A 72089-nucleotide genomic window follows, 5' to 3' on the forward strand; every position below is an offset into this window, starting at 1 on the left:
AAGCTGATTCTAGAGTGTCCTCATCCCTCATATTTGAAGACAGTCATCTATTTGGTTGCCCAAGTGTGGTTGAAGGACATAGAACTTGAAACAGGGAGGATAAGGTTCTTGTTTATTCACAGTGAACATCTGGACATCTTATGTAACATGAGTACCTGGATAGCAAGAAAGGCAGGAGCGTTGAAACAGCACTGCCCATCCACCTAGAACAGGGCTTTCAACCTTTTCACCCATTATACCACTTTTAGGATATGGCAGTATCTGAGTACCACCAGTCGCCTAGCAAGGTGTCAAAAACTTGATGACCAAAAAAACAGGGGGGGAAAATGATGTACAGGTAGTCCTCAACTTACAACAGTTCGCTTAGTGACTGTTTGAAGTTACAATGGCACTGAAAAAATGCTCCCCAAGCCACAACCGAGCAAGACACCTGCGTGCCCACCTGGCGGCGCTCTTCTTCCTGTCCGAGGTTTTCATTGTTGTGAGCGTTTCTGTTGAGGATTGGCAGCGGGGGTGGGGTGGGGGGGTTGGTTTTTATTCCCCCCATCTGCTGGCTGGTTGCAGCAGGTTTTGATCACTTCACATGACCCTGGGACACTGTGACCGTCATAAATATGAATCAGTTGCCAAGCATCTGAATGTAAATCACAAGACCCTGGGGATGCTGCAACATTCCAGCTGATCGGCACTTTTTCTGGGCTCAGCAGAAGCACCGGGATCAGCGCCAAGCTCCAGCTGGAGCCTGGTGCTGATCCTGGTGCTTTCGCTGAGCCCTGACAGCTCTGCAGAAGTGCTGATCCTGGCGCTTCCGCTGAGCCCTGACAGCCCTGCAGCTCCAGCCATCTCTCACTCAGGCTTGTGTGGTGCTGCCACCAGTTCAGCTCATTCCCCTCCCCCTCTACCACTTTTCTAGGATGGTCGTGTACCACCTGGCAAGTGCCAATGTACCACAGGTGGTACCCATACCACTGGTTGAAAAGCCCTGACCTAGAACACCCAGACAGCTCACTTGGCCAGTCTTTGGTATAATAATAATAATAATAATAATAATAATAATAATAATAATAATAATAATAACAACAACAACAACAACAACAACAACAACAACAACAACAACAACAATAATAATAATAATAATAATAATAATAATAATAATGCTTCATTACTCCATTGAAATCTTGCTATTACTCAAAAATTTTCTTCCCCAACAAAAGTGGCATTTTTCCCTCTCTATTTCCTCTCTATTTCTATTTCCTTTTCCTTTTTCAAATTTCTCGATACTTCTTGGTGCACTTTATTGTTGAAGTTGAGTGAAGAGCTTAACAGTGGATGATATTATTCTATTGTCCAGTTTCCATCACTATCATCCAACATTTTTATTGATTATGTGCCATCAAGTCGTTATCAACTCTTAGCAACAACATTGATAGATTTTTCCATGACAATCTGTTCCTAACCTTGTCTTTCAGTCTTCCAATGGTGCACTCCGAAGCCACATTGCTGGAGCATAATTCCTAATTTGAAAAAGTCCCATTGAAACACTTTCTTCGTCTTTTTGTCATGGATTTAATTGCATGGAAAGCCAAGAAAGGCACTGGAGAGAGGCTTTTGTGGTACAAAGAAGTTACCAAGGCACAATGAAAGGCAGGACATCAACTCATTTAATTCATAGCTAAAGTGCAAGAATGCAATGTCATCCATGATTATTTCTCTGAATTTCTCATGTGCTTTGAAATAAATTACAGGAACAGATTCTCTTTCCCAAATTGGTTGGTTGAAAAAATATTTGGTTAATAACAGGTTGGTAGGGGAATATTCTCTGGAGAACTTTACAGTTACTACTTCTAAAAGTGAGTCTTAAATACTAATTGCTATTTAAATATATTTAGCATGTAAAGTGGGCATGAGGATGGGCTCCAGCATGATTCTGAAAACTTGGAAGACTAAACTTCTGGTCCTGGTGACCGACCCAGATTGGATCCGGCAACATTATTCTGGGATACATATATTTGTCTTCATTCATTTGTATGTACTAAACACCTCATTTGGTCTCTGTTTTGGAAATTCAGAAGTGATCATTCCATAGATTTGCTATAACCAACAACTGCTAATCTATAATTCTGATACTCTAAGTATGCCTTTATATTCCTTTAATGTGACTCCCTCACATACAGGTAAAATTCACAAAAATATACACACTCCATCTCTGCCATTCCATTGTATTAAAAAAAGTTAAGACCGGAAGAAATAAACTGGTTATTTCCTTCCTATGGACAATGGTCATAATGACTTTATTCATAAGGCATGCAATTTAAACACTTTTTAAACATAACATCCTTGCTCCCATTGTGATTGTATCCTTTTGTTAAAAAGACAAAACCAGTTGGCTTCTTAACATAAAAGAATGGTACAGAACAACTATAGAATTAAAAGCAAGCTGCTCAGAAGACTCAAGCAGTATCAGACGTTTGGCAATCGAAAAAGATAAAGGAAAAAATGGAAGTGCAAAACGGCCTCCAGGTCTCCATGACAACCTTCAGAATCTCTATAGTCAAGCATGTTATTCCAGGGGTCCCCAACCCCTGAGCTGTGGCCTATTTGGAATTGGGCCATGTGAGTGGCTGGCCAGAATGCGGAAGTGCGCAGCTCAATTTCCATGCCCAGTGCTTCCCCCAGCTGGGCCACCAAGCCACTAAGGTTGGGGACTGCTGTGTTATTCCACTCTGACCACGTGTTAAAAAACCCCAAACCCTACATCTTTTTACACAGAAAATCAGTGCACTGGAGGGAAACACTTCTTGCTAATATGCTATTGCTACACAGGGTGGAAAATTTGAGTACCCTTGCAATCTTTCCATTTTTAAAAATAAAATAAGGACAGAGCTGTACCTCATATCAGGTGAGTAATTTGAAACCTACTATTTGAAATCTGAAACAAGTCAGGGTATCGAATCTCTTTTCTTAACTCTCTGTGCCTCTGCTGTGCCATCTCTTTCCTGCCACATTCTTTCATAAGCATGTTTGAAGTAATAATTTCTCTTGGGAGGCAAGCTGCGTAAGCCAGGCTCAGACCTTGACTACATTTGACCTCCTGTCCCCATGCAGAACAAGAGAAAGGAAGTAGTAAGCACTCTTTAATTGCATTAGTTACAAACATGCTCCACGAATGCCAGACCAATTAGTGATGTTTCTTTCTCCTTCAAAGAGCCAAAAAACATAGCCTGTCATTTAGAAAATGTCAGCAGGCTCAAGCGTGTTGGCCTGGATGAAACAGCATGCCTGCCATCACCTAGAGCCTATCAGGATGGGAGCAGGCAGGTGAACGGATGGAAACATTTTGTGTTCCAGCAGAATAAATATGCTACACTTTATGCTTAAGGATGTAAGAGAAATCTGCAATAAATTTAAGCACACTTTTCAGTTCCACCTCCTGTGGATTCATCTCATAGATGTGAATGACTAGGGATGCTGCTGGATCATCCTCTATTAGTTTGGGAAAATTATTGATTTTTCATTTAAAAAAACCCTTAAGGTTGCTTGGAATATATTCCAGAAAGGTTTCTGCAGGTTTCTGTTGTACATAATAAATAAATATTTTTAAAAAGCTAGCATAATGCTAATTCACTCATTTTACATATGCGAAGTCCAGATTCATTTAGCATCATACCCACCCATCATATGGGCAATGTTACATTATACAATTAAAAATTGTATGGAGGAGGTGACAGGGAGATGCAGAGAGGAAATTATATTGAGTAGATTTTTTCCTCCCCAGGAAAGATCTCAAGATCATAAACTGGTTAGTAGAAGGGTAAAATAAAATGGTGGGGATGTATGTAAAGCATCCAAGAAGCAGTTGGTTGTGTCCTAGCTGATCTTGTCTGGTCTAAGAAGCCCAAAGTTAGTGCTTGGATAGGTCACTAAAAAGGGGCTATAGGCAAGGCTGTAATAAAAAAAATAAATTCATTCTAGAAAAGAGGATGACAAACCACTTGGGCACTTTTGCCAAGAAAAGTATTTGGCAACATCTACAGTATGTAATGACTAGATAAGCTTGAAGTTAAGACACATTTTTCAAAACACTGAATATTTTTGCTCAAAGTTTCAGTGAAGCATATTCCTAAGTTTGCAAATATGGATTGTCAGGAACCTCTTTTGGCAAGAGTCTGAAAGAAAATGGTACAACAATTAATTTTAGCTACATTAAAAGACCAGTGATATGACAAAACTCACAGACAATAGCAACATAGATCCCCCGCAAGTCCTGCTGTGCTATCTCATTGTGATGGCAGGTGGGGGAGATGAACAAATGCTGGAAGTATATGCCAAGAGATGCCAAGATCTCAGCAGGATCACCCAAGGGATGAAGGTTATGCCTGCTGACCTGCTAAAGCAAGGTGGCATTAATATAGGGGAACAGCAATAAGGGAAGATGCTAAAGTCAGATCATTTTAAGTCACAATGACAATTTCAAACTATGTGGGAGAAGACAATAGTAAACTACTCTTGTATTTTACAAAGAAAGCCATATGGATACAGAAATCTATGTGGTTGCTTACTTGATGATACTCAATCAATCAGTCAACAGCAGAGATGAATAATGATCCAAACTTCTGCACCAATTGAGTAAGAAAGACCATTCCATGTTTATAGACAACAAAGCTGCATTGTTAACCCCTATCTTTCATGACTGCAGAGCCACGGTGGAGCAGTGGTTAGAATGCACTATTGCAAGCTAATTCTGCTGACTATCGGCTGCCAGCAGTTCGATTTTCACCAGCTCAAGACTGACTGAGCCTTCCATCCTTCTGAGTCAGTAAAATGAAGACCCACATTGTTGGTGTAATATGCTGATTCTCTAAACCGCTTAGAGAGGGCTGTAAAGCACTGTAAAGTGGTATATAAGTCTAAGTGCTATTGCTATCCACCTATGTAGGTTGTTTTTAATTGGTATTCACTCACAAGTTTTTCTTAACTACATCCAGTAAGAGTGATTTTTTTTCTATTTGAAGTTGATATTTAGATTTACACAAGGCATTTTTTCCATTACCTCATGGCTTCTTCTCTTGCCCTATGTGCTTAAATATTCAGAAGAACATGCATAGATGAAAATATATCTAACAAAACAGCTCAAGGACAAAAGAATGCTAATATTGTTACTGAGTGCTAGGAAAGGTTAAGCTATCTTTCTATTTGCATTTTGCATTTTTATTTAAGGAAAGGTTTGGTGGGGTGGGGGGAATGGAAATCCTGCTGAAACACACTGATGGTGTTCTTTGTATATGCAAAGTCCCCAGTTCAATACAGAGTGTTTGCTCTCTTTTCCTTCACAAGAACTACAGGTAATTCTTGACTTACAACTATTTGTTTAGTGACCATTTGAAGTTATAATATTGAAAAAAGTGAGTTATGATTAGTTTTCTTACGAATGTTGCAGAATTGCCAAGGCCACAGAATTAAAATTCAGACTCTTGGCAACTGGCGTGTATTTATGATGGTTGCAGTGTCCTGGGGTCATGTGATCACCTTCTGATCAGGAAAGCCAGTGGGGAAGCCAGATTCACTTAACAACAGTGTTACTAACAATTGCAATGATTCACTTAACAACTATGACAAAAAAGGTAGTAAAATGGGCAAAACTACTTAACAACTGTCTTGCTTAGCAATGGAAATTTTTGCTCAATAATGATAATAAATCGAGGGCTATCTGTATGTTGAAAAAAAAAGCCACTGTGGGAGTTGCTGTTATTCCAAAGTATTGGTTTGGATCTGGCTTGTATCAGCTAAACATTAGTACCCATGCGATTGATTTTTTTTTTGCATAAGCTTTTTTTTTTAAAAAAAAAACCCCAACAACTTGTCACTGCTTTACATATAATATTATAGTGGAAACGGAAATAAGGGACAAGTTTTTCCATGTAGCCCTGCTTTTTATAACAACTTGCCTCTTGCAATATTCTGGAGAACTCTGTAAACTCTGTATTTTAGTGCCTGCATGGTTGGTCTTAATAAATGTATTACCATAAAACAACTGGATGAAAATATTGCAGGACCGGGTGGTCCAAATGTCCATAGCCACTCAGTCTCTAGGACATAACAGATGAAATGTTTAACAGGATACAGTATGAACATACATCACTGAACAAATTTTGCTCCAGTTAAATCCTTTAATTTTTTTATTTAGACCATATGCTGTGGATATTTGGACCATGTCATCATGCAGGATTTCTTTACTCTTGAATGGGGATGCATTTCCCCATTTGGAACTGATAGGCAATTTGGACTGTTTTTTCCTGGACTTACAGCACCTGCTTGAAAAGGTGATAGGTGTAAACTAGGGAGGAGATTCATCTTGTGCACCAAAATCACATTCTTATTCCTGGACTTTGGCCATTCTGTCACTCATGGGTTGGTCATCTTACATGCAGACTATTGCCAAGTGTTCTACATGGGTTGCACTTGAAGACACTCAGAAGCTGTAGCTGGTTCAGAATGCAGCAGCATAGGGAGTCATGGGAATGCTATGGTTTCATGAACCAGACCGCTTATTAGCTTCTGGGTACAATTCAAGGGGCTGATTATCATATACATAAAGTTCTTTGTGGCATAAGGCTTGGCTGAAGGAGTTTCTGTCCTTCATGTAGAATAGTATGATCCAGGTTCCACTAATGAAAGTGTCATCAGATGGGACCGCGGAAGTAGTTCTTTCTCTGTTGCAGGACTTATGGCCACTACTTTGTCAAACAGTACTTCAAAGCATTTTTTTCCCTCCAGGCTCTGGGCTACAACAGACCTCTTATGTATTCTCTTGCATGTCAGGAAGTCAGCATTATTTCTTCTTTATATTTGTACTATTTTTAGCGTTGCCTGTTGCTCGGAATCACTATGGAGTCAGGCAACCTTTAGATTGATTAAAAAATATAAAATACATCATACATTTTTAGAACAAGTGCTCACAACAGCAGAATGCCTTATCCAAAAATCTATGAGGTAATAACAATTAAGTATAATTGTTAAGAAACTGCCACACCCATCACAGATCAGCCTAACTGTACGCTCCTGTAGCTTCAGGACAAGACTAGTCTATCTGTTGTGCTCAGTATTTCACTGAGGAGGAAAAAGCTCAGAGCAAGCTGTCTCTTCATCAGCCTTTCCTTTATAATGGTAAAGTAATGAACCTTCAACTTTGTTTATGAAGCCAGATTTTGGATTTCTAGCACCCTCTACTGGCTACTGAATTTAGGGAGAGAAAGAAAGGTTTTAAAATAGCAGATTAAAAAAGGCCAGCAGATCTGCCACCTTTCTGGCTATTCTCACATCAAACAGCATCCCGACATATATTGTACGGCCTGTGAAAATAACGTATGTATATTGGCATTGTACTTCAAGAAAGCCAAGCGTGAGAACAGGAAATAAAAGGTTCACCTCTGAATTATCCTATGGAAGTCATCTTGCCCATCCTGCAAAAACCAGGTGAACAAAAACAAAACCCGAAAAAGGGGGCACACAAAGCTCTCCATTTTGAACTATTAAACACCTACATCTTTGTTCCAACCTTGGGACAACTGCTTTGGAAGTTTATTGTGTGTGAACTTTCCAAAACAGTATTCAAGAGTCCCAAGTTGGAAAGATGAGGCTGCTTGAATGAATTGAAGAGATACTTGGTTATGTTTTCCAGAGATTCTGAAGTGCTCCTACCCAGGCTTTGCCAGGCCTAATAAGTATAATAAACAGTAAAATAAGCTTTACAAGCTGTTAACACCTGGGTGTGTTAGTTTAAAAACAAGAGAAAATATGTCGCTTTGCAGTGTCACATTCAAGAGTGACATGGATCTTTCCTAGCTGCAAATCTTCCTACAGGGCTTCAGGCAGAAATAGTTTGTCAATTAGTAAAAACTGTACAAACACTTTAAGGCATCAAGCATTCAAATAATTTTTGTCAACTATCTTTGCACTGGTTTATTATTTTATTTTTAGAATGCAGTAGTTCATTGTTAAATATTAGCAAACAGTACAAAAATATTTATGCCATTTCTCCAATGAAGTATTTATTGCTTTATGCACTCTTGTGGAAAGTATGATCAGCATATAGTAAAATAAAAATAAAATGAAACTCGGGTGTTTCAAAGCAGTGGAAATATCTCTCCTGTAGTTATGACCAAAAACAAAGTGCTTGCACCTTGAAAGGCCATAGAAGAAAATGCAGCTATACTCTTGAGATAAGATTCTTATCGCACATTCAAGGAAAGAGTGATGATGGAAGTAACTTCTTTTGGTGACAGATCTTTCTACATATTTGTTTCCTGGTCTCCTCCAGTGATTCTCAGCTAACTGCCATTGAAGTATCACCATTAAGCACAAAAGCCATGTTGTGTAAACATGCCTTGGAACTCTTAACTTCTCAAGGGAGAGATGTTTGGTTTCCATGTTCTTTTCCCTGGTTCTCTATTGTTGACCTCAATAGCAGTCACAAAAGATCACAATATAATTTTACTACAACTAAACAATGAGGCTTTCAGAGGGAGCAGTTAGCAGAAATACGTTAGAGAAAATTAGCTATATTCTTTAACAGCTTTCTTACCTCACACCCTTAACAGAACACTTTTTATTTGTTACAGACATGTTACTTATTAAGTTTTAGTGTTGATAAAAAAAAGCTTTTAATATTGTAATAAAATATCAAGGTGACACTTTAGCAAGAAAATTGCAACAAATAAAAGCAACAGCTATTTTTATGCTGTCTCTCTTTTGACCTCCCTGAATAGGACAATACTACAGATTATTTTTCTTTGGACTGAAATATGTATTGCAGATATTAGATGTAACAGTGGCAAAAATTTAGTTCCAATTACATGGAGAATGCATCTATTTTAACATTCTAGGAGATGCACAGTATTTTATTTGATGCGATAAAGGACTTTGCGTTGCATGCGATGCTGAATCTCACCACGACGCATCATAAGCTGCAGCACCCTGTAGATGGCGTGCTCAGGATATTTCTGAGGGAAGGAAAATGGAAAAAGACATTTTGTGAAAACTAACACACCTAAAAGTAACAATGAAACTTAAGGACAATGATGGACAAATTATGGCGCTAATCTGGAGAATTAACATTGAATTTCTGTATTAAATAAGACAGCTTCATTTTCACCTACACTTTGTATTAAGCATAATAATTTGTCTGTTAGGGAATATTCCAGGTACTTCTCAATTTATGGCCTTAATTGATCCTGGAATTGTGGTTGTAAATTGTCCTGATCATTAAACAGGTCATCACGGGACGACCCAATTTTAATTTTTTGTGGCAGTCATTACGCAATTGTCTGCAGTGGGTGTTTTTTGCTGGAAAGTGGAAGCCAATGCTGGTTTCCAGCAAAAACATAAATCATAGACACATGACTGTGAGATGCTGCAACTAGTCATAAATGTGGACTTGTCTGCCAAGGACCCACTTGACTGCAGTGGGGAGAAGGGGTCCAGAAGTTTAAATCTTGGTTATAAATACCTTTTGGGGGATAAGTCGTAACTTCAAATTGCCTCTAAGCAACCAGTTAGAAGTCAAGGACTACCTGTACTATTCCCAACATGAAAGTACATTTTCTATGCAAAGGGACACCTATTACTCCCTCTATAGTAGGGGTCCCCAACCCCCGGTCCATGGACTGGTACTGGTCCACAGCAAGCCAGAAACCAGGCCATGAAAACAAGTGAAGCGGAATGCAGGCAGCACACAAAACCACGCTCCCTCTGGTCCACAGAAAGACCTCTCTCCACAGAACCAGTCCCAGGTGACCAAAAGGTTGGGGGCCGCTGCTCTATGGTATGCAATCAACTACTGAGAGGAAATGAAAATTCTCTGCACTCCACCTATATCCCTGATCCCTTTGCATCCTCCAAATTCGAAGGACAGGAGAAGCTGTTCTAGAACAGTGATGAATAAATATTATGATGGACTGAAGCACACTTCCTTCCTTCCTAAAATTAATTAGGTCTGCACATCTTGCAACTTGGCCAGACAACCAATAGCATACATTCTAGGGGTTCCGTATATTCTTGATATTGTTCATAAACCTTTTCATTCGTGTAACTTTCACTGGACTATAGCTGAGAGAGCACTTCTAACTGCCTCTCTCAGGTAACTTACTTGTTTCACAAAATCCTGGATAATGCTGTGTTCAGATACTTGGGAGCCAATGGCAAAGCGACGCTTGAGTTGTTTCTCAATACGAGACAGCATCTCTTGGTCTTCCTGAGTAGTGAAACCTTCTACTCCTACAGAGAGGGCATTATTACAATTAACATGAGACAGACATTTCTTTATAGAAATAAATTGTTCAAATCTTTGATATCAAAATTTGCAACAGCACACTTTGTATCAGCATGAGTTGCTCTGTTTCATTTCACCAGTTTAAACAAAACCTGAATTTAATACAACTGAAGTGGAAGGTTCATATTTATTTTTTTGTCTCCTAAGAGTTCCTTTATTAAATTCAAACAAATAAACACAAAAGAAACAGTTAATCTTGCTGAACTAAACTTGTTTGCACACAAATATATAATTAAAGGAAGTATTTCACTAATAATTGAGCTTTCAAATGGATTCCACCTTGACCACTCATACAATAATTGTTTAGCATGTTAGTGTCTCTAAGCCATTTCATCTACATTACTGCAGACTTTTTCCTTACAGCAATGCTTAAGGTAAAGAAAATATTGCACTATCACAGACGGGTATGACAGCAAAGAAATTAAATATATTTATTTATATATCATTTACACACTGCCTCAATTGTATACAGGCTCTCAGCAGTCAACAAAAATCACAGCAGAAGGAAGATTTGAGGCAAATACTTCATGTATGATTCTTATACTCCTATACTCCAAAGTTGAATTAATAATCTTAATTTTTCAAAGGCCAGCCAGCCTGAAAGCTGAAGAAAAAAAAATCAGCAATCTACCATTACCTTTGAGAGCCAGATTATCAACACATGTATATCCGGCAATCTTTGGTCAATGAACACAAGCAACATGTATTTCCTTGGGGAAACCCACCTGAGAGGTTGCCTGACAAAGCAGCATCGAGGGTCGACACCTGGAAGAGCCGCAGGGCTTCTTCAATGTCTGCCTCAGTAGCAAAAGGCTGGAGCTTCATCTTACTGAGGGATTCTGCTATTCGCACAATGGCCTCCAGCTGCCTGCATGGGATGAATGAAAAAGCTCCTTTAAAATAATACAAAAGAAGTGAAAGAAATAACCATGACTAAGAGAAGTAGAAGTCTTTAAAATTCTAAAAGAAAAAAGGTGAAGCATTAAATCAATAAAAATATTAACTGGAAATTAAATTTGAATAAGGATCATTTCAGCATGCCTATTCAAAATAATTCTGTTTTTCTATTCTCTTTTCATTTTAGGAAATGATCCCAATTTCCTGAATCAAGCCAAACACATCCTGTTTACTTTGCATTTTATGTCCACTTCTAACAAGACAGTGCGATGAAGGTCTCAAAAGTGCTGAAACAAGACTTTTTTTAAAAAAAAATAATAATAATATATTGATCCTAATGGAAGTTCAAATTCTCACTGTTTTCAAATTTCCAGTGGTAACATGTGTATCTAGACAATGCAGGCTGCATCTGATGAAGAGACCTCAAGATCATAAAAGCTTATGCCTTTTAATAACATTTGTTAATCTGAAAGGTTGCACCCAGACTTTCTGATTTATGGGTATCAAGGAGCATGTCTGAAATGGCAAAAATGTTTTGAACCTGGAACAAACTGTCCCATTCTGATGGTTCCAGATTTCAGATGAAACAGAATAGAAATAAGTGGACCAAGGCTATTTAACCCCGTCTTCCCTCAGCAGATTTTAATATGACCTATCCCCACTGGTCCATTCACCCCAATATTCCCACTGAAAAATTCTAATGTACTGTAGTATAGCCATCATGCCTCTCCCCCACATCTTCTTAGTATCTTTTCCTTATCCTCTCAGCTGCCAACATTCTTAGTTTTCTCTGCTCTCTATATACCAAAACCGCTCATGTACAGATCAAAACAGTCCTAGTTTTTATCTGGACAGACCAATCTATCCCTAGACATGCAGGTTTCAGTTCAGTCATAGGCCAAACCAGCTTTTGTGCATGGGACAGTTTGTGCACAGAAGACTTTGTATATCCTTATGTATACTTACTGGCTGGACAACTGTCCTGAGAAATAACATGAACCTTCTTGTCTAATGACATTCTTTAGAGAATCAGAAACTGTACAGAAGAACCTTTCTGTACAGTTTCTCTACTAAATAACCATTATCTAGTTCCTCACCTGAAACCCAGATGTTTATTTCCCCTTACCTTACTGTAATGGGAATGTTGGAGCGATGGTCGCTTTCTCTTTCATGTTCGCGGGCACCACTGCGCATAAGAATATAGCGGTTCTTCAATTTCTCTGCAGCTTCTGCAGAGAGGCGAGGACCACATTTTCTATGGGAACAAATACAAACCTTAATATTTCAGCATACACACACAGACATATATACATATGTACACATATACCACATAAATACAAAATCATTTTGTCTCACCCATTTTTTAATTCTTATGGCATAATCACAAACCAAATTTTACACATTAGTAAGTCATAATGTAGTTCAGTATGTTGTGTGAACACATCCACTGTGGCTTATTAAACTAACTATTATTAGAACACCTTAATATATGAACTTAGTCTCCAGGCTGTTCAATTTATGAAATGAAAATGGATGTTCTAAAGCAAGGCTTTTCAAACTTTTCACCAATTGTACCACTTTTACGATATGTCAGTGTTCGAGTACCACCTAGCAAGGTGTCAAAAACTTGATGACCAAACAAACAAAAAACCCAACCCTCTTCAAAGTTGCAATTTCACTGAAATGACCTATGACCATTTTTCACACTTATGACCATTGCAGCATGCCCAAGGTCATGTGATTTATGTTTGGATGCTTGGCAACTGATTCATATTTAGGATGGTCACAGTGTGCCAGGGTCATGTGATCCCCTTTTGCAACCTTTTGACAAGCAAAGTCAATGGCAGGGCTGCTGGTGGCCAAGTGCTAAGGTGGGAATTCCTTCCCTCCCTCCTTCCCTGCCTCCCTCTTTCTCATTCACATCTCCTTCTGAAGGAAGAATTTGACACACACCCCACCCCCCACCCCATATTTTCCCTCTTCCATACAGTATATTCATCAAACAAAGAAAAGCCTCCAGAGACAGAAAAGGGAACTGGGGGAACTAGCTTAAAAAGACACATTCCTCTTTAAGAATTAGTTACTGGCAAGAAAGGAAAGTTACTGCAGCTGGCACTTAAGGAAGAAAAATAAAATGTAGTAAGTACTGGCTGCCGGCTCCATTCGTAAGTAAAGGAATGCTACAGGCAAAATCCATTCAGGAGAAAAATACTTCAAAATCCGTTGCAGCAAAACTTACAGCTAACAATAGCAGAGCAATAGAATCTAACATGAGCCATCAGCCAAATAGAAATTGCCAAACACTCCTTAAGAACACAAAGCCCACATTGCACAAATCTCAGAACTTCAAAGTCATAAAGGCACATAAGAATCCTTCTAATCTCCTCCTCTGTGCCTCACCTCCAGCCGATGCTGCCTTTCTTCATTGCTGTCTTTCTTCATTCCTCGTGGAGAGCAACCCTCCCCCCACTCTGTTTCTTGCCTGTTTGTTGCTGTCAGCACGGATGGCTGCCACAGAAGTTGTAGATCGGCTAATGGCCGGCCTGCTTGATCTCCTCTCCCCCCACCCTCCTTCTTCTTTCCCTTCAGTGCAGATACAGCTGACTCCACCTTCTCCCAAGGCTGCATCTTTTTTCTCTCTCTCCCTCTCCTGCCCAAACTGCATCCTTTTATAGCCTCTCCTGTCTCCGCCCCCTCCTCCTCCTTTCTCTTCCAGGTGAGCTGGAAGTGAGCCTGGGGCCTTTGCCTCACCCCAGCCACTCTCAGTCCACCCCAGAGGACTCTCCCACAGTAAGTACCTCGAGGACCACCTGCTGCCGGCGTCAACTCCCCTCCGCCCTGTGCGTGCCCACAGAGAGGGCCTCCTCAGGGTGCCTCCGGTCAGGGAATGTCGACTGGTGGCCCCCAGGGGGAGGGCTTTCTCTGTGGGCGCTCCGGCGTTATGGAACCAACTGCTGGTTGAGCTCCGGATGGCATCGGACCTTCGCTCCTTCCGGCGCGGGCTGAAGACCCACTTATTTGAACTAGCTGGTCTGGCCTGATGGGGAATGTTAGGTTTTTTTTAATGGGGCTTTTATTGTTATTGTAATTTTTAATTGGGCATTTGTTTAATTCCTTTTTAATTTTTGTATTGTTATTTATATATGCCCTGTTAACCGCCCTGAGTCCTTCGGGAGAAGGGCGGTATAAAAATTTAATAAATAATAATAATAATAATAAGTGCTGTGCTGCGCTGGCTTGTTCCCTCCCCCACACCACTTGGCTGGGCAGGGCCGCGTATCACCTGCCACATGCTAATGTACCTCAGGGGGTACGCATACCACCAGTTGAAAAGCCCTGTTCTAAAGTGATTTCTTAATGATATGCCTTTTCTTCTCTAGCATCTTTGGGATGCTTATAGCATCATGAAACTTATTAAGCATGGTTGAGTGGCCGTCTTCCCTACGCTCCTTAATGTGGACCGTTACTTTAGGGACACTTGAGGGAAGGCATTTTTGGAGCTGAAATATCACCCTGGCCCTCGAGTCAGAATGAAGGAAATTCTGCTTTTGCTTTAGCACTGAGCTGAAGACCTTTTGAATCTCTAGAACCAAAGCAAAACATCTATTTTTTCTTTTATTAATCTGAAGCATGCTTGAAAGGTTTCCACCACACTTTCCATGTAATTACTGCTACAATTGTCTTACTCACGCTCTGCAGTAGGCAATCAGCTTCTTCAGTTTATGCAGCTCAATCTCACCCTCAACTGCCTGTGTTTGGGTTAAGGCACTTACATGTAGTGACATCACATGCTTGGCCAGGGTCTAGGGAACAACAAATAAATTAAGTAGAAGGGGGAAAAACCCCCACTGAAACTACCTTCTGCACTTACTATTAATGCAATAAAGCAACAGCTTTGTTATTTCTGCATGCTAACTTTTTTTAAAAAAGCACTGACTGCTCGTTAGTTATAATAAGGTTATTATACCTTATTCACCTTTCATATAATCTTTGGAGAGCAATTTAGGGTATGTTTATGCAACACAGTCACAAGCTAGGCAATCAAACTTTGAACTCATTCATATGTAGTTAGTCATATCATGTGAACACAGAAGATCTGATTAAATGGCTTACGGTTATGCTAATGTTGAGTAGGTGTAATATGAAAGCAGAGTCTATAAATCTTGTAGAATTTATAAATGGTTTTACAACACTTTCCAGGCAGAGATAACATTTGAATACAATAGGACCTAAATTTGCAGAATACTTACTGCCTTCCAAATGCTAGCTTTGTTTTATAAGGAAGACTAAAATATTGGCTAAATTCTCTAGAATGGTTACAGAGAATATAGAATTACACTCCTTATCTAACCCTTCTTTTAGAGATATACTGTTACATAAAAGAAATGGAATATAGGCTTTCACAAAATCAAGTCTTTGTGCCATTGTTTCTAGTTTTAAAAAACTGAATTTCCCATACAATTTCCCCCACTTTGTACTGGGCTATTCAAACAACCCACCATGTCTCTTTCCTCATTGTGCTCATCTTTGACAATGAAGATCATGTCAAATCGGGACAAAATGGTGGGCATGAAGTCTATATTTTCCTCTCCTTTAGTTTCATCCCAGCGTCCAAACACAGAGTTTGCAGCTGCTAACACAGAGCAGCGTGAATTTAGGGTAGTGGTGATGCCAGCCTGCATGATTGCACAGAGAAAGGAAAAACCTGTATTAACCAGCACATAGTATAGTCAAAAGTATGGGACTTATGCAAGTTCTTACTGTATTGGGCCTACCATTTAGAAAAACGGAAAGTTAGAGTAAGATGCAAATCAGCCTAGAACATTTCCCCATCATGTCCTATAAAATAATGTGTAATAATCTATAACCAATGACTTTCCAAGGCCCACAGTAAGGCACTCTTAACTCTCTATAGAAAAGCTGAACCAATTTAATTATTGTCAGGGTTAGGGACCAAATGGGAACCTTAAGCCTTTGTAAAACTTTAAAAAATACCCACTTCCTGCCTTAAACTTTACAATACTAGAAAGAATCAACTTTTTCTTCTCTGCCCAGTTGTGATTGCATAATGTTACCATTATGCTTACTGTGGTCCTGGACAGGTTGCAAAAAAAACCCCAAAGCCCTTGGCTCCAAAAAATGCTGTGCAGTCCTGAGAAGGAAGAATGAACTCAATTGCATTAGATATTTTAAGGCCAGCCTGAACAGCCCCCAGTCTCTTAGCTAAAAAAGCTTTCAGACTTACTGATATGACCCACCGGCTTCTCTCCTAAACCCTTACCTTTTCTGGTAAAAACTTTAAATCTGCAGTTCCTTCAAGCATTTCTCACTTGCAAGGTTTTAGTTACTTTCAAGATCAAATGAGAATCTAATTGCTATGCAATGGAGAGGATTTCCAAAAGCTTGTATGGATGCATAAAAGGCTTCAGGCAAGTAAGTCAGCAGAATGGTTCCTTTCATGCTTTGGAGTCACCTACTTGCTACTGTGCATCCTTTCCTCCCCTTCCCCTGAGATTTATCCAGAGTCAACTTCATCCTTGGTGAGAAATAAATAGTCCCTGGTTTAAATCCATATTCATTTGTAAATGAACAGAAAAATGGACTGAAAAAAATAACTGAGGATTTCTCAGAAGCAGCTATGGTAAATTCACCTTGGCAATGGAGATGGTCTGCTGCTCCATAGCTTCATGGATGGCCACCCTATCATCTTCACGCATCTTTTTCAAAGAACGGGGGAAACAACAGGCCAAGTTTCCATATATGGAAGAAAATAATATCACTTTGTCAAAATATTTTAAATAATGTTCAAAGTAATTATGCGCTGCTTTATGAAAGTTGGGATTCACAGTAAAACTGGTAGCTTAAATGAATACATTTTTGAAAATTGCTCTGCTTAAGTTGGTTTGTTTGGTTCTTTTTGAATTACAGAAGTTTTACTATTCTCAATTTCTTTAAAATGAAAGCATAAATTTATATAAAGCTCTCTTCTTAATGTGATTTGAACTTACTATGCATATTCCTTGACTTATAACCATAATTCTGACCTCAAATACAGTAAGTCATAGTGATTGTTAAGCAGCTCACCATGTGACTACATCTGATTTTATGATTTTTCAGCAGTTGTTAAATCAAACACCATGGTCATTAACAAATCCATTATATAGGTGCACAATTTTGTTGGAAACAAAAGTAAATGCCAGAAACTGGCACAAAATGTGAGCAGAGAATGTTGCAAATGGCTGTAAATGTGAGCCAGTTGCCAAGCACCCAAATTCTAATCACCCAACCATGGGAGTGCATGATTGTTGGAATTTCAAAATTGGGTTATAAGTAGCACTGGGGAGATCCATTGTAACTTTTTTTTAAAAATCCCATTTATATCCCGCCCTTCTCCGAAGACTCAGAGCGGCTTACAATCTAAGAAGCACAAATCAATGTGCTTAGCAATAGCCTTCATTCTATGTATATGCCTTTAAACTGTTGCTAAATGACTGGTTGTTAAGCAAGAACCACCTGTATTTCAATCTTAAAGCCCATTCAAAACACACACCACACATTTCTTGACAGTATTACAACAGATTTTTTTGCTAACCATTCCATCTGTACCTTGTCAAACTCGTCAATACATACTACTCCTCCATCAGCCAAGACCATGGCTCCACCTTCTACAAAGAAGCTCCGTGTAGCTGGGTCTCTGATCACTGAGGCAGTTAGACCAGCTGCACTGCTGCCTTTCCCTGAAGTATAGACCTGGAAGGGAGGAAAAAGAGACTCAAATATTCTAGGTCAGAACTTCTGCTTGATAGTGAAAGAAGAAAAAAGCTGCTACTTCTGAAACGGTTCCCCATTTATATTGCTCCATTAATTTGGAATTGCCTTTCTATGACTTAAATTTGTACTCTAAAACCTAGTTCAGACCTTGACTTTCTTCTAAGTCACAAATTGTAGATTATTATATGTTCAAGCTGCCTTTTTATGTATAACTCAAGGTGATGAACATAACTAATACACTGTGTCCTACTTTCCCCACAAAAACCCTATGAGGAGGGCTGGGCTGAGAGTGATAGACCCCAGTCAATTTTCATACCTAACAGAGGGCTGGAATATAAATCTCCTGGTTTCTTGCCCAGTACCTTAACCGTTACACCAAACTGGCTCTCTCTATATAACATCCCACTCTGTCTTCACTGTTTACTATTTAGGACAATACAATTACAAAGGCCTTGAGCACCCATATTAGCCAAGTTGAAATTCCTGACTTAAAAATAAAATTTATTAAAAACTCTTCATCTCCTGGTACCTGACATACATTATTATTAGCCTTTTGATCACTCAGCTATAAGTAGTAACGTCTGTTTTATCTTTTCAACCTTCACATCATACCAATTATCCATGTACAGGTCAACAAGTAAGATTTCTCAAACAAGACAACCTCTAATATCAGTATTTTTCAGTTTATGCAATAAAATCAGAAGACAAGATGAATGAGCTTATAAACTAGTGGAATGACAATGTATAATTTTAATAATTAAAATGGTATGCCTATAGTTCAGGTACATAACTGCCCTACAAGTTACTTACTCCTATGGGTGAACATCTTTCTACAAACTTTAAGAGCTGAGATTTGGCAGTTCCAGGGTCTCCCATCATGAGCAAATTAATATCCCCTCTACGCGTTAACCCATCTGGAAGTCTGTAAATTGAGAGAAATTGATAAGAGACTAGAGACAATATGAACTGTTTGTTAGAAAGCCACTCCCTATTATCACTGAAATAAATAGGAAACAGCTGGGGTAATTGCTTGGAGCTTCGCAAACAGGCATTCTGCACTCATTAACATTTCATTAATCCCCAATATCAAATAAGTCTCATCACAAATTGAATCGGCTGAGACTTTTCTAACAGAACTTCTCTTATCTGATTCCAACCAGGCATGCTTTCTTCCAGAACTCTACAAGGTGTAACTGCAGAGGTGGGAAGACTTTGAACCTTTAGCTGTTGCTATGTTTACTCATGGCAAGAGAAGTAGGAGGTTCACTTCAGGAACATCTAGATCTGTTAGAGATTAAACTTGATTTGGGTGACAATATCATATAATGGAGTAAAAGCACCTTTAAGGAGTTAAACGGCCTAAGGGTGTGGCTGTAATTATTCCACATAAAAGAGAGTTAGATGTTACACGTAGTTGCTCTTGTATATGTGTTTGATGTTAGTGTTTGGATACCTCTTGTTCTCTTGTTTGCTAACTTGATATTTATTCTCTCAAGAATCAACTGCTTGCTACAGTGTATATTGTTTTTGATATTGGTAAGCAGCTTTTGTATTTTGATACTATGTTTTTTATGGACTGACTTTTATGTGCATGATACTGGATTGATACTTGGACTATTTCTTACTGTGTTTCTTTTTGTTGTCTGAGTAAAAATAAGTTATAAAACTCGTGTTAGTGCATTACTGTTTGCCTAAAAGTCCCAGTACAACTTCCACTGTGTATTAATAATACTCTGTTAAACAAACCATTTTTTTCAACAACATATTCTAACAATGGTTATGGGCCCAGATCCAGTGTGGTGCTGAGGACAGGCACAGTATTGTATTTATATTTCCTAACTGAGTTTTCGAATTCAGACAATGGCACAAGGACTATTCAATCCATTCTGCATTACCCGGCTTAATGGGTCAAACTACGTATCCTGGTCTACACAATGTAGTTTGCTATTACAAAATCAAGGTCTTTGGAAAATAGTCCATAATCCTCCTGATGTAACTGCCTGGGATCCAACTAATGAAGAAGATAACAAGAAGATTGTAGACTTCAATAAAGACAATGATAAGGCTCTATCTATCATTGGGCTAACATTAGGAGACCAACAGCTAGTCCATGTGCGTGGAGAAGAATCTGCTGCTAAATGTTGGGCTAAGTTGAAAAAGATTTTTGTTCGGGACAGTGTTGGTGCTCATATAAATCTTACCAGAAAGCTATTTAGAGCTAGACTGGAAAAGAATGGCGATATGTTAGCTCACCTTAACTTTATAAAAGCAACTTTGTTGGAACTGCAAGAAAAAGAACTTATTTTCTCAGAGCTTCACCAGATTTACATCATTTTATCATCATTGGATGAGAGCTACAATGCCTTTGTATCGTCCTTGGAGGTTTTGTCCAAAGAAGACCTAACTGTTTCTTCAATAACTGGAAGGTTGTTGGAAGAATCAAGATGTCGTATGGAGAGAAAACAGTTGAGAGAGCCATTGCAACAAGAAATAAAGAAGACTGAATCTGCTTATATTTTAAGGAAATGCTTTAATTGTGGGTTAAAGGGACATATTGCTAAGTTTTGTCAGAATAGTAATTGTCAGAGAAAGGAAAGCCATAGAAAGAATAAAAAGCTGATTAATGTAGCTGTAGCTAATAGAACTACTAATAACCACGATTGGTGGGTGGTAGATAGTGGAGCTACACACTGTATTTCAAAAATAAAAAGGGATTTTGAGAATATAAGGTCTAGTAAAAAATATATTTCTATGGCTAATGGCTGGAGAGTCAAGGTTTCTGGAGAGGGTAAGGTTTACTGTTCATTTTTAAAACAAAATTTGGAAATGCTATATGTTCCCAGATGTGATTATAATCTATTATCAGTTAAGGCATTATTGGAAGCAGGTTTTAAAGTTACTTTCCAAGGGGAGGAATGTCTTATTCAAAAGAATGAAGTGAACTTAATAGCTAATATGAAAGACGGTTTGTTTGTAATTAGCAATGATCCTATTATAATGGCTACTACTTGTACAAATCAAAAACCACATGATGAATGTATTCATTTATTACATAGAAGATTGGGTCATGTGAATTTTAATACACTAAAAAGAACTGTAGCTTTGTCTAATGGGTTTAAGTTAAAGGCTTGTAAGAAATATCTGCAGTGTAACGTATGTGGTAGAGAAAAGAGTAGGGCAGCACCAGCTAATAGGTTAGATGGATTTAAAACCACAACTCCATTAGAACTGGTATTTATGGATTTGATAGGTCCTATGAAACCCAGTTTAGGGGGTGCTTGCTACATATTAAATATTCTAGACCATTATAGCAGATATGGGTTCTGTTATCTCCTTACGTCAAAAACTGAAACTATACAAACAATATCTAATTGGCTCAAGTTTGTACAAAGGAAAACTCAGTTAAATGTAAAAACCATAGTAACAGACAATGGAACTGAGTTTGTTAATAAACAGTTCAATGAGCTGTTAGTTTCAGAGGAGGCGCCGCGGATCAGCTGGGCGGTGGAAGTGGCGGCAGCGAAGACGACGGCGGCCGGGACTGTTTCTCCAGGCCTAGTCGCTCGCCACCCAGGGGCCTTGACAGCGGCGGTAGCACTGACGGCGTGGCATCTCCGGCCCGCCCCCTGTACCGCTACGGCCGTTGCAACAATCCTGAGCGGGGCCGGAGCTGCTGTTTTTTGCCTCGGCTGCCTAATCTGCTCCCGGATAGCGGCGGCGTCTCCGAGTGATCAAGGAGACACCGCAGACCAGCTTTACATCGAGGCGAGGCATCTGCGGCCTACACCCCGAGCCACCTCCTCGAGACACCTGGATCGGAGACGGCAACAGCAGGGGCATGACACCAGGGTCTCCCATACCTCTGGGAGGCCACGCTCCGGTCGGTCCCCAACCAGTAGGGGCCATGGAGCTGCGGCCGGGAACAACGCCCAGAGGATCAGGGAGGGAACTGTTTGGGCGGCTGAACCACCAGAGCTGACACCAATTAATGGATCCCTCAATCCTGCCTTCTGCCCACTCTCAACCATCCTTGCCCATTCTCTCCCCACAGGACATAACGGGCCTGGGTGCTAGCCACGGTGGCAGAGTGGCTGGCCTTACACCTGCAACCCCATAGAGGTGAGAGCTCTATGGGGTATGCTTCACCCAGAGTACGTTCTGGACCACCTCCGGAAGCAGAGACACAACCCATCGTGAGAGGATGAGGAGTGGCCTGCTTCTGGGGGTTCGCCCGGCCAAGTGGCAGTGGCAGGGCGACGATCCAGAAACGCACCTACCCGACTCGACCCTCCTGCAAACTCACCATCCAGGGACAGCCTTCCCGGAACCACCTGTGACTATGCCCGTTCAATACTCTAGCATAGTACTGCACGCCCTCAGGGGTTCCCCACTCTCCTGGGTGCGACCCGCCTGCATCACATCCAATCTTGATGACGGGCCCAACCACTGGGCCTCTGAGAGATGGCCGGGCAGGGTCAGGGGCCTCCAGCATAAGCCCAACAAGAGGCCCCTGATTAAGTTCTTAGTTAAGTTTTTTGTGGGGTTAGGGAGGGGGGAGGGAGAAGACTATGGTTGCGCGGGAAAGGCACGCCTTCCAGCCACCATAACGCATGCCAGGCCCACGGCCGTTCGCGACGACGTACAACAAGGACCAGTCGCCGATAACACCCAGTGGCGTACTGACATACGTCCCATCCCTAGGATGGTGGGGAATGGCAGAAGGTGCACAGACAGAGGGCCGTATCGTCACCGGGAGTGTCATCTCCGCTCTGTACAAGGTGCGCACCCTCCCATGCTAAGGCTGGTCTACCTGAATGCAAGGTCCGTAGCTAACAAAGCTCACCTCATTCGTGACCTAGTGGAGAGTGAGCATGCGGACCTGGCCTGCATCACAGAAACCTGGCTGGGCCCAGAGGGGGGTGTTCCTCTGGTTGACCTCTGCCCGCCAGGTTTCCAGGTACTGCACCAGCCTCGGGCTCATGGGAGGGGCGGGGGAGTGGCAGTTATCATCAGGGAATCCCTTAGCCCGCGAGAGACCACCGTCCCTCAGATGGTCGGGTGTGAGTCTCTCCTACTGAGATACGGCCCAGGGGCGCAGTTGGGCCTGCTGCTGGCGTACCTACCACCTAATCGTGCAGCGGCGGCCCTACCCGAGCTACTCGATGTCCTCTCAGGGTTGGTGGTTGAATTCCCAAGACTCATGGTCTTGGGTGACTTTAATCTACCATCCCTGGGAGGATCGTCCGAACTGGCTCGGGAGTTCATGGCTTCCATGGCGGCCATGGACCTGTTGCAAATAATTTCTGGGCCGACTCATGAGAGAGGCCACAACCCAGACTTGGTGTTCTTGTCTGGACGGTGGCGTGATGATATCGGTGGGGGTGCCACAACTGTTACGCCCCTGTCATGGACCGATCACCACCTCCTACGGCTAGACTTCCCCCTTGCCACCCCCCACCGTGGGTGCACGGTGCCAGTCAGATGGTACCGCCCTAGGCGCCTAATGGACCCCGATAAGTTCCAGGCAGCGCTTAGGGACACGCGCGCACCCCCTGCCCACAGCTCGGCGGATGCCTTAGTGGAAGCCTGGGAAAAGGCAGCCACGGAGGCTCTGGACCGAGTTGTACCCTTGCGGCCTCTGACCCGGCGCAGATCCCAGCGAGCCCCATGGTTCACCGAGGAGCTCCGGGAGATGAAGCGTCGGAGACGGGGCCTAGAGAGCCGTTGGAGATCCAGTCGATCCGAATCCGACCGATTGCGACTAAGAATCCTCACCAGGTCTTATCTCGCTGCGATAAGGGTGGCAAAATCCAACTACTTTTCCACCCTCATCGCGTCCGCAGATAATCGCCCGGCTGCCTTGTTCAGGGTGACTCGCTCCCTACTAAACCAAGAGGTGAGGGAGGAACCCTTGCAGGGTCGAGCCGAGGAATTTGGTCAATATCTGCTGGATAAAATTGCTCGGATTCGAACTGGCCTGGATTCCAACTGGGCTGAGATGGAAGAACAAGACATGGACAGTCCTGTCGACGTCATCTGGGAAGAATTTGATCCTGTAACTCCTAAGGAAGTGGACAGGATTATGAGAAGGTTGAGCTCCTCCACTTGCTTACTGGACCCGTGCCCTTCCTGGCTGGCCTATGCAGCTCGAGGGGGACACGAGGCTGGTTCCTAGCGGTCATCTCTGCTTCTCTGAGTGAGGGTCACTTCCCCACCGCCTTGAAGGAGGCGGTGGTGAGACCTCTCCTCAAGAAGCCCACCTTGGACCCATCCTCTTTGAATAACTTTCGTCCAGTCTCCAATCTTCGCTTCCTTGCGAAGGTTGTTGAGAGCGTGGTGGCGCACCAACTTCCTCAGATCCTGGATGAAGCGGTTTATCTAGACCCGTACCAATCGGGTTTCAGGCCGGGCTACAGCACGGAGACGGCATTGGTCGCTCTGATGAATGATCTCTGGAGAGCCCGGGACAGGGGCCATTCCTCTGTCCTAGTCTTATTAGACCTCTCGGCGGCTTTCGATACCATCGACCATGGTATCTTGCTGCGACGCCTCAGGGGACTGGGAGTGGGAGGCACGGTTCTGCGTTGGTTCTCCTCCTTTCTCCAGGGTCGCTCGCAGTCGGTGCTGACAGGGGGACAGAGGTCGACCCCGAGGCCTCTCGCTTGCGGAGTCCCTCAGGGGTCGGTCCTCTCGCCTCTCCTGTTCAACATCTACATGAAACCGCTGGGTGAGATCATTCGCAGTTTTGGAGTAGGGTACCATCAGTATGCTGATGACACCCAGCTTTTTATCTCAACTCCAAACAATATCAGTGATGCCCTAGACGTGATGTCCCGCTGCCTGAAAGCGGTCCGGGAATGGATGGGGAGAAACAGGCTTCAACTGAACCCGGACAAGACTGAATGGCTGTACGTACCGGCAAGCCAGGATATTCAGAACGTCCCACTGCTTAACATTGGGGACAAGTTACTTCCACCTGTTGATAGGGCCCGCAACCTGGGTGTCCTCCTAGACTCGCAGCTCTCCCTGGAAGACCACATAGGAGCTGTGACCAAGGGGGCCTTCTCCCGGGTTCGACTAGTTCGCCAACTACGGCCTTATCTGGACCTGGATTCCTTACGTACAGTCACCCATGCCCTTGTGACCTCTCGCCTAGACTATTGTAACGCTCTCTACATGGGGCTGCCCTTGAGATCCACTCGGAAGCTTCAACTGGTGCAAAGTGCGGCGGCACGGACACTCTTGGGAGCCTCCCGATACTCCCATATCACACCTCTCCTCCGTGCGCTGCACTGGCTTCCGGTTACCTTCCGTGTGAAGTTCAAGGTGCTAACAATGACATACAAAGCCCTACATGGCATGGGTCCGGACTACCTACGGGAGCACCTTCTGCCAATGTCAGCACCCCACCGTCCTGTGCGCTCCCACAGAGAGGGCCTCCTCAGGGTGCCACCGCTCAAGGAATGTCGGCTGGTGGCCCCCAGGGGGAGGGCATTCTCAGTAGGTGCGCCAGCCCTCTGGAACAGCTTACCAACCGAAATCCGGATGGCCCCTGACCTCCGTACCTTCCGTCGCGACTTAAAAACTTTCCTGTTCCAGCAGTCTGGCCTGGCATGACAGCGTTAATTGGGGTCCCAGTTTGTTTTCATTAGTGTTTCTTATTATTTATTGTTCAATCTGTATACATTCCTTCCTCTGTACACCGCCCCGAGTCCCTCGGGAGAAGGGCGGTTTATAAAAACTAATAAATAAATAAATAAATAAATAAATAAATAAATAAATAAATAGACGTACAGCTCCTTATAGACCTCAGCATAATGCATTTGTTGAACGGAGGGGCCAAACATTGCAAGCTATGATTAGATCTATGATTGAAGATTCTGGTTTACCTGATAGCTTATGGGGAGAAGCAGCAAAATGTGCTAATCATATTTTAAACAATGTGGTTAGTTCAGCTACAGGTAAAATTCCTTATACCTTATGGTATAAGAGAAAACCAAATCTTAGTTATATTCACACATTTGGGACACCTGCTTGGGTACATATTCCAAGTTCAATAAGAAATAAAGGAGAACATAGAGCTAAACAATTATTTTTTGTTGGCTATGAGTTAAACCATAAGTCTTATCGGTTCTGGGAGAAAGGTACTAAAAACATTTATTGTAGTTCTAGCGCTGTTTTTCAAGAACAGTCAGGCTGGGAAAGGGTAGAAGATATTGTATATATTCCTCAACAAGATTTAACTAACTCCTCAAATGAAAGTGATAAAGAAGAGGAGGAACCTGCTAGAGAGATCAAACAAGAACCACTGATAGTGGAGACAGGAGAGGAAGAAGATAATAATGTAAATGTACCTATAAGTCCAATAATTCTCAGAAGGTCTAACAGGGAAAGACGACAGCCTGATCGTTTAGAGGCAGGTTTAATTTGTCAAATAGACATTGAACCTTCTAATGTTGAAGAAATAAAAATGTATCCTGAGAATGAAAGAAAGAATTGGAAAGTAGCTATGGATAAAGAAATAAAGTCTTTGCAAGATCTTAATGTTTATCAAGTGGTTAAAATACCTAAAACAGAAAAGTTAATTGGATGTAAATGGGTTTTTAAACTGAAAGAAAGTGTTACAGGAGAGGTAATACATAAAGCAAGATTAGTTGCTCAAGGATTTGCACAGAATAATAGTGATTATGATGAAGTATTTTCCCCAACGTTAAGAGCTTCCACTCTTAGGGCTGCTTTAGTTTGGGCAGCAAATAAGAATTATAGTATAAAACATGTAGATATTGAAACTGCTTATTTGCATGCAACATTAAACCATGATATATATATGAAAGTTCCATCAGGAATAGAAAGTAAGGTAGGGTACTGTTGGAAACTGAATAAGAGTTTGTATGGTTTAAAACAGTCAGGTTATGAGTGGAATAGATGTTTAGTAAAAGAGTTAAATAGTTTGGGATTTAAAGCTAGTATTGCAGATCCTTGTTTATTTATAAAACAGCAAAATAGTGAATTATCATTGTTATTATTATTCACTGATGATATTGCTATTATAGCAAAAGATGAAACAGAAACTGAAAGAATAATTTCAGGGTTAAAAAGAAAATTTAGAGTAAAAGATCTAGGAGCTATTAGTCATTATCTAGGGCTGGATATTGTCAGGACTAGTAAAGGATTTAAACTGTCTCAAGCTAAGAAAATTAATGGTTTGCTGAAACGTTATAATATGGAAAACTGTAAACCAGTAAAAACACCTATGGTTCAAGGTTTTGAGAGTTCAGCAGATAACAGCAATGTCTTTGATAAAAAGATATATCAATCATTAATAGGCAGCTTGATGTATTTATGTAACTGGTCAAGACCTGACATAGCATTTACAGTTAATCATTTAGCTAGATATTGTGAGAATCCTACAACCAGATGTTGGCAAGGTGCGAAAAGAGTTTTAAGATATTTGAAGCACACCATACATTATTCTCTATATCTAGAGCCAACAAAGGAATTGGAACTAAAAGCATTTGCAGATGCTAGTTTTGCATCTGATACTGTAACCAGGAAATCCACTTCAGGATTGGTTGTATTATTGGGAAACGCTTTAGTAGGATGGAGGTCTAACAGACAGAAGCATATAAGCTTATCAACAACTGAATCCGAATTTTCTTGTTTATCTTTATTATGTACTGAGCTATTGGTATGGAAACAATTATTGTTTGATATGGGTTTAAATTGTAATGAACCAATAAAAGTGTATGAAGACAATCAAGCAGCTATAAAATTAGCAACTAATGCTGCAGTGAAAACTAGATCAAAACATACGGATCTACAGTATCTAAATGTCAGACAATGTGTTAAAGATAATTTGATTAAACTGGAATATTGTGCAACTGAAGATAATATTGCTGACCAGTTTACTAAAGCTCAGGGTGCTATAAAGCATAAATCTGTTTGTGATATGTGTAATTTGAGATTGTAAAAATATATGTATAATATGCCACCCAAAAGGGGAGATTGTTAGAGATTAAACTTGATTTGGGTGACAATATCATATAATGGAGTAAAAGCACCTTTAAGGAGTTAAACGGCCTAAGGGTGTGGCTGTAATTATTCCACATAAAAGAGAGTTAGATGTTACACGTAGTTGCTCTTGTATATGTGTTTGATGTTAGTGTTTGGATACCTCTTGTTCTCTTGTTTGCTAACTTGATATTTATTCTCTCAAGAATCAACTGCTTGCTACAGTGTATATTGTTTTTGATATTGGTAAGCAGCTTTTGTATTTTGATACTATGTTTTTTATGGACTGACTTTTATGTGCATGATACTGGATTGATACTTGGACTATTTCTTACTGTGTTTCTTTTTGTTGTCTGAGTAAAAATAAGTTATAAAACTCGTGTTAGTGCATTACTGTTTGCCTAAAAGTCCCAGTACAACTTCCACTGTGTATTAATAATACTCTGTTAAACAAACCATTTTTTTCAACAACATATTCTAACAAGATCAATGAATTACCTATATATTAGGGAATAATGTTTATCACTCTATCCAACTACTAAGTTTTCATTGTCTAACTCAGTATTTTTCAAAGGATGGTCTGGGAACTGCTGGAAGTTCTGAGACTCTTCATGTGGTTTACGAAGTCAAATAAAATTTCTTTTTTTTTCCTATTTTAATTTCTAATACAGTATATACTGATTGTTATAACCCACATAAACCAAAGCTATTTTTGAAAAATTAGTTTTGAAAGTTAAGGGATCCTGAGACCAAAATCTTACAGAAGCGGTGGTTAAAAATTGGTGCTCATCCAATTATGCTGTTGCAATGCTATTTTGGTTCCATTTGCCAACAATAATCACTCAAATTTGCTATTTGAAATATTTTTCCCCTTAGAAGCTGCCTAAGAGTAGTTATTAAGAACATCAAAGCCCAAAGGGAATTGGAAATGGGGCAGAGATAGCAATACCTTTTCTCTTCCATTCTAGTTCAAGAAAACACCATGTAACAGATAGCTGCTCTTTCCTTTTCATGTATTGCTGGGTAAACAGCATTATTTTCTTTCCCAGGAATAGTTATGATAAAAGTAAGGAAAATATTAAGTATATAAAAAGGCTGCTTCATAGTAAAACAGAGATAAGCCTGTATGACTTTCTTTCCTTATGATTCCCCTCCGCCTCTTGCCAATTACCTCTTTCGAGAGCCTCCAAAAAGCATGCATGCAATTGCCTTCTTGATATCATTACTACCATAGATGGAAGGAGCAATGCTTTTGGAAACCAAATCATAAATATTGGGCATGGAAGCCAAATGCCGAAACTCCTCCTCTTCCTGAGGTGTCACGGAGCCACTGACACTGCGCCCTAGAGAAAAACAGATAATACTGAAAGGTTGGGGTTGACTCTCTCATCACTGAGAAAAGCACAAGCACGCCAAAACTAGTCTGCAGGGTACTACTGACATCAGACAGTATCATTTGTATTAAAGAGTCTTAATTCCCCAGATTAATATTGGTTTCAGTCTGATATGGACTACATTAGAAAGGTAGAATAGATAAGAGCTAATTCTCAGGTCAAAACAACACAAGTTCTCTTTTGACCAGTATGTTTCGTAGTCAAATGAACGGAAGGGCAAAAAAGTATGGCATGACACAAAATCTCACATAAGATTCAGGCTTCCAAATTAAAGCTTTACCTGAGCCTTCGGTGTCTACTTGTATTCCCACTACACGGATGTAGGAGCTCCGGATGCCCACTCCAACATTGTTCTGTCTCTTCATCTTTGTGAGGCCTGCCTTTTTGATTGAGTAAACGCCTATGATAGTAGCTCTGTTCCCAGGGACAACTTTGTCACACAGATATCTGGAAAATTAAGAGCAAGGAAGGAAGAAAAAGCAATTTAAAATGGAACAAAAAGGGTAACAAAATGGTCATACATGCATCTATATTTTTTAACCATGGATGCAACATATTGTTTGGATTTTTCTCTTGAGTCTCTTGTTGCACCACAGTCCTGTCCTGCTGAAAAATCCAGAAGCATCACCTGTCACAATAGAGCTGCATGTGCCGAGGCAATTCTCCATGAGGAACAGCATCAGGAGACTCTTGCAGCTTCAGTGTCTGGAAATCCACACATTTACACTTGTCTGGAACAATGAAATATGGGTCCAAAGGACATTTTGCTAGGTTAGTCTGTTCCCTGAAGTGAAAAGAAAGACAGTGCAGGTAAAATGGGAACAGCTTTTTCTATTTTATAATGTCTGTCTCAATCATTCTCATGAGAATTTAGTGTTACAAATTTTGGAAATACCAATACTATGGGCACAAAATTTGTCCAGTTATCTAAAACAAACTTTGAATCTGTGCATCTTAGGTGCAAATAGAATTCACATATCCACTAAACTTTAACCCAAATTCTTAGAGTTGTATTAAGAGCTGGCCAATTAAACAATATCAACCATCTATCTCACTGCCAGTGTTGTAGTGTTCAATCTCACATTTCATTACTACACAGCATTTGGGAATTCAGAGTTCAATTTTTTTTATGAACTCAGTTTCAGTTTATTAGATACATTTTAAACTTTCTGGGTACAAGAGAACAATGCTTTTAACTGATCTATGCAGACTTCAATTGAAATTACAGGTTTTCTCCAAGAAATTGTTTTTTTTAAAGCTCTACATAATCTTAAACAAGCAATCATGCTCCAAATGTTTTTGCACTAGAACTCTCCCAAACCTTTACTAAGTTGCTTGTGGCTAATAGTAACTAATCCAAATACCTGGATGATATAATATTTGCCCAACTTTGCCTTAAATAAAAAGAAACATATAACAAAGGCTATAATCTTATACCAATTATTTGAGAATAATTCTAATGAAGCTTAATAGGGCATACTATATATGTCATAATCATATGTGTCTAAGTAAATTTCACTAAAATCCAAAAAAAATGCAACCCTTACGTGCTGCACTTCCGAGGAAGAGCATACCCTTCCAGACCTGGACGTAAAGCTATGTTAGGTATTATATTCCGACAAGTGCGGCATTGGATGGTGATCTTGGTTGCTTTGGCTCTCACAGGAGTTGCAGCAATAATGATTCCTGGGATCTTCACCAAATGTGACATCTGTTCAGACTTCAAATCAAACAAGGAGAAATTACAACCATCCTGAAAACTGCAAAAGAAAATATATGCCCAGAGCATCCAAAGATCCAAAAATCCAAATCTCTTTTCCACAGTCACTACAGGTTGTTCATAATGTAATGTTCCAATTTGTAGGATACAAAAATACAGAATGAGGCATATAAAACATGCCGTACATATGTATTATTTATTGCAACCTATGAACCTAGGGTTCTTAGGTTGTACATTTAAATGCACTTCAGAATGAAGTGTTCATTTGAATCTGCTTTCTGAAGCCACAAGTTCCCTTTCTTTCTTACTGTAAAACATCTGCATTGCTTTATATTTCACTAAGGTTTCATCTGCAAAAACCTCCTCCAACATCTGGAATACTCAGAAGATTCCATGCATGCATAAAGCCCTCTCCCATTATTCCCAGTTAACTATTTTGGCTACTTCTGATTTTTTTTCAAATGCTTGTGAGGCATCTTGAGGCAATTAAATAGCTATCACAAGAAATATGTGTGCATACTTTATTGCAATTAATGACTAGGTACAACAAAGAAAATAAATATCATTTTTGTGGTACAAAGCATCTGACGAGATGAAAGTTGGAACTGAACTAGTTTTATAGTTTTATCCTGCCTTTAAAAGAAATTCAAGGCAGCAAACATACTTAACACTCCTTCTTCCTCTTTTTTCTCACAGCTCTGTGAGGTGGGTTGGGCTGAGAGAGAATGACTGGGTCCAAAGTCATCCAGCTGGTTTTCATGTCTAAGGCTGGACTAGCATTCATAGACTTCTGATTTCTAGGCCATCATCTTGACCACTATATCAAATTGGCTCTCCACAATTTGATATAACTTTTGATATAACTTTTCTTTCAAGTATTTTTAGAGTAAACTTAGTAGATCACAGCTACTTTAAGGCAGCCATCAATATAAAGAAATTCTCAACAATAAACTGGAAAGACAAATCATTATGAGAGACCCCTCCTCAAGAAGCCTGCCCTGGACCCGGCTGTTTTAAATAACTATCGTCCAGTCTCCAACCTTCGCTTCTTAGCGAAGGTTGTTGAGAGTGTGGTGGCGCATCAGCTTCCTCTGTTCCTGGAGGAAACTGATTATCTGGACCCGTACCAATCGGGTTTCAGGCCCGGATACAGCACGGAGACGGCATTGGTCGCGCTGGTGAATGATCTCTGGAGGGCTCGGGACAGGGGTTGCTCCTCTGTCCTGGTCCTATTAGATCTCTCAGCGGCTTTTGATACCATCGACCATGGTATCCAACTGCGGCGTCTCAGGGGGTTGGGAGTGGGAGGCACCGTTTTACGGTGGTTCTCCTCCTATCTCCTGGGCCGTTCGCAGTCGGTGTTGACGGGAGGGCAGAGATCCGCCCCGAGGCCTCTCATTTGTGGAGTTCCTCAGGGGTCGGTTCTCTCGCCCCTCCTGTTCAACATCTATATGAAGCCGCTGGGTGAGATCATTCGTGGTTTCGGGGTGTGGTATCATCAGTACGCTGATGATACCCAACTTTTTCTTTCCACCCCGAACCAACCCAGCGATGCCCTTGCCGTGATGTCCCGGTGCCTGGAGGCGGTCCAGGTCTGGATGGGGAGAAACAGGCTTCGTCTCAATCCCGCCAAGACTGAGTGGCTGTGCATATCGGCATCTCGGGTTAACCAGACTATTCCATCTTTAACGATGGGGGGTGAGGTGTTACCCCCCGTTGATAGGGCTCGCAACCTGGGCGTCCTCCTGGACTCACGACTCAATTTTGAAGACCATATAGGAGCCGTGACCAGGGGGGCTTTTGCCCAGGTTCGCCTGGTGCGCCAGTTGTGGCCCTACCTGGACCGAGATGCCCTACGCACAGTCACTCATGCGCTCGTGACCTCCCGTTTAGACTACTGCAACGCTCTCTACATGGGGCTGCCCTTGAGGACCACTCGGAGGCTTCAGCTGGTGCAAAATGCGGCTGCGCGAGTTGTGATGGGGGTCTCCCGATACTTCCATGTAACACCTCTACTCCGCGAGCTGCATTGGCTTCCGGTTCCCCTCCGGGTGAGATTCAAGGTGCTGGTGATGACCTATAAAGCCCTACATGGCTTGGGTCCGGGATATCTGAGGCAACACCTGCTGCCGGCATCAAGTTCCCTTCGTCCAGTGCGCTCCCACAGGGAGGGTCTTCTCAGGGTGCCACCGGTAAGAGATTGCCGGCGGACGACACCCAGGGATAGGGCCTTCTCAGTGGGGGCACCTGCCCTTTGGAACCAGCTGCCAGTGGAGCTGAGGACTGCCCCCGACCTCCGTTCATTCCGCCGGGACCTGAAGACCTGGCTCTTCGAGCTCTCTGGCCTAGGCTGAGGATTAATCTTATTTTAACTGGGGTTTTATTTATACAGGGACAAATGTAATTTTTTTTAAACTTGTTTTTAACTTTTGTATCTGGTTTTTAATTACCCTGTAAACCGCCCTGAGTCCTTCGGGAAAGGGCAGTATATAAATGTAATAAAATAAATAAATAAATAAATAAATTATACCTTACTGGCAAAATTAAGCTAATAGATTTTTATTATAATACTATAGCAATGTTGGCAAATGCAGAGGGAACCTTCATTAGCTCTACAAAACTATAGCTCCAACCTCATTTTTAGTGATTTGTTTAAAAAAATAGTCTATTTTAAATTGAGCTTCTTAACTTCAACTTTTCTTGGAAACAGCATGGAAATGATTTGTCATTTGCTTCTTCCAGGATTTTCTGTACCTCTCAAGCTAAGCTACAAAGAAGTTTTTGCAGGATGTGGTAAAAAAATTAAAGATGGTGGCCTTAAGTACAATGCACATTATAAAACCGGATAGAGCTTTGATTACACCTTTTTTATTCATTTCTTCATACTCTGCAGATATCCCTGGCAACAGATCTGCAGTTTCCTGGGAGCTTTTTATTCAAACACTAAGCAGGTGTGACCCTGTTTAGCTTTATGAAATCAGCCATAGTTCATAAAGCTGAGGGTCTAACTCACCTTGAGATTTCGGATATTGGATGGATTGGCATCTGATCTGAGCATAACTTGAATATCCTGAAGAGTCTCTTCTCCTGTTGGTCGAGGACGTGTTACTTCATCAGCTACCTCTTTTGCAGCTTCTTCCAGCTAGGAAAGAAATGGAACTAAATAATTATACATAAAAAAGACAGAAAGGGGATAGTTCAGTAATATAACTCAGTCTTTACAGGCAGAAAGCCTCATGGTTAGTCATTAACATTTTTAGCTGGGCAATAAAAAATTCCAGTTTGAAACCCAAAAAAGTTGCTGTTATCAATATTAAGCTAGACAGACCAGCAGCCTGAAACCCTACAAGGCAGCATCCCATAATCTAACTGCAATCTCCCTCATATTTCTCCCATGCTGCATATACCAGTTGAAGATGCTCCACAGGTTGCTTGTGTAGATAGTTTGCCAGATCTTCATCAAAGCTTGCCAAATCTTCTATCTCCACCTCAATCCAATATTGTCTGACGTTATAATGACGTTTGAGCTCATCTCTTTCAATACAGTGGGAGAAAAAAAGAGACCCATGAATATATTTATTGGAATAACATTCACAACTATGCACAAAGCTGCAGAACTCTAGGGCAGGGGTGTCCAAACTTTTTTCAAAGAGGGCCAGATTGGATGAAGTGAACATGCTGGAGGGCCGAACATTTTTCCGAACATTCTTTGAACAATTGGAGGACGCCGAGAGCGCAAACTTGATGCAGTTGTAGCAGCGAGTCCTCCCAGGCCGGCCCTCTCCATCTCTGCAAACAACTCTGGGCGGCTCACAATTCAAAAACATTTACTGGTATTACAATTAAAATCTTCAAAACATTTTAAAACAAAAAACAGTAAAAACCATTAAAACAATTCAAAACATTAACATCTTTTCTCCTACCCTCTCAAGTTGGTTTTGAATGTGGAATCTGATTTAGAATTTTACCCATCCAGTTGTGTATCATCTGGAAACTTACAGAATTCATCATTTCCCCCCCACAAGTCACTTTTAAAAAATAAAGGTAGGGGACGGAGGGCTGAATCTAGTCACATCCCACCTAATCTCTCTTTCTAATTTCATGAGAAAAAGTTGCCAATCACTTAGCTAAAGTGGAATTGAAAAAAGTGCAGGCAACTGACTTGATCCCTGCCAGAAATGGATGTGAAACATTCAGAGATCAAGAAGAGAAAGAAAGAAAGAAAGAAAGAAAGAAAGAAAGAAAGAAAGAAAGAAAGAAAGAAAGAAAGAAAGAAAGAAAGAAAGAAAGAAAGAAAGAAAGAAAGAAAGAGAAGGAAGGAAGGAAGGAAGGAAGGAAGGAAGGAAGGAAAGAAAGAAAGGAAAGAAAGAAAGAAAGAAAGAAAGAAAGAAAGAAAGAAAGAAAGAAAGAAAGAAAGAAAGAAAGAAAGAAAGAAGAAAGAAAGAAAGAAAGAAAGAGAGAAGGAAGGAAGGAAGGAAGGAAGGAAAGAAGAAAGAAAGAAAGAAAGAAAGAAAGAAAGAAAGAAAGAAAGAAAGAAAGAAAGAAAGAGAAAGGAAGGAAGGAAGGAAGGAAAGAAAGAAAGAAAGAAAGAAAGGAAGGAAGGAAGGAAGGAAGAAAGAAAGAAAGAAAGAAAGAAAGAAAGAAAGAAAGAAAGAAAGAAAGAAAGAAAGAAAGAAAGAAAGAAAGAAAGAAAGAAAGAAAGAAAGAAAGAACTCCCCATTCAGACGACCAGCGGGTATTTATAAAACCAGAAACCGTTTTGATTTGCAATGCCCCATTTTAAGAGAGGCTGCAGAGTTTCCACAGGTGGCCTCTGGAAGTTGCCTGAAGCATCCAGGGTGGGATTTAGAGTTAAGGTTCTGGGTAGAAAAGCCGCCTTTTGCAACCTGGGCTGATTTCCGAACACGCCTGACTTGCAGGAATCGGTGCAAAGCAGAAACCGAAACTAAACGGGCTGCATAAAAAGGACTCGCATCCACTTGAGCTTCACAATCTGTTTTGGCTCCTCTCCAGTCTGATCTTCAAAGGGCAACAAGTGCCGACGTGAGCCTCTCTCTTTCTCTCGGGGGAGGGGGTGTTTTTTTATGGTGGTTCTCACGATTTCTTTTACGAACAGATGAGCATCCAGTTGTGTCCTTAACGGAGCATAAAACTTTCTCCCGCAGGGGGTGGAAAAAGCAGAGTATCGTGTGTGGGGGGGGGGAGAGGCAGAGATAGGCTGATTTTCTGGCTATGGACGGTGAACTGAATGAAAGCCCAATGAGGGGAAGGAGACAGATTCTGCAGTGGAGGTTGGGGGCGTCGCGCCTGCGCCGCTCGTCTTCTAGGTTTGGGCGGGGCCCTCTCAGAAGGGAGGGCCGCATTTACATAGAGCAGGGAGGGCTGTCCGAGGGCCATATTAATCCGCCCCGCGGGCCGCAAATGGCCCGCGGGCCGGACTTTGGACATGCCTGCTCTAGGGCAAGTTATCTTATTCTGATATACTTACCAACACTCTAAAGGTATTTCAACTTAAAATGCTATATAAGCAACTGTTTCAAGTTTACCAAAAGAGAAAGGGCACCTGTATTTGAAAGAGAAGCCAGTCCGGTCTGTTCCAATGCGATACTGCCTTAAAAACTCTTTGAAGCGTTTCTGCAGCTGGGACTTTCGAATTTGCCCTTCATCTGTAAGTGGGTCTCCACCAAAGCTATCACTATAGAAAATGCCAGGGTCATCAAAACCAGACATGATTCTCTGAAAAAAAAACCAGGATAGATAGATAACTTTTATTATCATTTTTTTTTTACTGTGGGCACAATGGCACACATTAAAAATGAAATTTAGTTGCTTGCTCTCAAAGTGTACACATATATAACACACATTTAAACATACTATATACAACATATGTATAGACCTACACCCTTACATATAAGTAGCATATAAATATTAATCACTGCTGAAAAATACCAATAAGATACATTACAAATATAGTTTTCATAACTTATATTAAGTCTAGAGTAGCTGAAAGTTGGGCAGCATTTAATAGTAACAATTAAATCCAGTTTAAAGTATCAGGAAAAACACTCTTATACAAAAAACAGCTCTTATACAAGACAGCATCTTCTTTTGTTATCATTTTTCCCTTTCTCTATGGCAGAGGAGGGTAGTTTGATTTTCTGTTGCAAAGCAGTATTTCCCAATAATTATAATTAGAGCCACATGAAGAATAAGTTGCCTTGGAGCGAGATGGGCGACTAAATAAATAAATAAATTGTAATAAAATAATGTAATAAAATAATGAAATGAAATAATGAAATGAAGGGAGATTTAATTCAGCAACAGGACGGGGGCCTCGAGTTCCTTAACAGCTGATAACGGGAAATCTGTGTTTTTAAGCCGAAAAACTGCAGGCAGGAATTGTTCCTTTTTCGATGGCGCATTAGAACCAGCTAACTTTGATTCAATCGACTCAGCCATCTGTGATACTTATATAAGTTACCGTCAGAGTGGGGGAGGATGGGAGTTGTGCAAAAGCTGATTTTGGGGCTATACGAGAAACGCTTGGACGAACATTGTTTCAGAAATGACGGGTCACTAATGAATATCGCCTCTTCTGAAATCTGGTTGTAGCAGCCCAAGATCGACCCAAACGCATACAAGCCGGTATAGCTCTTACGCGTGCCCCTGACCCCAACGCCCCTCACTTGCCTCCGCAGCCGTAGAGGAGCCCCTCGCAAAACGAGTCTGTCGCTTGCTAGAACTCTGGAAGAAGTTTTCGCGGGAAAAAGTAATAAAAAAAGTGTTCTGGATTCGCCGGCAGTCACGCGCTGCTCTTTGCGCGCTGTCATTGGCTCAAAGGCAGCAAGACGTGTATCGATTAGCTAAAAACCCTGTCCTTTAAGGGCGCGAGACAATCGCGGTGGTAAGGGCCGAAAGCGACTGGAGGCGACCCAAACTTGGGCCCGCCTCCTTCTCAACTTTTCCTTTATCGAATTGGTCAGCCGTCTGCTAGCTAGAGGAAGTATTTTTGGCGCCAAACTTATTGCTTGGAGCGAAAAAAGGAAAGGGAGGTTTAAAATGGCGGGTGTAGTGCGAAACGGGAGGGATTCGGTTCTTCGGTTTTTGAGAAATTTGCCTTCGGGTTTTTTTTGTGTAGGTTTGTCGCCCTATGGATGAAGGTAGTCCTGCAAATAAAACTTGCTTTTTCCAAGCCAGAAAGTATGAGAAGATGCATCTGTTGATTTTGTTTTGCCACTGCCCTAAGGCAAAAGATGGGGGAGATTTGTGTGTGTGAAAGATGGAAAGCAGAATTGGAGAGATGTATGCCCGTTACACATATGTTAGGCCAATGTTATTTAAAAACATAAAAATAATGCTAAGTGGAGAAAAAATATCTAAGCTAAAAGTGCAAGACAATTTTTAAAAAACTTAATAAAATTATTTTTTAAAATAAGGTTTTTAAGTGTACTATGTAAGATCAAATATTTTATTAAAACTAATGGCAAGTTTGAATTATATTTGTACTGTAACTTGATTCCAGGCCTTCTTGACCATAAATTGATAAAAGTACAAGAAGGGGAAAACAAATAGAAAAATAAACAGAATGATACAAAGTGGCTTCTGATCTTTACAGCAGTTATAAGTACAATGATAATTTCACTTCTTTTTCTAAAGTCAAAAGAGATGTCTCTGTAGTCTAATAAAACCATAAATCATAAGCTTTTTATGCATAAAGCCTATTTTTTCTATTTTATGCATAAAATAAACAAAAACAGACTTTCCAACTCTCTTTCCACTTATGTCTTTCTCTCCAGGATTTCCCCTAGGGCAGGGGTAGGCAACCTCGGCTCTTTTATGACTTATGGACTTCAACTCCCAGAATTCCTGAGTCAGCATGAGTCATAAAAGAGCCAAGGTTGCCTACCCCTGCCCTAGGGGCTGTTCCATAATTTTTAAAAGTGGGAAACGGTCCTGAGAATAAAACTTTAGGAAACACTGTATTAGATTAATCTAAGCATTGTTCCTGCTTTGTTTCACATGGAACAGCTCCCCCTCTTGCCTTTTTTTTTTGAAAAATTTAAGGTTTGCATACGGTGTTAAAACATAATGTGATTTGTTCAACAAGTATGGCAAACAAGTTGAAGCCAAACAGACATCACAGCACAGCATATGTGAACCTTGTCTCAGTCCACTTTAAAGACAAGCTTAAGGAACGAAGGCAAGGACTGGACCACACTATGTCTAACTGAACAACACTCTGCACATATTAAATTCATAAATAATCCTTATTGATGTTTTTTTTGTTTTTTGTATATTTATGTTGTACATCAGGGCTTTTTAACCGGTGGTACGCGTACCACTGGTGGTACGTGAGCACCTGGCTGGTGGTACACGGCGTCGCCTTCCTCCCCCCCGCCTCCCCCCCACTCCGCTCCTTCCCAGCTCACTTGCTTGTGGAAAACATGCTGCTTGGCGGCCTGCAGGAACCCTACCGAGGGTGCACGAAGAGCGCAGGCGCAGGCTCTTGGCAGTCTGATCGTCTTTCTCTCTCCCCCCCCGCATCTTTTTGGGTTTTTTTTTAACTCGCTGCTTTTAGAGGCAGTGCAAAGGCAAACTCTGGGAGGCGTGCACGGGGCGAGTGTCTTGGTCATCTTCCTCCCCCTCTGCCCAGAAAATAGAGGGGGCCCTGGAGGAAGAAGGGGCTGCCCGCTACTAGAGAGGGCCTGGCCAGATGGAGGCTCCTGGCCGAGCCAGCGTGCTCCCCCTGCGGTTCCAAGGATGACTTTCACCAGCGGTGGGGCGAATGACTTGCAGCCGCCGCTCCTGCTGTGGAGTGGAGTGTCAGCAGCCACGAGGCTGCGCCAGCCCGGAGCAAGTGAATCAGGTAGGAGGCTGGCGGCGCCTTCGGCCGTAACCACCCCTTCCCCCTGCCCTGCCCCGCTTCGCCTTCCCGGAGCGAGAAATTGAAAGAGACACCTCCCTCGATCCTCCCCAAAAGGGTTGAAAACAGAATGCAAAGGAGGCAACCGGGGGGAGGGGGTGCCACGCGAGTGTGCATGGCATGAATGCGTGTGCAATCTAGGCTCTGTGATTTCCCACTGCCCCTGCCGTGCCTGGGGGAGGATCGTGGGTGTTTTCGGGGGGGGGATGTTGCAGCCAGTTCCTTCCCCCCACTCGCCCCGAGCAGGATAGGGTGAACTTTCCTCCTGCCCACTCTGCTTTTGCCCAGTTTAACACCTCCGCCTGCATTTTTCCCCTTATCTCCCACCCTTCCCCCTTCCCGTTGTTCTCCCCCCACCCGCCTGCCAGATTTATAAACAGGCGTGGCTCCGGGCTGCACACACACACACAACTGACCTCTTTCCAGGAACACCAGATTCAAAGTACCCGTTACGTTGCTGAAGGAATCCAGAGAGGCTTATAATAAGCGGTCTGGGGCTAGCCCCCTCTTGCTCGCATGCTCACTTACTGCCCCATCACTTCTAAATGCTTCCAAACGCCTCTTGCAAGTAAGTGAGTGAGCGAGCAAGTGGCCTTTGAAAGAGATGGAAAGCAAGCAGAAACCAAGAAGCAGAAACCCTGGGCATCTCCTGGAGAGTCAGGGCCGCTTTCTCTTACTGAAAAGAGCCTCTCCTTCGGCTCCATCCGGCTTTGCAGTCAGTTGGTGCCTGGGAAGGTGAATCATTAAAGAATCCCCAGCGCTCCAACAGCTTTCCCTGAGAGGCTGGCGCCTCCTCTCAGCTCAGGCAGGTCCACGTGGGGGATCTGGGGAGGCCGGCATCCCCAGGGCCTTCTCCCCCCTCCTCCTCCTCCGGGGGCTGCTGTGGAGGAGTGTGGGTGGTTGTGTCAGGAACAAGCGGGAAGAGCCAGCTCAGTCTTTTAGAATGGGACATTGTTAGCAGCACTCGCTCCATTTGAGATACCGCAAGCGCACCACCATAAAGTTATTTTGCTTGATCATTGTAATCTCGGCTCTTTTGGAAAATCTTAGGCTTTCATTTCCAGAAAGGGGTGCAGCTGCAGGAGGTATGAGTCGTATATTAATTGCGAAGTTTATTTTGGTTGAATTCGCTGCAGGAATCTCTGGTGCTCGATCTGCTCAGGATTCCAGGTTTTGCTACTTTGCTTCCTGTAGTTACTTTCAACCTGGAGCAGTTGGGTTTGAGAGCTGTTCATTGGTCCTGACTCTCCAGGAGATGCCCAGGGTTTGAAAAAGAGCAAGGGCAAACATGTGAACTGACTTCATAGGAGAAGGCTCGGAAACACTAGCACGTGTTGCTGAAGTGCCTGGTAAAGAGATGCAGCAGCTTGTTCGCCTTCTCAAAAAGAAGCCGCGTCTCCGCTTCTGCCCCCTGAGTGGTGAATTATGTGTGGACACAATCGCAAATCGGCTCACGTTCTACTACCGCCTTTTAAATTGCTAGACCTCAAGGCGCATGCACCTTGTTGCCTTGGGAGTGACGTTGACTTGCCCAAATCTGGGGCCAAAGGAGTGTTCCTTGTCTGGAGAGGGGGCGAAGTGACTTTCTCGGCTGCTTCCACCTAGTTCCAGACTTCAGGAATTACCTGATTACAGTATTGCAAAAAGCAGTCCTTCATTCTCCTCCCAAATTATGTGACTCTAAAATTATGGGCAAAGGGTTAATGACTCCCTCAGACAGTTGAGGTAAGCAATGTTCTTTGCGAATAAAATACCAACACAGAAATATACAACATGCTTAAAAATAAAAATGCAAAAAGTACATGTTAATTTAGGCACCTACTTTAAAAAATTAAGTACAAAATATAACAAAAACAATATAGTTATGATCAAATTGGAATTTGAAACCAATACTGTATCATTAAAATAATTTAACAATGCGGCACTCCATAATCTTGGAACAAAGCAGAAATCCTCCTTTTTGAAGCATTAACATGGAACCTCAAGTTTTTTACTTTTCCATATTATTATAAACTAGCCATTTCTATAACAAAAAAATCAATCCAATCAGTAAAACCCCAAATTCCCTCCCTTTTTTTAAGTCATCAAGTTTTTGATACCTTGCTAAACACTGGTGGTACTTGAATATTGTCATGTCCTAAAAGTGGTACAATCTGTGAAAAGGTTGAAAAGCCCTGTTGTACATCACTTGAGTCACACTGTCTGAGCTGAGCAGTCTTATGAATCTTGAAATAAATAAAAATGGGAAGAAAAAAGATAGGGTGGGAAAGAAGGGTAGCAAGTAGAGGATAATGACATGTGAACCTCTGCAGAATTCCAAGGATGCCGCAAGTGATTGTTGAATTAAAGAATTAACCTGGAAGTATTTTCAGGTAGAATTTTACATGGGAAAATGCATTAGAAGATTGCAAGGCATTTTTTTTTCAGTCTTTTGCAGTTTTCTGTATAGTAACTTTGGAATTGTTTCAAAAGTTCTTGGGTGCATCTAGCGGTGTGCAAGCGAGCATTATCATGAACCAATGCCACACTGGACGTCAGCATGCCCAATGCTTGTTATGGATAGCTCATCTAAGTTTTTGTAACATTTCAGAGTAGACTTCTGAACTGATGGTCAAGCCACGCTCCATGAACTTCACTAGCAGTACTCCTTTGGCATCTTCACATTTGGCGGGATTTTCTATGGCACCACTTCCGATGTGGTGTTGGTTCATAAGGCTTGCCTGCACACCGCTAGGTGCATCCAAGAATTTTGAAGTTTTGATCACTCCCCCCCCATAGCCCAGATTTGGTGCCGAGCGACTACTACTAAGGAATTTCAAAACTTGTAAGACATTATGACAATCAATTTGAATGGTGATTATGTCAAAATGTAATGTAGTTTTCTAATGTGTATAATAAAAATTCTGTATCCATGAGTGCCATTGATAATCAAACGGAGGTTTATTTCTGAACTGCCCTCGTAAATTCACTGAAATAAACTGCTCAATAGCTAAAAGAGCTAGAATTAAAGAATAGTATTCTATTTCTGTATACTCCATGCTTGTACCCATAATTATTTTTCATGGATGTGAGCGTGAATTGGATGATAATTTATAATTAATCTAGAAGAAGATTAGTATGGTCATATGAGATTTTAGTAATGTTAGTTTTCTTGGAAATAAAAATATTCTTGTGTGTTAACTACATCTGCTACTTATATATTTATTGCTACCTATCTTACATATTTTAAGCTTTAATATATTTTAGTAAATATATTTTAAACTTAAAATAAGCCATAACAAATGCATTTTTCCAGAATCTAAAATATGATAAACCCACCCTAAGTTAGCCAATAACATTAAGCCAATAAACCTTTGATATGCATGTACTGCTGGACTTTAAAACATAAACAGCTGTTACAGAGATCACGTTATATCCTTCCAATAAATGTGTTTTCAATGTTGACTTTTAAAGGATTTTATAATAGTTGTGGTACTGAATAATTTAATTATCTTCCCAAATACAGGAATAAATTAGCTTTATGGCAGAGTACTGATTAGCCCATTTCTGTCAGTTATATAACTCAGTATGGAAAGGCAAACATTCTTCAAACAATCTGATAAACATATAAAAGTACACAGTTGAGTTAACTAACAAGGAGCTTTAATGAAAGTACATACAGTATAACTTAAAAGTACAAAGTACAAATACAAGAATATTTTCTGTTTCTGAAAGGTCATTGCTGATACACGACTGATTTCAACTAGTAGAAATGTATTACATGAAGTCAGAGTTTAAGCACTCTTGTGTTTTAGGACAAAGAAAAACAGACAATACAACATATATTGTGTAGAAAATCTTGTACACAAACACTGGACAAAATATCACAGCTTGATTTATTCCTCACATATTCCAGATGGCAAGTTATCATTCTTTTCTCATCTTGGCTTCTTATTGGTTTAATGGCATGTCATACAGTGGCATTTCAGGTTCTTTAGAGAAATGTATTTGACAAAAACCTCTTTAAAAAACTGTTGGTAACAACAATACCTAGAACTGGAGAAATAGTCAAGCTCAGCAGTTCTAATACATGAGATAATCTAAATCTGTCACCCTCAATTAAAAAAAATCATTAGTTTAGGAGTAGGTAAGTAGTAGTAAAAGTGCTTTAAGTTCTTTTCAGTTCATAGAGCATACAAGCCCACAACAACTGTTGTTGCTAACAAGAAAAGAGCAAGAGTCCAACGCAAGAGTGGGATGCTGGACAGCATGTCTGTATGCTTCATCTGTGCTTGGCCATTTTCCTTTGGATCTGTATTAAGAAAGCAAAAGTTGTTCAGAATGAAAAGCAGCTGGAAAGACTGTATTTCTAGATCCTTAAGTAATGTTCTAGTAATAGTCATAGCATCACTAAATACCTCAACATAGTATAGATAAACCCTACTAGCTCTGCAAAGTTTATGAGACAATATAATATATCACAATTGTGTGGATTTAAATTACATGATAGGCAACCATTTGGTGTTTATAGCTTTCATATGAATAGCTATGTGGGGTGCGGAAGTTGAGGGAATGCACAACTTATAAGTAAGGACAACCATTAAAAGTTCAGTGTAGTCTTACAGTTATGCACTCAAATTTATGAACATAAATCTTTAAACAGCAGATCCATAACAAGCCTCAGTGATATCAACATGGTAATATGTGCATTGTGACATCACCGAAATGATTAAATTATTCAGCTGCATCATGGCATCTGACAATCAAGACACCCCTGTCATTCTCCTCCCTGTGGATTATTTTATGAAATATTTTGGACATCCGTGATAAAACGTTCTTTGATAATAACTGTAAATTAATTTGCTATCTGTTTTCATATTGTTAATTGAAAATGTTCCATGTTTAACATACGGCCTACATAATGATTAATCATTATCAAACTTAGATATTTTAGATGCCCAGGGGAAGGTAGGTGGCAATGGGAGCTGTGAAAATGATTCTAAGCAGGCATATTTTATAATATATACTGATTTTTTCAATTCTCCAGGATAAAAATGAACAAGAAAATAAATTAGAAAACATAGTGAATATTAATGGTTATTTTTTCATTGCAGTTGCAAGAACAATCTGAAAGTTAAAATAATTTCTTACTCTGTGTTCTGTTGTTTCCTGTTGTTTGAAAATCTAACTTGGATTTCCCAAGATGATTGTTCTGTGCAGGCTTGTCTTGATTCACCAACCTTTGCAGCTCCTGAAACACCTGGGAAAAGTTAATCACACGGTAGCTTAATTGCCAAGAAGTATTCTCTTTCTTTATTCCTGGATTTAGATTTTGCAAGACCCATTTTAAGGAATTTAGACAGCTTCCTTATCTTCCAGTTCTCCTACTTCAGTATAACTTTTAATATGGGAAGCAATATAGAAAATGTATGTTTAATATGTTCAACTATGGCCATATACTTTGCATTAATTAATTAATATGAGTAATGAATAATTTGAATATGAAACACTACAAATCTAGTGCATAGATAAATACGAAAATTTAGTGCTTCGTGTTTCTATCTATCTGTAGGTAAAGAAAAAGTGTTTGCAATATTGATAACATGAAGGAGAAAAAGAAAGAGGGCTCCAGCTCATATCCCCTAATCAAATACATAATATTTCATTTGTATCAATGGAATTTGAACTTTCCTCAGTATGGAAAGTATTGGCCCATGAGACCATTGATCAATTACATACATGTACTTTTAATTTTAAATTCTGTCCTGCTAGGTGCATCTATTTTTTGAAATAATGCATAACTATAATGAATAATCTAATTCCCTTTTTAAAATGTCCATGTTATTGGCCATGACCACACCTTATAAAACGAAATTCAACAGTTAACAATATATATGGGAATGTATTTTTAAAAATATGTCTTGAATCATCCAAATTTCACCTTCGTTGGCTGACTTAAGGTTCTGATATTATAAAACATTTTTATACTATTGGTGCATTATGGTTTTCTCTATTCAATTTTTTTCTTTTGAGATAAAGAGGCTCTTACACTGTAACTTTTTCTCCGTGGAGCTGCTGTAACTCTTTTGTTCTTTTCCACAGTGTTCTTTGAGATATAATAGTCTAAGTATCTTAATAATATTCAATTGATATAAAATGGTATAAAATATAGTGAAAAAGCCAGGCTGAAGTTAAATGTTGAGATAAGGTAATTGTCTATAAACAGATATCAGGAAACAAGGAATTTTGATAATTTGAATACCACCATCTATATTTTCAAAGGTTTTTTTTTCTCCTTATTTCATGAAATTTGCTTCTTTGTAAAAATTAACCAAATCAATTTGTAGGGGTCCCGCTGAAGCATTTTAAGAATATGGTAATATGTTAATTAGTTATTATTGTTAAGACTGATTGGTTCTAATAGATAGTTTTATTTGAGAGGGTCATTTTAAACTTTTAAAATTCAGCACAATTATTTCTACCATACCCAAACTCCAGCATCATAATCAATTTTCTCTTTTACTTATGTTTTTGTTCACTATTAAGCCGGAGGAAAAGTTCCATGAAAATCATAGCATTGGTCACCCCATTGTTATTGATTGTTACTGATAAAGAAGGAAATATTTCAATATCCCAGATAAAACAGCAGTCAACATTTATGTATGAGAATTGTCATGGTCAATGTATTTCTTAAAATTACTTATTTCTCGGATTTGCAAAAATTAAATATATGTGGCTAATTACTCACTTCAATATTCAAAAGAAAAGATTTTCTGGCCTCTTCAACAATTCTCTCAATAATAGAAGAATCCATGGGGATGCTGTTCATCCGAGCTCTATAAAGCTGTTTGAATTTGCTGATGTTGGTGATTCCAGAGAAATTGAAGAAAGACAGCCCTTTTCCAGTATTGGGCAAACTGAGAGATTTCTGGGCAATCTTCTTTAGAATTTGGCCACCAGATAGATCTCCCAAGTATCGGGTGTAAGCATGGGCTACTAAAAGTTCAGGTTCATGCTGGCCCACATGATGTATCCTATCCACATATTTCTGAGTTGCCTCATGACACTGGATGTCTTTCTTCCATGTGGGGCCATAGAAATATTCCAGGTCATCTTCCAGTGCAGCAGTGCGATTCAACTCATTGGGGAAATAAACAGGAGCATAGACTGGGTTGTCTTTGTTCCTTTCAGACTCTTCCTCCAGGGCCACATAGATGTAATAAAGAGAAGCCAAATAAAGCTAAAACAAAGAAAAGAAAAACAGTTACAAAATCTCTCTTGAGTTGTAAATGTTTATTATTTATTTGATTTGATATTTAGATTCACCTTCCCATTAAAAAGTCATAGTGTTCATGATTTTTGGATTCCAATTTTATGTGGAAAAGGCTCCTAAGAACCAATTCAGTTTTAGTAGCATTTGATGTCTGGCCAATTTTATTTGATCATCTACAAATTATGTTCAACCAATTCATTTCATTTGGAGGGTTGCCATGTAACATTTTATATTGGCATTCATTTATCTAACTTATATGTAGTTTTCAAAATCTTCCTTAAATGGTGGAGCAGTGGGCTAATGCCTCCTTAAGTAACACCAGCTGCCTGCAATTAGTGCAGGTTCGCATCCCACCAGGCTCAAGGTTGACTCAGCCTTCCATCCTTCCGAGGTAGGTAAAATGAGGACCCAGATTGTTGGGGGCAATTAAGCTGACTTTGTAATAATGCCGCTTGGGGGCCCCTGAAAGCCCTAATAAGCAGGCATATACATAGAATGAAGGCTACTGCTAAGCTTGTAAGCCGCCCTGAGTCTTCAGAGAAGGGCGGGATATAAATGGAATTTAAAAAAAAAAATACCTCACTGATGTGAGGAAAAGGTCTGGAACACCATATGTATTAAATTTGATTGGTCTTCACTTGTTAATCATTTGAATCTCAATTATAGGTATTTTATAGAAAATATAATTGATTTCCTAAAACTGCATGTATACTAACAGATTTCAACATCGGAAAAGACTCAACGTACACTGGCAATGTTACTGATAAAATCAGTGGGTTATAGCTAGTGAAAAAAAGTTTCTAGCGGTTTTTCTAATCTACTGTTGCTTTCCATGTAAGAAATGCTACAACTGTCCCCCCCCCCGCCCATATACTAGCATTGGGAAAACTTTGGGATGCTACAGTGGATAAGATAAATTAGAGACAAACTAGGCCTTCACTTTACTCCAGCATTATTTTCCTACAGTGCAATATCACCGCTAGATACAGGCCTGTTTTTAAAATTCACAAGAATATTTTTAAGAAAAAAACCCTAGGTGTTATCTTTCCACTACCATTATTTTGCTTTTTGATAAAATACTTTTGTGTAATATTGGGTCTAAATACATTTGATCTGAAAAACAAAACTATATATATTTTAAATATTAATCAATTCCATGAAACATTTGTTTAGACGTGATAAAAGAGACAGTTTCACAACAATTGAGGAAAATACTGTATTTGTAGGTTATAAGAGAAATGAATACTAGAAAATGGCTTAAATTTGCAAATAAGGGAACGAAGTTGGCTACAAGATTGTCATGCAGTCCCAAGATAGACCCTGGTGTTATTAGCATATCCACATATGCTAATTTCCTAGTGTCTTACATTGGCCTTTAATTTTGCTAAATTTTTAGCACTGTTTAGCTGTTTCTGTTTTTTACCCCAGGTTTTGGACACTTGTGTGGCTTGAGAATATTCATGGGAGAAGCATGGATAAAACAAGAGAATATAGATTGTGAGTTTGCCGACCATTGTTGTTGTATTTAATGATTTATAAGTCTACCATCAGCTAGCAGTACAATATGATAGTCTGAGACTATAACAGAGTACATACTTAGAACAATATAGTGTGTTAGAGCTTTGTTCCACACATTTTAGAAGCATCTGCTTTCTCTTAAGCTCCTGAGTACTTAATGTGATAAAAATATTTTATTTATTTATATTATTAAATTTATATGAAAAACTCTCTTTTTAATTTAACTATTAAGATCCTTTTTATATCCAAATGTTGGTGCCCCTTGCACTAGCATTTTCCATTTGGCTCCACTTTGATGCCACTATTTCACACTTGCGGACCATGGAGTATCATGCAGATTAATGGATGAAACCTTTAATTAGGTGTCTGAAATCTAGTGTATTTGTCTTGAGGTTAGTGTCTAAATTTCTTAACTGTAATTTTCTCTGTTGCACTTCTTATTTATTTTATTTTTTACTGTGTTTTGTTTTTATATTGTGAGTTGCTTACTTCTCAAAAGCAGCATGAAGTGCTGATCATCCTAAACAATAAAACAGCCCTGTCCAGTTGGGATGATTTCTCAAATGTGAGGGTTCAGCTCCTATAATTCCCAACCTGCATAATTGCTATGGCTGGTAATAGTATGATACAACTTGAAGACTCTCATTTGGGAAATGTTGGGGTAGGAAACTAGCTGAGAATTAGGGAAAGGGAGAACTGAGCAACATTGTGGTTGAAGCTGCTGCTTAATCAGTTGTTTTAGAAAGGGTAGTGAATCTGTCAGGTTCAGGAGATTAGTCTTAAAAAATTTAATGTATTGCTATTTTTTCCTGGAACTCCTAAAACCAACCAATTTTAAAAGTACAATAATTATTCCATTCCCAGATATATTTTTGTCATTTACTATTGCTATTAATTCTTTTGAGTGGAAATGGCAAATTGTAGTGAATCACTGAAACTTCCCTAACCCATTAGCTGGCAATCAGCAACTTTGGGCAAACATTGATTTGAAGAAAATGGAACATACTGTCCTGCTTCTATTTGGTTTCTCATTATTTGTTCTTACGCCTAAAAATAACAACAGATCCAATCATAATATACTGTGTTGTATATAATTTAGACCTAATTTTATACAACCATAAACACACATCAAAACTTATTTACATTTTCTCTAGGTAATAATGGAGTTTTGAATAATTTAATTAGTTATGATGTGTCTTGTTTATACTTGCCCCTCACTCAATCTTGTTTACTAGAGATCAGCCAATCTACAAAGAAAAAGAATCTGAAGAAGTTCTAACACTTATTTACTAGAAGTATTTTAACCTCAATTGAGGTTAATCTAAGAATTTTGTTTGTACTGCCACCACTTCTATTTTACTTTAGTAAAAAATGTTCTACCTCATTTTTCCCTCTGTTGGTTTTATTATGTTCCTGCTTCCTAGCATTCCATTATCCATTTAGCACTTATAGCTAATGACTATTTCTAGTCGAAATAGTCTAGTGGTTCTACTGGAAAATGAATGTGCACCTAGTACTGGGACATTGCAAAAATGCATAATACATTCCCATCTAAAAATCAACCAGGGAATTGTGTCTTCCCATCTTCCTTACTGTTATTCCAACACAAAACTGTATGCTAAGATTTACACTATCAGTTTCTTTTTATTTAGGAGTATCTCAATTCACTTTAGATATATTATGCAAATATAATAAACATAAATAACGTGTGGTTTCTTGTTGAATATACATTCTAGGTGTATGTGGTGTAATGTTGCAATGGTGTAATGTTTTTGTTTCAGAACAACAATATTTACTAGCACAGTAGACTTGTCTGTCAGGTTTATCACGGGGTAATTTATTTTCCTTCCTTGTTTTCCTTCCTTGTTTTCTTTTTGTTAATGTGTAATGCATGTGTTAATTATTCTAGATTTTCAATCTTTTATAAAGTTGTGTGTTCTGATGAATTTTCTCTTCTCAAACAAAATCTACATATACCCTAGGAATATGTTGAGCTCAGTATTTGGATTATGCCTTAACTTTAATAAACATACTCCTAAGTGTACTGAGGAATAAGTTCTAGTGAAAACTATTTCTGAATAAACATATTTAAGATTGGCATAGAACTTTTGTTTATGCTTTGGGAAAGCTAAAGCATTTGCTTAAATCAGTCACAGTGGAGTCAAGGGAACTGAAACACAAAATAGCTTATACCAATCATAATTAAGGAGAAAAGGGTCAAACTCAGAAGAAGGATGATATTAGGCTTCTGTCTCTATTTCATTTTTTATATTTTATTAAAATACTAAGGTGCATAAATTCAAACCAGATGCACACTTTGTAATTGGCAGAAGTGGCTGTAGCATTGAAGTTAATAAATAGTAGACATTTAAAAATACATAATTATCCTGGGGTTCTAATTTAATCTGAATTGTCCACTTTCCTGTGCCCAGAAAAATAAGGTGATTTAATTTTCCTATACATCAACTTACATTATACCGCACTTGCATAGCTTAATTTCCTATACATCAAGTTATGTTATACTACATCTACATCTTAATTTGTAATTTATCCATAAACCACAGCTTCCCCAAAACCAGAAAACATGTACCTTAAATTCATGAGGTGAAACCTGTCCCTTTTGGAAAATCTTCATGAATTCTGTGTTTTCTGCCTCTTCATGAACATCTTTCGTGTTTTCCTTCAGGGCTTCTGAAAGGTCTTGAAACTTTCTATTGAAGATACGAAAGAAAGGGGGTGGTTTAGGGTAGAACTGATATTAAAGAATTTCTCATTAATCCTTTAACATAGAAGTTAAATTGGCAATCTTCGGAAAGAGAGCATCCTTTGTGGACAATAGAGAAAGGACCTCTCTATTCTTCAAGGACAAGATATGTTCAAACAAAAAGTTACATTTCTTTGGACAAAAAAAGAGTTTGGGAAAAGTTACAGATATCAGACTAAAAGATCATACATCAGGCTGACATTTAGAATGAAATCAGACTGGTGGATTAAAATCTATTTAATCATAAAAAGTTTTCTTTTCTGGGATCACAAAGACATGTTAGCGCGAAAAATACCAAGAATTCTAATGTGAAACATCTGTGAATATAAACGTCTTTAAACTAAGACTCACCCTTCAGTATGCTGAGCCATTGTTCCCTTTTTCTGTTGTTTGCTAACCTTTCTTTCTTCTTTCTGTTGGCCTTTTGCTTTCTTCTTTCCAGAGGCTGAGATGTTTCTGAATGAAGCAGCCCTTCTCCTTCATCATTCTCTTTATACTTTTACTGTGAGATCACGTGCTCAGCCAGAAAAATCTGACCTCAGAAAATGTACAGTTCTCTTGCAACATGTACACTTTTTTCGCCACACCCCATCACTAGAGAAGCTCAGCCCTTTCCTTTTTTTCTCTCTCCTCTGAGTAGGGAGGGAGGAAGAGAAGTCACATGATGAGGCTTTATTGACAACTAAGCACAACAGGATATCAAGAGACTTCTCTGTAAAGAATGCTGGGCATTAACCATTTCCTTCCCTAGAACCAACCAACTCCTCTTTTCAAATGTTAATGACTCTTGATAATATTTTTTATACATATTGGATATACAAGGAATTCAAAAGAGGCAGGCAATGTACTTTATATCATATTTTTGTTCCTTGGTTGAGTGGACAATCTTATTAGAAGCTTTGATTTACATGTGGCAGTGGGAAACTTATGTTGCTGAGGTTTTTCTCACTCTGCTGGCACAAAGTTCTGCCAGTGTAGATCTGATTTGATCAGATCTTCATGGGGAACCCAAAGAAGCTTATTGGTGGCTGAATGGGGACCTACTAGAATCAAATCCACCTTGTTTCCCCTCTATATGGTCTCAACCTATGTAAGCTTATTGTAGGATAATTTTCTCCCTACTATAGTCAACAAGAGGGAAAAATAATGCCCCTCCTTTGATTATAGTGCATATGTAATCCTCCTTTTGCATTATGTTGGGAGTAAACTCTTTATTTATGAGGCAGTTTCATTAGAATAGTCTGGGTGGGTATATTAATTGCCAGACTGAAATCAATAGTTCTATTAATGGTGTACTAAAATAAACTTGTTTATCTGTGGCAGAGCTAGCCTATCTGCACCCCTCAAATCCTTTGCAAGTGATCAGTTCTGCCTTCTGGCAAAAAAATGAGCCTTTTCTTTTTTGTCAACACTTTGGATGGAGAAAGAAAGAAAATGTTATAAAGAAAAAGGTCTAGAAACATTGAATAATGGATGACTGCCAGGTTTTGGCTTTGTCTGCCATCCTCGCAGATGGCGTTTAACAATTATCCATGAAGAAGCAGAAAAATGTTTCTGTGATTGATTTACTGCAGCAGTTTTAATGGAATGCTGAGTCTTTGGGTGCTTTAGAAAATGGTCAGTGTAGAAGGAATCCATTTTCATTTGTTTTAGTTTGGAGTCCAGGAAAGAGGACCTACTTCTGCTGATATGTCATTTGACTCAGCTCAACTTCTTCAAAATATCATTAGTCAGATTATTCCAGACCATGGTGACAAATGGCTGTCACTTTTTTCTCTGTCTGGCTATATCATCACTGATTTTATTCTCACATGTAACATAAAATAGTTATATAACAATACAGAGACATCTCACATTATCTATCAGACTGGTGAGTCTTCTTCTTGTGAGGCGATATAATGAGACATTACACAGGATGATTAATTGTTATTTAACTATTAATTGTCCCTTGTGATATGTGCTATTTGGACCTTGTAGCAGGGATTCTGAAGAAAGTCAAGTCTAAAAAAGGAAAATAACTAGAAATATCTAAGTGATAATTCTCGCCATAAGCCATTAGAATCACCCAGTGGGCAGTTTTAGGTACCAGTGTTGCCTCATAATAAGCATCCTTTACTGAGATAACCTGTTGCTAATGTCTATTTAATCATCATCATTTTCTCAAATTTTTTGGTATTATAGTGGCTACACTAGTTCAGTGAGTAGGTCACTAAAGCATCATTTTAGTAAACTGTTGCATAAGCCTGTGCTGTCATAGGACTCTACATATAAACCAATAAAGACCAATTTATTACTGTCAAGATGATCTTTGGACAGTGATAGGATTTTTTTTGGATCATGGGACTTAACCTATTCACAAAAAGACTACTATAGGCCAAGACCCAAAATAACTGTTTCTCAGAAAGCCATTTTTAGATCTTATTTATTTAATTAAACATGGGGAACAAAAAGAAAACAAAAAGGAAGATAAAGAATCACTCTTCCAAGCCATCTAGTTCAACATATTATATATGCCTTTTTTCTTCTTTCAATTGGATGGAATATTTCCAGTGAGATATTGGATACAACCCCCTTCCATGGTGACTGCATTTAATTTTTGAAAAATGTTTGAGAGAACCTTTTGTAAATTAAGATGATGCCAGATGTGCAAGAGAAAAGAAACATTTTCTTGGTTATATTGTCAATATTTATAAAATAGTGCTTGAACTATTGGGATACCCCACAACTGATGAAACCTCTCTTTTGTATATGTGGGTCATGTCATTTTGGCAGTATCAGCAACGACAACCACCTTTGAAGAGTGGAAAAAGAGGGAGAAACAACTTTTCTTCCTTAGAGTTATTGGCACAGAAGCAGAGACAAGCTCCTTTCCTGCCAGTTGATTTGCTGTGTGCTAGGTTGGGGAAATCTGCACTACACAACAGGATTTTTTTCTTATTGTTACAGAGCATTTTTATTTAAAAACCCTTCTAACCTTTTAACCTCCTAAAATTACTCTCTTCTTAACTTTCTTACAAGATTAGATATTCACCATTAGCACTTACAGTATATCTGAAATTTTGAATGGCCAGTTATTTGGCACATGAATGTGATGTAAAATCATGCTTAAGTTTCTACCAGTAATGGCTGCTTCTCTTGGTAAGAAACAGTTCAGGAAGCTAATCTTAGAGAAAGACGGATGCATTACTCAGCAATAACAGTGCCTTCATTGCAAGGAAACGTCCAGCAATGACACAGCAAAATGTTCTATGCACCTCAGAATGAAATACTGACTCAGGGTACACATTGTTATGCTGTAGAACAGGAAACAGCAGCTGCTCCAGTGATGGAGTGGGGAGAGGAAGTAGCAATTGTTTTGTGAAAGCACCCTAGCTAGGGGAAGAGAAGATAGCCTGGAGAATCCATGAACTAATGGAATTAAGAAGAGAGCAATTTTAATTTCACAAGTCATTTTGATTGTACAGTTTAGTTTAAATGAAATATATATCTTTTGAAATTTTATTGACAACATACAAAGATGGTTTGCTACTGTTTACTTCTAAGATGTAAAGTATTTCAGTTTTATATTTAGCCTAAAGCTATCCTCTCATCCAAGTATTAATCAGTCCCATCTTTGCTTACCAGTTTTCCAAGCCCAGACAAGATAAACTATTTCAGTGTTTCTCAACCTTGACAGATTTAAGATGGGTGAACTCAGTTCCTGAATTCCTCGGCCATATGCTTGATTGATCATAATTTATACTTCTGTAGGGACAAAGTCATTTAACTTTCCACAGTCTCATCAACTCCATAAGTATTATTATATTTTACGTGCTTCATATGCCACTAAAATTGAGACAAATGTTACAGATAAGATGTAGACAAGAAAAGAGAACTGGACACAACAAAGAAGAAAGAGCAATTTTAAAGAAACAGCTAATTTTATTGAAAACTGTTGCTTCTCCCAGGCATCATGACAATGGACAACTCTTATGTCTTAGATTGGCAAAGCAAAATTATTAATGGCAGCTGCATACTGGATACTTGCTTTCTTGTTTATATTAGAAACATACAAACAATATTCAATTATAAAGCAGCAAACCCAACAGAGAAAAATTATGTCTGGGAAGAAAATAACAGATAGTATTTACAAATCAATCAACCCACAGTTAGGTCAAGAAATAGAAGGCTGGGTCTCTGTAATCTTTGGTATTAAAGAAAAGGAGAATACAGTTTTGATTCTTGACTTGCACATCAGCAAGTTTTCATGTCAGCACTTGTTAGTTGAGTCTCCTGATCCTTTTTTCTCAATGCATTGCTGTCCTTTGCTTGTATATCATGTCATTATTGTTTTTGGTATTAACGAGTGCTGTAGGCTTTGTGGGCATGATTCAGAAACCCATGCGCACATTGCAAATTAAATAGGAAGGCATACGTGCTTCTTCTGGAGTCACAGTGCATAAGAATGCCAAGTGCAACACTTTCACTAAGTCATTGGATTATGAAGCAAAAATAGGCAGAGCTCATTTTAGCCTCATGAGGGATGAACAGCATCAAGCACAAAGGATAGTGTGTGAAATATTTTAAAGACAACCTTCTTAACCTCTGATACTTTTCTGGACAACCACAACTTTTATAGCTGACCAGTCTTATTTTACACATCAGGCAGTCCCTGGAGTGAGAAAATTCCAGGGGTGGTAAATAACTTTATAAATAAAGCTGCTCATTCCTGTAAAGTCAGGAGCTGTATCCTGAATCAGTCATCTCAGCAAAATCACTTACAAAATGCTCAATGAACTTGATGCTAATTATTTTATCACGTTATGCTAATATTGATTTAATTGACTTTAATGGCTTAGGTGTGACAGAAATGCACAGTAGAATTGGATTGTGCACTGCTGAAACACACACCCTTACCCAGTGATTCATAATATGAACAAATGAGATAGAAGCAATATGAGCAATCCAGAAAACTGTCAACTATAATCTGAGGAGAGAATACACTTTGTTCTTTAGGATAATGAGGGCCCTTTTGTTTAAAGACCATGCCAGTTTACAAATGGCTCTGTTACTCTTTGATATCTTAGTATCAGCTATGTTCAACAACTGAAAAACTTTGATTCTGGTGTATTTGAAATCACAATGAAAGGAGTAATGTGCTGTGTCTTGGGACATGCAGAAACTCCTGTTGGACCTGTCTCTCAGTTCCTGGACTTCAGGCCTTTCAAATCGAAAGATACCTAATAGAGGAGAAGATATGAAGTTCAGGGTTGAACTATGAGGTCTTTGATGCTCTCTGAGCTTGGTTGTTTTCAGGGTACCAATTGTTTTACTTAGTTGGGTAATGAAACATCTTCAAGAAAACAACCAAGCTCAGAAAGTATAAAGTCGCGTGCTTCACAGAGAGGCGAACACAGAGCTAGGGTAACGATGAGTTTATTCAGAACAGAACGAACTGGGGAAACAGGGGAACCTGGCGTCTATTTGTACCTGCCCAGGTGGATGGCATCCAATCAGTTCAAACCTGGGCTTCCTGCCAGTGCAGGTGACAATGGGTGTAGATCCTGGCTCCCCACCAGGCTGACCATGCCTGGGGCTGTCAACAGCTTAACTCATTAGGTTTATCCTGCGTGAGCAGTTATCGCCCGGAGCTGTCCAACCCCTCTGCTGATCTGCACCATCAGCCTCCTGCTGTGCTGTCCTTTGTGTATGCTGGGAGGCATACACTGCACCCCTTCCCCCATAGTGAGGAGGATCCTCCATCGTTCCTTCTTAACTATATACAGCTTATTTACAATTTTTACATTTCACCTTCCAGATTCCTCCTCCCCCCAGGCTAAGAGCGAACATAATCACTGAGGTAGCTGGGGGCTCTGTGTGTCCTGTTTGACCTTTTCAGGCTCGGCTCTGTAGTGGTTTCGGTTCTGCTTCCTGTTCCTTGGCCTGGCTGTGTTGGTCTGTTTTGTGTGTGTGCATGTGTTTCTGTGTTGGCTCTTTGTGACCTGCTGTCCTCAGGCTCTTGCCTACTTTTCCTGTCAGCTCCCTGCCAGGCAGATGGATGGCCCAAAACTCTTCCTGCTGTTCCCCTGGGTGCCTGTGGTTGTGGCTGTGTGTGTGTTTGTGTTTGCTCTGCCTCCTCCCTTGCTGTTTCCATTGATTCTCCACCCGTCTTCTCAGGGGCTCTCTTCCTTAGTTGATCTAAGTGTCTCCTCCACAGGAGTCCCCCCTCCACCCTTACTCTGTAGGAGAGGGGGCCTGTCTGTTCCACCACTTCACCTGGCACCCATGGATGGCCTGTGCTGTAATTCCTGGCCCAGAACTGCTCCCCTATGTTGAAATTGGTTTTGAGGGTTGGGGGTTTTGTGTCTGCTGATACCCTGTCTGGGTGGAGTCTGTCTAACATGGTTATGAGGCGTCTGCCCCACCTGAGCTCCGCTGGGCTCTTTCCTGTGGCTGTGCAGGGTGTTGCGTGTTGATGGAGGAGGAACATGGCCAGTCTCTGTTTCCAGTCCCCTTGTACTATTCTTTTGAGTGCATCCTTGGTAGTCCGCATGAACCTCTCTGCCAATCCGTTACTGGCAGGGTGAAAGGGCGCTGATGTGGCATGCCTAATCCCCAAGGTCCTCAGGAACACCTGGAAATCCGAGGAGGTAAATTGCGCCCCGTTATCAGATACTACTACATCTGGTAGCCCATGCGTGGCAAACACTCCCCTTAGTGCCTGTATTGTGCCCGCTGATGTCATGTTGGACACAGGCACCACCTCTAACCACTTGGAGTGACTATCTACGATGACTAAGAAGGTGTGTCCCTGAAATGGCCCTGCATAATCTATATGGACCCTGGACCAGGGGGTGTGAGTTTGTTCCCACTTGTGGACTGGGGCGTGTGCCTGATCTGGGTGAGACCTTTGGCATGTGTAACATCCTGCCACCAGCCCCTCTATCTCTTTATCCACCCCAGGACACCACAGGTAACTCCTAGCCAGAGCCTTCATTCTTACCACTCCCGGGTGACCCTCGTGAAGGGACTGAAGGACCTTCTCCCTAAGTTTTGTGGGGATGATGACCCTACTCCCCCACAGCAGGCAGCCCTTATGGGTCGAAAGCTCGTGCCTCCTCGTAAAAAATGCTGTGAACTCTGGTCCCGGTGACTTGTCCTGCCACCCACTGCTAACCCAGGACTGAATTCTGCTAAGAATCTTATCCCTGGGAGTTTCGGCTGCTATGTCGCCAGCGTCTAATGGGCACTCAGCCAGCTCCTGTATTGCTAATATCTGATTAGCAGGAGCGGGGTCCGGTCCAGCCTCCCTTAGGGGGAGTCTGCTGAGTCCGTCAGCGTGTCCCATTTCCTTCCCTGGTCTATGGATCAGCTTACAGGAGTATGCTGACAGAAAAATGGACCAACGGAGCATCCTTGGTGATAGGATCTGTGGTGTTTGCTTCTCCATGGTGAATAGTCCCAGAAGGGGCTTGTGATCTGTGTAAATGAGGAACTCCCTTCTGTACAGGTAGTCGTGGAACTTTTTTACCCCCGCGACCACTGCCAGTGCCTCCTTATCTATCTGCGCATAGTTTCTCTCCGCCGCTGACAGGGTCCAGGAATAGTACGCTATGGGAGCCTGTGTGCCATCCTCCCTTAAGTGGCTGAGGACCGCCCCTATCCCATAAGGGGATGCATCGCACGCTAGGCAGATGGGCTGGTCCTCCCTGAAGTGAGTGACCGTTGCGTCCCCGGCTAGCATGTTCTTAAGGTCCTGAACACGTTTGTGTGTGTGGCAGTCCAGTCCCAGGGTATTTGTTTGTCCAGGAGCCTGTGCAAAGGCTCCGCGATGGTTGCCTTGTGCGGCAGGAATGTATGATAAAAATTTAAGAGACCAAGGAACGCTTGCAGTTCCGCTTTGTTTTTTGGAATTGGGGCTTCCTTGATAGCCCTCACCTTGGCGGCTGACGGGTGGATGCCCTGCGCGTCTATCCTGAATCCCAGAAACTCCGTCTCCATAACCCCAATTTTACACTTGTCCCTTTTCAGTCTTAGACCCACATCCCTAAAACGACCGAGTACCGCTCTTAGCCGTGATGCCAGGACGTCCTCCGAGGACGTCGTCGAAATACGGGCAGGCCCCGGGGATCCCCTTAAGCATTTTTTCCATGACTTCCTGGAAAATCCTCGGAGCTACGCTCACTCCGAACTGCAGCCGGTTTACTCGGAACGCCCCTTTGTGGGTGATGATGGTCTGGGCCCTTGCTGCCTCGGGGTCTACCGGCAGCTGCTGATAAGCCTGGGCAAGATCTAATTTTGCGAATACCGTTCTGCCTTGCAGGGATGCCAGGATGCCGCTTACGGCGGGAACTGGGTACGAATGCACACTTAACGCCCGGTTGATTGTCCCCTTATAGTCTGCACAGATTCTAATGTTCCCATTTGCCTTTAACGGGGTGACTATGGGGGTCTCCCAATCCGCCCCATCTACCGGCGTCAGTACCCCCTGTTCCACTAACTTATCCAGTTCCTGCTCAATTTTATGCTTGAGCGCAAAGGGAACTCTCCTCGCCTTCATCCTGACTGGCGGGACTAGGGGGTTTAATTTAAAAGAAATCGGGGTCCCGGTGTACCTCCCCAACCGTTCGTCGAAGACATCCGCGAACTCCCTGCAGATGCCCTCCAGCGAGGGGTGGCTCTGCGTTTGGTGGATCCCGGTGATCCCAATGCCCAACGCCCTGAACCACCCTAGCCCCACAAGGCTGGTCCGTTGCCCTTCGACAACCAACACGCTCAGTTTCCCCTTGAACCCTTTGTAGTGGACCGTCACCGACGCCTCCCCCCTGACTTTAATCGGAGAGTTCTGGAAGTCTGAGAGGGTCAGTTTGGATGGCCTCAGGGGAGCCCGCTGGCCGCTCCGCTTGCAGATCTCGCTGAACGTCCGTGCGGAGATAATGGATACGGCATGTGAGAGAAAAAGACCAGCAATGTGAAGGACATGGGGAAAGAATCAGGTAGGAAAATGGAACAATAAAAGCTTTGCATGGATTTAATTCACATGAAGGAATACAACACATTAAAAAAATGTTTGGATTTCTGAGTTTGCTTTTCACTTGTTAAAATCTCATTTTTTCCTGCAATTAATGGATATTTCTTTCATGGTTCAACTCTCATTTGTTTCTTTTACTCTCTGGTTTGCTTTTCACTTGTTAAAATCTCATTTTTTCCTGCAATTAATGGATATTTCTTTCATGGTTCAACTCTCATTTGTTTCTTTTACTCTCTGGTTTCCCTATATTTTTCTTGTAATGGCAGCAAAACAGATGTTCTGACCCCTTCTGTGAGGATTTCATGGTGGGTTTTTTTTTAAAAAGTGTCATTGCTACTTACTAGGATGATTATAATTCCCCCCCCCAAGAAAAACAAAATTGTACCACATAAGAAGTCCCTGTATCAGTCTAGTAGCAACAAGGTTGGAATAAATAAATTGTACTTTGGAGGACTTAATACTTTATTACCAAAAGCCCATCTCCCAATCTATAGCTTTCTTTAATAAATAAGTAGATATTTTTAATAATAGTTCACAGTCTGCTTCAAATAAATGGTTACTATTTTTATTGCTTTGCAATATTTGCTCTTTATACACTTGCCGCTGTGGCAAGATTTTTTTTTCTCAAAAAAGATTATTTTCTTTCCACAGAAAATGAATTGCAAAATGGCAAAACAATAAATCAAACCAAAAAACCACCAAAATCAAACAAAAAGTTTCTTCTGTAACTGATAGTTCAGTGTGATCTTTTAAAGTATATTAAAAATGTATTTCTTTTTCCCTGTGTTAGCTGTTAGTTGGGCCAGAAACTGTTAAATGAACTTGAACCCTATTTTTATGAGAAAATTGCTTGCAGTTCATCCAAAGAACTATTTTCCCAACCAGGATGTGAGCCAACTCAAACAGCTGCAATCTCAGAACAGCTAACAGGAAAAAACATGCATCTGTGACTCAGCAAAAATAGAGATTGAAACCTTTACTCAGCAATGTCAAGACACAAACAAGATCTACCATGACAAAGCAGAATTAGAAACAGGCACATGCTTGGACATCCCCCCTCCCCAGAAGATTAGTCAGCATTATTCAAACAAAGGGCTTTTTTGTGCAAGCAAAAGAGCTCATTTGTGGTTGGAAAGAATCCATAACTCAGAAAAGATCCCTGAAGACAAATCATCACACATAACTTTTACATTACAGTATTCATTGTAAACCATATCAAAGTTATATTTCATTATAGTAGTAGTAAGTGTGTGATCAGTGAATATAACTATGTTTAATTTCTAACCAGGATTAAAAATATCTGGTTTCTGATTAAAAATAACAGTAATGGATATTGTTCAATGTATTTTTAATAATCTTTGGGAATGCAAGGTCGCACTCGTATGTATGTTAGTATGGTCGTCTACCTGAAACACAGACTTGAAGACTGTTAACTGTTGATCAAATGACAGTACAGAAACAGCCCCATTCAACAATCTATGTTAGTGACTCTGTAGTATTTCAAATACAACCAAACATGGTATTGCCCTTCATGGGATGGGTATTTTTAAAAAGGTTTTGATCCATCATTCGATTTAGTCTATTTTCTCTGCTACCCACAACCATAATTTCACAAATGAAAATATTTATTTTTTATTTATTTTATTATATTTCTATACTGTCCTTCTCCCGAAGGACTCAGAGATATTAAATCTAATAAGCAAAGTGTATGTGTACACACACACACACACACACACACACACACACACACGCACAGTTGGAAACATGCAGAAGAGGCCTTCATCCTGCAGAGGTTATATACGTATGCATATGTGTATATGTATATATGTTTGTGCGTGTGTATATGTGTGTGTGTGTGTGTGTGTGTGTGTGTGTGTGTGTGTAGGTCTTGGCGTATTTGGGTCTTTTCCTGTGTAAGATTGATAGTGTCTTGGTGACGTTTCGAAGAGGTCCCACTCGTCATCTTCAGGCTGGTGTCCAACCTAGCAGTTCGAAAGCATGTAAAAATGCAAGTAGAAAAATAGGGACCACTACGGTGGGAAGGTAACAGTGTTCCGTGCGCCTTTGGCGTCTAGTCATGCTGGCCACATGACCATGGAGACGTCCTCGGACAAGCGTTGGCTCTTCGGCTTTGAAATGGAGATGCGCACCGGCCCCTAGAGTTGGAAATGACTAGCACGCATGTGCGGGGGAACCTTTACCTTTACCTTATGTATGTATGTGTATATATATTACAGCATATTAGAGCAAACTATATATTAGTTTGTTCTGATAAGTGCATCCTTCATTTTCCTGAGCTGTGAGAAATACTACCAGACTTCGGTGGGGATATGAAGCAACTTGTTCCTACTGATCACAGATAGCCCTGCCTGCCTCAAATCTCAAAAAAGAGATTTATATCCCCAGATGGTATTAATTCCTTTTGTTCCAGATCTACCTTCCTGATACCTTTCCTCTGTGTGATTAATTCAGAGGTAAGAATCAAAATTCATAATATGGTATTCAAATTTACAGAATTAACTCAGTTGCCTGAGTGTGCATCATTTGCTGCACTGTAAACTAAAATCATTGGCTGGAATTCTTACAGTTTACCAAGCCAGCAACATCCTAGCATTGGACTACTTTCTAACTACTTTCTAATACTTTGCTCCCATGGTCAGACAATATCTGACCGATGCTAGCTAGTATCATTCCTTGTGCCCCTCCCTACTGAGCTTGAATTAGCAGACAACAGAACTAAAATAACATTTGTTACATGTCTTTTTCAGATCATTGAAATCTTCTGTTCAAAGTAATGGGTGATAAAGCCTAACTGATTGTCCAGACCTCAAGGATGTTCTTGAATGGTGTTGGGACCCTAACATCACTTTAATATTGGTGCAATTAAGAGTAACTTATTTTTTTCTCATTTATGGGCTTGTGTTGAGATGAAAATAAGGACATGGGAACACAGCAGGAAAAATATTGTGTAGATACATTTATGCTGTGAGTTAATTGCAGGTGGAGAAAAGCCTGTTATTATATTCAAAACACTATCCAACAACCACCTGATTGGGATAGCCTTATTCATAATAAACTCGGTCACTCTTCAACATTTCTATGATCTAATTTATATATCATAAAAACTCAAGATAATTTGTTTGGTTTTAGCTTAGCATATGTAACTTATACTAGTTCATTCACATCACATGAACTCTACCCATTCTGCCTTTTTAAAAGAAAAAAATAAATAAATGAGCCTATCTTAGTTCAAGTATGTGAATCCACATGTGTAACCTTGGATCATAGTATAATGATCCAATATTGCTAATGGCAAGAACCATCATGTGAAGTTTACACTGATATTTCTTCTGATAAAAATAACTTTGCCCTGAAATAAGATGGAAACATTTTTGCAATGAAGTGCATTATATGAAAACAAACAGGAAAAGTCCCAATAAAAATAGAAACATTTCTAAGTATCAGCAATTCTTGGTAAGTTCCAATTTCACTCACAAATTCTCATCACTTCTCATCTGGAAGCAAAAAATAATACCCAAAATTTATGGAAGAATTTATGCATGGAAGTCAAGAAACGATAGACTGGACTGTGGGCAGTGGGAAATGAGGAAGGCCTGCAGTCTGAATTAAAGTTGCGTTGGACCAGCCATGTCATGACTACCATTTCAATTCCATACCATTCTTTTGCAGAAGAATTAATTAAAAGGTAAAAGATGAGAAAAAAGGGAAAGAGAAGTTCTTATTTTTTTGGTAACAGTGTGGCTTTATTATTTATCAGAATATTCATTTTTATGTTGGCCTATTTGCAGCTGTTTAAAATCCCTACTCAACAGTAGTAAGTTTGATACCACACTGATGTCATATGAAAATGGTGTCCTCCGCTTATTAGAGGTGGAAAGCTAAGAATGCTAATTGCAAAAATATGTCAAAATAAATGTTTTAAATGAGAGGACACAATCCAGATCAGGTCACTGAGGATTAAAGAGGTTTGCTGGCTATGAAGGGTTAGGATTAGGCTAAGAATTAGAAGGAGGCAGAGAAATACAAAAGGGAGGTGAGGTGTTCTGCCCTGGGAAAGCACACAGTGCATGTTTGAAACTATGAATAGAATTTATTTATTAAATTTATATGCTGTCCATCTCACTCTCCAAAAGGTCTCTTCATATTGTACTTATAGCTATAGCTGTATAGATTTGTTTTGTTTCTCTAATTCTCTATTTCATCCATCCATTATTCTTCATTTAAATTTCACTTTTCCTACAAAGCACTCAGAGCAGTGTATTTGATCCTCACTCTGTTTTATCCTATAGGTAGGTATGTGGTGAAGATTAAACAAACTCCAAAAAATCAGCAAGTGATGTCTGTGGCTGAATGAGAATTTGAATTGGGGTCTTCTGATACAGTCTCCTGGTACAACCTCATTGTTACACAATATTGGCTATTGTTCATTTTCTCTTTTATTTCTTGCTGTACTAAGTTAAATCACACTGCCAAAAGAAACAGATTGATTGAGAATTAACACATCTTGGTCCCCATCAGGTTCCATATTTCACTGCCCCACCCATTCCATTCTTACTCTGAATGCCTATATTTTTGCCACTGTCTGTGTCAATGTTCGTTATTGATCCTCTGTTCCCAAAGGAGTAACAAGGCAACATCAATATCTGCAAATGATTATTAATAATTGCTAGAATGGAAAATAGTAGCAACTGCCATTGGCATACCCAGTAATTTTTTCCCTGCTGAAAAGAGTGAAGGCCCATTGTAGGAAAAGAACATATTGAGGTGGTCTTGCTCAAGGGCATCTCTAAGCCTCACTTGTCATTGTTAGAGTTGAAATGAATTGGTTGCAACCATTTTTTTCCTATTTTTGTCTGTCTTCTGAATAAGCTCAAATATCTTCCATAGTCATTTAAACAAATGACAATGCCCTCAAGCAAATCATCACTGCCTTCTGCTTACAAGATTTCTGAAGAAGTAGCATGTTTTGCAAAGGGGAAATTCTGATTTTCTAACAAAAATGTAGAAGTCTTTTAATATCTAATGCAGAGGGCAGGCAGTGCAAAGATTGCCCTCTTCTTTCCTGGTCTCTGATGTATTCTTAGAACCTCCAATCAATCAATAGTTTTTCAGGCAATTAGCTCTGGCAAAATATATGCCAAAGGAAATGAAATAAACAAGTCTTTAAAATAGGTCCTTCAGGCCACAATTCATATGGAAGTGAAGGCAATAGGGCTAGACAGATGGCACATGGCTCTATAGCAAAGCAGGATATTGTATAGTGGGTCCGACGCAAGGAAGAGACGCCAGCCAGAGTACGTGTTCAGCTCTTTATTGGAAGGGGGTAGCATACTGAGGGATGAGGGTTACCTGGCCTCCTTAAATACCTGGCCAGGTGAGCGGACAGCGAATGGGGTTGGCCCTAGGTTTCCCGCTGAAACTGGGTTTCCCGCCAAAACCGTTCAGGCCAACGCCCCCTGGTGGCTGTTGCTATGCAGGTGCCTGCATACATAACACCCCTCCCCCCTTAGAGAAGAACCACATAACAACAATAACAACTCGCAACTAGCTACATAACTATATACACCGTGTGTCAACAAAAAAAACAACAATGCAACTGCGTGATGGTCACTTGCACACATAGTCCGCCAGGTAGGCAGGTGTCCTGTGGGGCCGGGTGGACCATCTGGGTGTGGCTTGGCCCTGGGCTTGGACAGCTGGTTCTTGCGGCCTCTGTGCTGGGTTGAGCAGAGCTGGGTTCAGGAGGTCCTCCTCCTCTGGTTCCTGTTCTGTGTTGTTACTGTTTGGGCTGACCTCTCCTGGGGTGTGGCTTCCCTGTTGGGTGTTTGTGGTGCGCTCAGGGACCCTTCCTCTGAGCTGGTCGATGTGTCGCCTTATGTGTCTGTCCCCCTCCACCCCCACGATGTAAGAGAGGGGTCCTGTTTTGTCCCGTAGTTCCTTGCCCAGACCAAGTCCCCCACGTTGAGGACCCTGTGTGCTGGTGATGATGGTGATGAATGTGATGGTGATGATGCTGATGATGCTGGTGGTCTAACTGTCTCAGCTGCTACTCGGTCCGGGTGTAAGCGGTCCAGCTTGGTGATGAGACGCCGTCCCCATCGAAGTTCTGCTGGGCCCTTCACTGTAGCAACGCATGGTGTGGTGTGTTGGGCGAGTAGGAATTTTGCCAGTCTGTGATGCCAGTCCCCGCTAATGATGCGCCGGAGTGCATCTTTGGTCGTCGTTCAGCGTGCCCGTTGGTCGATGGATGGAAGGGTGCGGAGGTGGTGTGCCTAATCCAGTTTGCCTTCAAATCATTAGCGGTAAACTGAGGCCTGTTATCAGACACAATTACATTGGGGAGGCCGTGTGTGGCAAAGAGAGCTCTGAGCACTTGGATTGTCCTCCCCGAGGTCATGTTAGGAACAGGGACTACCTCCAACCACTTGGAGTGGCTGTCCACTACTACTAAGAACAGCTGGCCCTGAAATGGCCCTGCATAGTCAATGTGGATGCGGGACCAGGGTGTGTGTGTGGCCTCCCACCTGTGCACGGGTGCGTGTGGCATCTCTGGCCTGGATCTCTGGCACGTGTAACAGGCCTTGACCCATTCCTCAATGTCCTTGTCCAGCCCCGGCCACCAGAGGTAGCTTCTGGCCAGAGCCTTCATCCTAACCACCCCCGGGTGTCCCTCGTGTAAGGAATCCAATACCCTGCCCTGTACTGCGGTGGGAATGATGACCCTGCTTCCCCAGAGGAGGCAGCCCCTGTGCGTGGAGATCTCGTTGCGCCTGGTGAAATAGGCCTGGAACTCAGGCCCCGGGGACTTGTCCTGCCACCCTGTGCAAACCCATGAGTGTACCCTACTCATGATGTTGTCTGTGGCTGTGTGGCTGGCGATGTCCTTGGCATGAACAGGGCATTCTGGTAGCTCCTGCAGGGCTAGGATCTGTGTTGCTGGGGCCGGGTCTGGCTCAGGGGTGTCTATGGGTAGCCTACTTAGACCGTCAGCGTGGCCCATCTCCTTCCCTGGCTTGTGCACCAGCTTGCAATTGTAGGCTGCAAGGAAGATGGACCACCGGAGCATTCTGGGGGACAGAATTTGGGGAGTCTGCCTGTCCATTGTGAACAGGCCCAGGAGTGGTTTGTGGTCCGTGTAGACAGTGAACTCCCTGCCATACAGATAATCGTGGAATTTTTTGATTCCTGCCACGATTGCCAGGGCTTCTCGGTCGATTTGGGTGTAGTTTCTTTCTGCTCCAGACAGCGTCTTGGAGTAGTAGGCTATGGGAATTTGCGCCCCATTGGGCTCAAGATGGCTGAGTATTGCACCCACACCGTAAGGGGATGCATCGCATGCGATGCAAATGGGCTTGGACTCGATGAAATGGGTTACTGTGGACTTATCCGACAGTAGTGCTTTCAAGGCCCTAAAGCTTTGGTCGTGGGCGACAGTCCAGACCCATACTGGCTGCTTGTCTAGTAGCCTGTGGAGTGGCTCTGCAATGGCTGCCTTGTGTGGAAAGGAATGCATGGTAGAAATTCAACAGGCCCAGGAATGCCTGTAGCTCTGCCGTGTTCTTGGGTGTGGGTGCTAGTTTGATGGCCCTCACCTTGGACTCTGTGGGGTGGATGCTGCATTTTTCCCTCTTGAGTTTGAGGCCAGCTATGTGCAGCCTGGACAGTACCTCCCTGAGCCTACCTGCCAGTTCTTCTGCTGATGCTCCTGCAATCAGGATGTCATCAAAATAGGGGCAGACTCCTGGAATGCCCTTGAGTGTCTTCTCCATAACTTCCTGGAAGATGCCAGGAGCAACGCTGACCCCAAACTGCAGCCTGTTCACCCGGAACGCTCCCCTGTGTGTTACTATGGTTTGAATGTCAGCTGTTGCCCTAGTAACCGTGAGTTGCTGGTACGCCTGCGCAAGATCGAGACTTGCAAAGATGGCACCGCCTTGGAGGGAAGCGAGAACGTGGCTGACCGTGGGGACCGGGTAAGCGTGCGGGTTCAGGGCGCGGTTTACCGAGCACTTGTAGTCGGCGCAGATCCTTATTTCCCCATTGGATTTGAGGGGGGTGACGATTGGGGTTTCCCACTCTCCCCCTTCTACGGGCTCTAAGATTCCCTGGGCCACCAGCTTATCTAATTCGCGCTCGATTTTGTGTATGAACACGAAGGGGACTCGCCGCGGCCGGACCCTAATGGGGGGAACGTTCGAGTTAAGCTTGAACGATATGGGGGCCCCTGTGTACCTGCCCAGCGACCTGTCGAAGACGTCTGCGAACTCCACTAGTTTTGTTTTTGCTCAGCTTTCCTAAGGCCCACTTCACTTCGTATTCTAGGATGTCTGGCTTGAGGTCAGTTACCACCTCATCGTGGTTATCAGGGACATTAAGCTCGTTCTTGTATAGTTCTTCTGTGTAATTTTGCCACCTCTTTTTAATCTTTTCTGCCTCTGTTAGGTCCCTGCCATTTTGGTCCTTTATTATGCCCATTTTTGCATGAAACATTCCCTTCATCTCTTCAATTTTCTTGAAGAGATCTCTGGTCCTCCCTATTCTATTGTTTTCTTCTATTTTTTTGCACTGTTCATTTAAGAAGGCATTCTTATCTCTTCTAGCTATTCTCTGGAATTCTGCATTTAATTGGGTGTATCTTTCTTTTAATCAGGGACGCGGTGGCTCAGTGGGTTAGGACGCTGAGCTTGTCGATCAGAAGGTCGGCAGTTTGGCGGGTCGAATCCCGAGTGCCGCGTAACAGAGTGAGCGCCTGTTACTCGTCCCAGCTTCTGCCAACCTAGCAGTTCGAAAGCACGTAAAAATGCAAGTAGAAAAATAGGGACCACTACGGTGGGAAGGTGACAGCGTTCCGTGCGCCTTTGGCGTCTAGTCATGCCGGCCACATGACCATGGAGACGTCCTCGGACAAGCGCTGGCTCTTCGGCTTTGAAACGGAGATGAGCACCGGCCCCTAGAGTTGGAAACGACTAGCACGCATGTGTGGGGGAAACTTTACCTTTACTTTACTTTACCTTATCTTTCTTTTTCTCCCTTGCCTTTCACTTCCCTCCTTTCCTTAGCTATTTGCAAAGCTTCCTCAGACAGCCATTTTGCTTTCTTGCATTTTTTTTTCTTTGGGATGGTTTTAGTTGCTACCTCTTGTACAATGTTGCAAACCTCCATTCATAGTTCTTCAGGCACTCTGTCTATCAGATCTAATTCCTTAAATCTATTTGTCACCTCTACTGTATATTCGTCAGGGATATGATCTAATTCATACCTGAGTGTCCTAGTGCTTTTCCCTACTTTCTTCAGTTTAAGCCTAAATTTTGCAATGAGAAGCTCATGGTCTGAGCCACAGTCAGCTCCTGGTCTTGTTTTTACTGACTGTATAGAGCTTCTCCATCTTTGGCTGCAGAGCACATAGTCAATCTGATTTCTGTGTTGACCGTCTGGTGAAGTCCATGTGTAGAGCCGTCTCTTGGGTTGTTGGAAACGGGTGTTTGCTATGACCATCATATTCTCTTGACAAAATTCTATCAGCCTGTGCCCTGCTTCATTTTGTACTCCAAGGCCAAACTTGCCTGTTATTCCGGTTATCTTTTGGCTTCCTACTTTAGCATTCCAATCCCCTGTGATGATAAGGATATCATTTTTTGGTGTTAGTTCTATGAGGTGCTGTAGGGCTTCATAGAACCGGTCAATTTCATCCTCTTCAGCACTGGTGGTTGGGGCATAGACTTGGACTACTGTGATATTGAATGGTTTGCCTTGGATTCGAACTGAGATCATTCTGTCATTTTGAGGATTGTATCCCATTATTGCTTTTCCTACTTTTTTATTGACTATGAAGGCTACTCCATTTCTTCTGAGGGATTCTTGCCCGCAGTAGTATACCTGATGGTCATCTGAATTAAATTCACCCATTCCTGTCCATTTTAGTTTGTTGATTCCTAAGATGTCGATGTTCAGTCTTGTCATCTCGTTTGACCACGTGCAGCTTTCCTTGATTCATGGATCTTACATTCCAGGTTCCTATGGAGAAAAAATCTTTACTGCATTGGACTTTCCTTTCACCACCAGACACATCCACAGCTGAGTGTCCTTTCGGCTTTGGCCCAGTCGCTTCATTCTTTCTGGTGCTACTAGTACTAGCCCTCTGCTCTTCCCCAGTAGCACATCCCCCTTCCGACCAGAGGGGCTCATCTTCCAGCGTCATATTTTTTTCCCTTTTGGTACTGTCCATGGGGTTTTCATGGCAAAGATACTGGAGTGGGTTGCCATTTCCTTCTCCAGTGGATCACGTTTTGTCAGAACTCTCTACTATGACCTATCCATCTTGGGTGGCCCTGCACAGCATAGCTCATAGCTTCATTGAATTACACAAGCCCCTTCGCCACAACAAGGCAGCAATCCATGAAGGGGATTGCAGTGATAAATATCCTCAAAAATATGAGTCATGTCTACCAATTCTAAAATTGCTTAATATGTTTTTAAAACATGCACAAGCAATTTACTTATGCTTCCTGAAATTCTAACTAAACTATATGGTTGTAAATATTACTTCTTAATGCCAGCTAAGAGGGGGAGGATGGGGAGCAGAGATTTCTGTAAGTTATGCATTTTTAAGCAAAGACATCTACCTCACTTCTCAGTGCTATATGGATTGGAAACTACTTTGGATTTTGCAAAGTTTTTGTGGAGAATGATTAAAAAAATCCAAAGATTTAAAACTGAATACGTGGAAGACTAAATTAGTCTGTGTGCATTCCCCAAATATAACATTAAGGTAAAGGTAAAGGTTCCCCCGCACATGCGTGCTAGTCATTTCCAACTCTAGGGGCCGGTGCTCATCTCAGTTTCAAAGCCGAAGAGCCAGCGTTTGTCCGAGGATGTCTCCTTGGTCATGTGGCCAGCATGACTGGACGCCAAAGGTGCACGGAACGCTGTTACGTGCACCTTTTTCTACTTGCATTTTTGCATGCTTTCAAACTGCTAGGTTGGCAGAAGCTGGGACGAGTAACAGGCGCTCACCCTGCTACGCGGCACTCGGGATTCGACCCGCCAAACTGCCAATCTTCTGATCGACAAGCTCAGCGTCCTAACCCACTGAGCCACCGCGTCCCTATTACCATTTAAATCAAGCTTAGCTCCTGGTGGTTTCCTAAGAGTCAAAACCAACGTATTGGCATATAATCAATGAACTCCTGCTCATTTTATGGATAAATCTATGTTGTTTTCTTAAGAGTAGTGCCAAAATAGTTTGCCACTGTCTGCTTCCAGGATGTGCTTTTCTTCACTCCCTAGATTAGTGTGCAGCCCTAGTGACCTAGAGGGGAGGACCAAGATTAAGATTAAATAGCAGTTCCTTAATGAATGTTAGTCAATGTTTTATTTTACTCCCTTATCAATTTCTCTTGTTTACTCTTCTGAATTTGAGAAAATCCCATAGCTGAAACAAGAGCCGAAGAACTTTCCTTGATAAAATAAGGACAAATGAAG

The 72089-nt window shown here is 41.0% G+C and overlaps 2 protein-coding genes across 2 annotated transcripts; both read right to left on the reverse strand.

Annotated features, from left to right (window-relative positions):
• Window positions 1-7963: 7963 nt before the first annotated feature.
• On the reverse strand, window positions 7964-38030 carry MCM5 (minichromosome maintenance complex component 5). Its single transcript, XM_081331873.1, has 17 exons — window positions 37811-38030; window positions 36684-36856; window positions 34528-34654; window positions 34134-34262; window positions 30948-31120; window positions 30029-30184; window positions 29681-29847; window positions 29178-29349; window positions 18806-18917; window positions 17831-17974; window positions 16876-16941; window positions 15724-15900; window positions 14915-15027; window positions 12351-12479; window positions 11053-11195; window positions 10145-10272; window positions 7964-8999 (listed from the first exon to the last, which is right to left on the reverse strand). Exons 2-17 carry the CDS (start codon window positions 36848-36850, stop codon window positions 8898-8900), a joined length of 2205 nt encoding a protein of 734 aa, XP_081187999.1. The 5' UTR covers window positions 36851-36856; window positions 37811-38030; the 3' UTR covers window positions 7964-8897.
• A 5644-nt stretch (window positions 38031-43674) lies between these two features.
• Window positions 43675-52160, reverse strand: HMOX1 (heme oxygenase 1). Its single transcript, XM_081332022.1, has 5 exons — window positions 51929-52160; window positions 51404-51524; window positions 46771-47262; window positions 45174-45282; window positions 43675-44334 (listed from the first exon to the last, which is right to left on the reverse strand). The coding sequence occupies exons 1-5, from the start codon at window positions 51946-51948 to the stop codon at window positions 44207-44209; spliced, it is 870 nt and encodes a 289-aa protein (XP_081188148.1). The 5' UTR covers window positions 51949-52160; the 3' UTR covers window positions 43675-44206.
• Between the last annotated feature and the right edge of the window lie 19929 nt (window positions 52161-72089).

This window comes from Vipera berus (assembly GCF_964194415.1).
Source record: "Vipera berus genome assembly, chromosome: 6".
Lineage (NCBI taxonomy): Eukaryota > Metazoa > Chordata > Lepidosauria > Squamata > Viperidae > Vipera > Vipera berus.

Coding starts and splice junctions, on each gene's coding strand:
- MCM5 (XM_081331873.1), bottom strand. CDS start 36,850: ATGTCTGGTTTTGATGACCCTGGCATTTTCTATAGTGATAGCTTTGGT. Junction 15,901..16,875: donor AGACCATCTCCATTGCCAAG/GTGAATTTACCA, acceptor GCAATCATGCAG/GCTGGCATCACCACTACCCT. Junction 11,196..12,350: donor AACATTCCCATTACAGTAAG/GTAAGGGGAAAT, acceptor CATCCCATGCAG/GCAGCTGGAGGCCATTGTGC.
- HMOX1 (XM_081332022.1), bottom strand. CDS start 51,948: ATGGCTCAGCATACTGAAGG. Junction 51,525..51,928: donor ATGGCTCAGCATACTGAAGG/GTGAGTCTTAGT, acceptor TATCTTCAATAG/AAAGTTTCAAGACCTTTCAG. Junction 45,283..46,770: donor CTTTTCTTTTGAATATTGAA/GTGAGTAATTAG, acceptor AACTTTTCCCAG/GTGTTTCAGGAGCTGCAAAG.